General features: G+C 39.1%; 2 protein-coding genes across 7 annotated transcripts in view; both read right to left on the bottom strand.

Moving 5' to 3' along the window:
• Positions 1-6,176, bottom strand: part of FARP1 (FERM, ARH/RhoGEF and pleckstrin domain protein 1) — a 200,812-nt gene extending 194,636 nt beyond the window's left edge. For 2 of the 6 annotated variants that reach the window (XM_027880338.1, XM_027880339.1), the window contains exon 1: positions 5,900-6,176. The gene's annotated coding sequence lies outside the window, so the exon portion shown is untranslated. The remainder of the gene's footprint in view (positions 1-5,899) is intronic. The other 4 variants (XM_027880331.1, XM_027880336.1, XM_027880337.1 and 1 more) reach the window with 3 other exon arrangements.
• A 14,946-nt stretch (positions 6,177-21,122) lies between these two features.
• Positions 21,123-64,198, bottom strand: IPO5 (importin 5). Its single transcript, XM_027880330.1, has 26 exons — positions 64,000-64,198; positions 58,877-58,957; positions 52,956-53,148; positions 52,354-52,456; positions 52,014-52,110; positions 50,854-50,958; positions 47,142-47,264; positions 46,935-47,055; positions 43,110-43,197; positions 39,881-39,987; positions 37,360-37,484; positions 37,181-37,270; positions 36,925-37,098; positions 36,489-36,707; positions 35,389-35,472; positions 34,448-34,580; positions 34,232-34,353; positions 33,638-33,734; positions 32,994-33,166; positions 32,447-32,558; positions 31,802-31,857; positions 29,864-29,986; positions 29,012-29,231; positions 25,449-25,677; positions 23,783-23,924; positions 21,123-21,274 (listed from the first exon to the last, which is right to left on the bottom strand). The coding sequence occupies exons 1-26, from the start codon at positions 64,096-64,098 to the stop codon at positions 21,188-21,190; spliced, it is 3,303 nt and encodes a 1,100-aa protein (XP_027736131.1). The 5' UTR covers positions 64,099-64,198; the 3' UTR covers positions 21,123-21,187.
• Positions 64,199-72,089: the final 7,891 nt, after the last annotated feature.

The raw sequence follows: 72,089 nt of genomic DNA, 5'->3' as shown, positions 1-72,089 counted from the left end.
TATCCTTCCCCTCCCCTGAACCTTCAGGCCAAAATCAATGCCACACAAACCTGCTGAACAGGAAGCATAATTATTCTAACATGTGCAACCAAAGCGATAGCGAGTTTCACAGTAAAACTGATAAGGAGAGACATAAAAGACTAATGAGCAGTCTACTGGTGCTCCACTGCTGGGCTGGCAAAGGTCCCCTTGGAACACCTTTGGTGTTGTTCAGTGGGGAGAAGGAGGTTGGGACATGTCCAGAAATATGAAAGAGTGAACACGTAACATCAGCAGCTCAACTTCTTAATCCGGGTATAGAAATAAATTATTTGAAAGAGCGTAGCCAACAGAAAAATCTCCATTGCAGAGCAGCAAGAGCCAATTAAATGCACCCAGGTTAGTGAGCAGCTAGACTCTTTGTGCCACACTTGCTATTTGGTGCTAGTGACTGAAAATAAAGGCCCTTGTTAAGGAGATTTAGTCGTCAGAACTGTTAGTGACCAGCAATCAAACTACTGCTCCTGCAAATGATCTGGTGTGAAAGACACAGGCCAACAGTGGCCAACAGTACAAGCAGCCCCAGACCAGAAAAGGAAGCATCCAATGATGCCAACTCTCTAATTACTGCTAGGGTTTCCAGTATACAAGTAAATAATCTTTTGACCTATAAAAATGTGTACTCTTCCTTTTGTGCAAGTCAATCCAGGTACTTGAGTAGCTTGTCCCTGAGGCAGCAATCCCATATTTCCTATGTGTAAATAACAGTCCATGCACTCAAGCACAGTTGTTTCAAGCAGCGATGGCTTGATATTTGCATCTCTGTTCAGAAAATCAGAGCTTTTCCTCAGATAAAACGGCCCATGTGACATCTCGTGCTGCAGAATTTCTATAATACGTTGTGTATTATACACCCAAAAACCTTGTGTATTATAGATATATATGCTTTGGGGACATCCATACATAAAAGAGGATGAGAAGGTCCCCTTTGGTTGCCCAACTTAGCCTTTTCACTTGTGTGTTAACATACCCAGCAAGGGACAGAGCTGGAAACAGTACTTCAGAGAGCCTTACAAGACAGCAGAATCACATGTCAAATGGGAGTGTAATAGTTTCTTAACATACTTCCATTATGACAAATTCAGTTACCCTGCAAGGTTCATGCCATTACTTTGCCCCCAGCCCAAGTCACCGTATTTGGAAGGAGACGTGGATTGAAATAATTGTTAACATTGCTACTCATTTAATAAATTTTGTACCATAGGTCAGAAATCTCCAGCACTGATGCCAGGGTAGCCAGAAAATTTATTTTAATGGTAAGAAGCAGAGCAGCCCATAGGCAAGGCACTCCCAGTAGGGGAAGCGGCAATGTCTCAGAGACACAGCTTCCCACCTCCCACCTTTCAGTGGGCTTTTACCACTGCACCCAATTTGTAACCTGGGAAAGAAAACATTGTCTGGAAACGCTATCCCTACCTTATACTGAAATACCACCCAACCACCCCAGTATTCCTCATTCCTAGTAACAAACGTGTATTGTACAGAAATCTTCTCCTGTAAACCTCAGTATTCAGATCTCATTACCTGAGAAAGTGCTTTCCTCCATTTTATACAGAGACACAAAATCAGATTTTACTGTACAGACTTAACTGTATAACACCAAAAGGCACATTATAAAAACCAGCTCTCCCCACCAGATCAACAGAAAACTGAACTTTAGCACCTTCCTGAACATCACCAACAAAGCTTGATTTTACTTGAGTTCCAGTTAACAGACTCACCATTCTTTTTTTTCTTTCAGTCCTTTTCGACAAACAAACATTAGAAACAATTTGCTTATCTATGTTTCCAGAATAAAAAAAAAAACAACAAACAACTGTAGTTGCATAGGCTGCTTCTCCAATCCCCTAAAAGGTGTATCATTTTCATTTCTCAAAACATTTAATCAAGCCTACTTCATTACAGACATGGCCAGAAAGCTCATCATCCTGTAGCTGATGACAAACAAGATAGTGCCCACAACCTAAAAAGACTGACCTAATTGTCTGATTTGCCTACATTTCTGCAGGCCAAACTTACTGACATTTTGCACAAATTCAAAGCTGACTTTATCCTGATGACCTTTTATACCTCTGTAATTAGTCGTCTGTGCCTTTCCAACCAGAAAAACAAGACGTCCCTCCATTCTCCCTATTTCAACAGTCCATCTGTAAACTAGAAACTTCACCATCTACTCAGCCACTCAAAAGAGTACACAAAAAAAAAAAAAAAAAAAAAAAAAAAAAAAAAAAAAAAAAAAAAAAAAAAAAAAAAAAAAAAAAAAAAAAAAAAAAAAAAAAAAAAAAAAAAAAAAAAAAAAAAAAAAAAAAAAAAAAAAAAAAAAAAAAAAAAAAAAAAAAAAAAAAAAATAGAAAATACACAAACAGCAACCTTTCAAAGTCATGAAATTGAGCCTGGAGAGGGACTTTTAAGATAAACATGCCAATTTCTAAAAGAAGAAACAGAAAAAGCAGAACAAGTTGGCGGACCCAAATTCAATAAACTGCATTTTTATCATGCTTTTCTAAAAAAGACAATATAAAATAAGGACACTGGCATAGACAAGCACCATGAAAAAAGAGTGGCGGGAAAATATCAAACCAGAAACCAAACTCAGTAAGTTTAGTCCCTATAGTTAACAGCATAGTATGAAAACTACAATGCTAATACATTGATTTGGCACTAGAATTTAACCAGGACTTATAATATAGAAGTTAAACTCCTGAAAACATCCACTAGAGTTTCACTTATGTATATAATCAGGTTTTGTAACCCAATCCTACAGTTGCAAAAAATACTTCCTAAATATGAATGTAAGCTTAAGAAGATGAGTTGAGTCAATTCCATTAAAGTTCTGGATCCCAATCCCCGCTGCAGGCAGCAAGACACAGATCTGCATTTCCCTAAATGAAGCAGAGGGGAGGGCAAGGTCAGAGCACTGACCTGCGCTTCAAATTCCAGTCTCAGGAAAGGGGGATGGACAACCATTAACAACCAGGGAACAGGCAACATTGTTCTCTGTAGTTTTCCACCTTGCAAAAGCTGAGAGGAAGCACTCAGCTGGCGATTCGAACGATTCTTTAGCCCGGTCTCTGAAGTGTCTCTGCCCAACAACCAACTTGTCACTGCAAACACTATGAAAACAATACGGTCCTGTGGACCACCTTCCCCAGCTTCATGGCCTAACAGATCCCAATTTGGGAGTCACTGCAGCAGTCAGTCCATTTAAGAAATACGTGCCCAACAGCAAGTCAAAGACTTAATGCAAGAATATTTCAAACCAGAGAAGCGTTTCTTTCGCACAGCTCCATCATGAAGCATACATAAGCTAAAAAGCTGCCAGAACTGGCAGCCTCATATTCATCAGTGTCAAAATCTTTTACATTTTTTAAAAAAAGAGCTGCTAGTTATCATCATACATAAATTTTTTAAGAGGAAGTTTGGATTTTTCTGTAAGTTGAATTAATCTAAAAATCAGCAGGGAAAATTTACTGAATAGTTCTATAAATTTAGAATTCTCTATCAGCTTTAATGCAGAAATACATTTCATAGATCAAGTCTTTCTCTTTTCTTTTTCAAACCATCACATTTAAGTGGTATTTCCCCTTAGGTCATTTATCTTCCACAATTTTATTTCAAAAGTTTTCGTTACAAGTAACATGCTCTAAGATATTGATTACAAAATGACTAATGAACTGTGTTCACCTAGTGAAAAAAAAAAAAAAAAAAAAAAAAAAAAAAAAAAAAAAAAAAAAAAAAAAAAAAAAAAAAAAAAAAAAAAAAAAAAAAGGAAAAAATCCAAATTGAAGTCCAACCATTAAATAAAAGTCAGGCTTAGATATTACACATTCAATCTAATACCAACTTTTGACATTTTGAAGTTCCATGTTACTGTTTGCTAAACATTCTGCCCACTTCCCCAGTTTGTTTGGCTTATTCAAAACCATAGGAGTGCAGAAGAAAAGGACAATAATTTCATTGACTGTACACAAGATTTGTGCAAAAAACAAGTTGAGAAATACAGCTTTCTAACCCCTTCTCCTGATGATGACAAGTTGGCCCTACTGCCAACTATCCCTCACACAGGTATCCACAGTTCTAGATTTTAACTTAATTCCATAAGGATAAAAGAATTTACACTGTGTTTGGACTGATATAGCCAGATACAAGCCTTCAAAAATAGCCATCATAATGCAGTATATTACATATAACCTCTCATCTTTGTTATTTTTAAAAGAAAGAAAGAGACTGTACTGAATCCTTGAGCAAAACAAAATGGATGAGAATGAAGTTCTAAATTAGGAAGCAAAAACATTAGGTGGGATCCCTGAGCCACAGAGCTGTTACCCGTGACTGAGCACAGCACGCTTCTGATATTAGGGAAGGCCAGGGCAAAGGGGGAAGACCAGTTCTCACCTGACTTCACTAACAGCATTGTCCCCACCTCAGGGTAACTATGAGCCCCAGGGTGCAAGGCAGCAAGCACAGCATACACAGCTCCCGTCCTGTCCTGTCAGCCAGACCCAAGTTTCGAGACCCTGGCAGGTCGGACACGTGAGGCATAGCTAAGAGGATTTCATACCTTCTTGGTAGCGGGACCATTTCTAAATGGCTCAGATCCACTAATTAGCTAGATATCTCAATTCTTGCATAAGCATCCATAAGTAGGGGAAGTGGATACTTTAATTCAGAAGAACTTTTGGGGCTTTACTTAACAGGTCCCCTTCTGAATTTTATTTTGTTGGCTCGATTTTGCTGTGAATTGGAACCACTACATGGAGCGGGAGTCAAAGTATCTGAGTGATGCAAATAATAGAACCGCTGAGAGATACTGTTCCTTTAGAGCAATCACCTTTCCACTCTCCAGGGACAAATCTCTTTGAAGACTGTGACCGAAAAATATACACTACATAGTAATTTCACGCCAGCAATCAAGTATTTCCGGCAACTTTAAATAAACTCTACAGAGTTTACGCCTGCTTTAAAAAGAGAGAAAGCAGCCGTATCACTAAAGCTAAGGCCTACTGCACACGAGCTCCTGCTCTGAAAATAAACTGCAGTTTACTCTAAACTTTCCCCAGCTGTTCCCGGCTGGCAAAAGCTGATCGAAACGAACTGCAGGCAACACTCGGTTTGAAAGTGGCGAATTCTCCAGCTCGGACACGGGCGAGGTGGAGGCAAAGGCGTCGAGGGAACAAGGCTAAATCCACCTCTGCGCACCCCTGGGTGTGAAGGCAGAGGGAGGGAACAAGCACCAGGCGGCCGCAGCCGCTACAGCCACTCGGGGAACCCGGGGTGGTGGCACTGGCCGGGGATGAGCGGGAGCCCGTCCCGTCACCGCCGGGCCGCCCCGGACCGAGACGGGAGGGAGGCGGGCTGCCCTCGCACGCCCCCCTGGAGAGGCACCTCCCGCCGGCCTGGGTTAAACCCTTCCCCGGGCCGTCCCTCCAACTCCGCCCGGCACCGCGCGTCCCTCCAGGGCTCCCGCCCCGCCGCCGTGGCCGGGGGCCGGGTCCCTGCTCAGGGCGAAACAAAAGGCAAGGAGCTGCTCGTCCGCCCTCGCCGCCGCCCGGACTGCGCCCGGGCGCGGTGGCCCGGGGACGCGGAGAAGGGCGGGCGGTCCGGGCGGCGCTGGGCGCGGAGCCTGCCCGCGGATTACCCGCGGTAATGGGATTACGCGGGGCCGAGCGGGGTGTCCGCCGGGCTGTCACCGCCCGGGGAGAGGGCGACGGTGCCGGGGGGCGGCGTTCCGGGCCGTCCGCTGCCTCCCGCCCCGGCTGCCCCGCGGGCGGGTCCCGCCGCCCGCCCCGCAGCCCCGGCCGCGGTGCCGCCACCCGTGGCCGCTCCCGCCCGGCCCCATTGTTCGCCGTGCCGCCCTTACCGTGTGCGGGGCTGGGGCTGCGCGGGCTCCCGCCGGCTCTCCTCGCTGCGCCTGCTGCAGGGACAGTCGCGCTTGGCCGCCGGAGGTCCGAGCCATTAAAAGCTCCGCGGGGAGGAGGAGGAGAAGGCGGCGGCAGGAGCGGCGGCGGCGGGGGAAGGAGGACAGAGAGGGGCTTGCAGGAGCAGGGTCGCCATGTCCGGCTTGGCAGCGCGGGGAGCCCACCGGGCCGGCGCAGAGGAGAAGGGAGGCAGGCGGCGGAGGGGCTGGTCCTGCTGCCGCCCGTGGACCGGGGGAGCGGGAACTGGACGCCGCTCGCCGCCGCGCTGCCGCGGCTGCACCTCCCTCCCCTAACCCTGCCCCCTCCCGGAGGGGGAGCCGCCGGCGGGAGGAGGCGGCCGAGAGCCCCCTCCAGCGTTCGCGGGCGGCGGCAGCCGCTCGGATCCGCGCTGCCGGGCGTGGAGCGAGCGGGACGCCCGCCCCGGCAGTGGTACCCGGGCAGCCCGAGAGGGAGAGGGGCGGAGGCGCAGCGACCACCGCCCTGCGCTGCTGCCCTGCCGAGGGGGCTCCAGATCCCTTCTCCCCTCCTCCTCCTCTTGGTCTTCCAGGGAACCAGAAGGGGCGAGCAGCGCCCAGGTAACCGCAGTGTAAGGGAAGGATTAAACCTGGCTTCAGCCCAGGAGCAGGGAGAGCGAAAGACTCCGCAGGGTCTCTGCCCCTTCCTGTGGATTTATAGGACCATCCGGCTTAGGTACCCACTGGGGCACCCTGTAGAAGGGATGCCCCCTGCTACCCGTCCTTGAAAAGGGAATCGGTCGCCGGCAGCTGCAGGGCTGTTCAACTAGGCGGGTCCTTCAAGAGGAACCAGGACACTGCCTTAGGGGGTGTGTGCATTAATGGATACCGCAGCTCTTCTGCTCTAGGAGCGAGGCTTCAGGAGCCAGCAGAGAGAATAGAGCGGTGCTTCATGTGCCGGGAGGCGTCCCTCCACGCTCATCATACTCCAAGCGTTTGTCTCAGGTGCCAGACAAACCACAGGACTAGGTGTGTGCGCGTACTCTATTCACACTTCTGGTTACTAGGTCGTCATAAACTATATTCTTCCTCATTAGACAACCACACATCACAGCAGAGTGAAGTTTAATCAGTAGTAGTAATCTGGGCTCCAGGATCTGTCTCACAACAGTCTCCACTCCAGTCAGTACGTGAGTAGAAAGGAACCCACCAGGCAGAGGCCAGGGATGGGTGTGTGCCTTTTTTAGAGACCCTGTATATTCCCTCAGAGAATATCTGGAGCTACAGGAAAAAGGCTGTCACACCTAGGGCCAGCAGAGTTGTCTGCATACAGCACTTCTTAAATCACAGCTATATATTTGCATAACTAAACTGTTAGGGCGTGCATCTCTTTGAGCCTTCTCCAGTTTATTTCGGGAAATTTCCAAATTTCAGTTTATTTCCGATGTTTATTTCAGGAAAAGACTGGGCGGAGCACGCAAATGAGTGATGCAGGGGAGACCCTTCAGGTCTTTGAAGTTCTTTCAGTGACCCAGGAGGGAGCAGTAAACTAGGTGAATAAAGTAACCCTTCTCAGCACCTAGCATTAAAAGATTATTTGAGGAGCCCTACTACTATGTCTAGTTTTTAATCGCTGGAGGAAACAGAAATTATACGTGAACTAGTTTTTTTTTTTTTTTGGTCTAAGCCTTGGGGCCTTGCTTAATCTTCAAAAGACAAATTCTTTTGCCGTCAAGAGCAATGCCTCTCTGTGTGGAAGCACCTCACTACAAAATACCTCAATGCATGTGCCATCCAAACTCGAGAGATCAAGAGAACTTGATTCCTTTAGTCAACCCTGAAACCTTAACTAAAATACATACATTACTGACTGAAAAGCTGGAAACTGTATTAGCTGTGAATACTTGATACATAGTAACTATTGTTATTTCCCCCAGACTTCTATTTTTGCAAAATGCACGGTCTTTAGAAGATCAAGAAGAAAGATTACATTCTCATTCTTACAATGTAGAATGGAAATAGAATGGACATAGAGTAAGAGAAGAGAATATTTCAGTTGGAAGGGACCTCCACTGACCAACTAGTCCAACTGCCTCACTATAAGAACTGTGGTTAAAAACACTGACATAATAAAAAGATTGCATTTTTCCAAATACTTTTTTTTGTCAGTAGCTTACTGAATGTGCAGTTACGGTAAGTACAGCACTTAACATTTAGAATTTCCTGGTGCTTTTTATCTACACTTCAGATCACTAATGCCTCATTCACACCTAACAAAAGAGTTGTTGTAATCTACACCGAGTGAGGTCATCTTTAATGCCCTCCAAGTTTGTGTGACCTTGTTTCATTTCTCAGTTCTGAGCAAAAGCAACAGGTTGCCCTGCAGCTACTGATTATTCATTATCGAGCTCCAAAAAGCAGCAGTGAATCGACAGTGGTATACTTACTGAAGCCTCTAAGATGTTGATCATTTCTCCGATTGCCATGGACAAGCTTGCTCGTGTTTACTTAGTTAACACATTGATTTTTGGATCTTCTGAAGGGATCAGTGACAACTAGGAACTGACATCTAAAAAGACATCAGGTTTTCTTTAAAACGGATTTCTATCTTGTAAATTGCAAATGTCAGCAACCTGAACTCTTCTGATGCGATAACTGAGAAAAGCACTCATGGCTCCTATTAGTTTCCAGTGGTATGCCGGGTTGCATTTCTTCCCTGTTGATTGAGATGTGGAATTTGTTGGTAAGTCAAATAAACAGGAGAACTTGAGAGAAACAGACTTTGAAAAGTCACTGAAATTATATAATAGTTCTAGTTAGTTCATGTTTCTGGGAAAACAAAACAAAACAAAAACAAAGCCACAAACAAACAAAACAGGTAAGCTTTGTCTGTGTTCACTGAAAAAGATGAGAAGAGCTGTGATTGTATTTCAGATTAAGCAAGACAACGCTGGCGCTGGCATGATCCATTCGTTTCTGCTTTACCTGATAAAAAAGAACCCAAGGAAAACGGAGGGGAGGAGAGAAATATGCTAAACGGATTCTGTCACCTTGAGAGACTGCCTCTCTGCGTCTTCTGCCTTTTCCCCCCTCAGGAAAGAAATAGCAACGGCTACAATGGAATGCAAATACAGATCTCTGGAAGACCTTCACTTTTCCACAACTCTCATATGCTGAGAAGATTTGCAGTTATTTTTTCATTGACATTCGTTGTGATGTTCTAGAAGGTATGCATGTATGCAGGAAGTTTGGGCACAGTACCAGCAAATTGAGGTTTTTGCCTGCCATGTGGCAACTTATTTGCCTATCTGTGTGCTTTGTCAGACTAAATTATTGGACTTAAACCCCGAGCATGCGGACTAAATTCTTTGGTCTGGTTTGCACGAAGATTAGACTGGATTCTTCAGTGGCCTGACAACCTATGCCTCTTTTGTAAACTACTTAAAAATAAGTGTTGAGTTCAAATGTTTCGCTGTTTCACTAAGGCAAGATGCTAAGATGCTGCCCAAACCGAAATCTATGTATTTCAGAAGTCTAGTAATTCTTTTTCATAAAACGTTCCACGGATGTTTCCCCTAGAGCCTGAAATTTTGTTTCAAAACCCTTTCAGCAAATACTTCCGTGCTAGATTTATCAATGTGTTCATGTATAAATGTGGTTTGGGGCTCAATCTTGCAAACCTTCGGAGTGTGGTCAGTTTTAGGGTCTCATAGGTTAACTTGTGTTAACTCCTCTGTTTTTGCTAATTTCAATGCAAGAGCACGACATAACTATCCATCCAATTCTTTCACCATTATTTTTATTGTGCATTTCATAGCATTCAGGATTTCCATCTTCAGAGGCGTTTTTTCTGCAATATGTTTTTGTCCATGTCTTCTCAAAATATTATTACAGTCATCAGTTGTTAAGATTTTCCCTAGCCCTTCTTGTACGGTTACTGATGTTGAACCAATGTGTCTTTCTTGCTTTCACATTGGAATGCAACATCCAACTTACAGCTAGAAACAGTGTTTTTTAACAGTTTTTATAATAGTGTATAATACTAGCAGTATACCGTGTCTTAACTTTCGAGGGGAAAAAACCCCAAACTACAAAGAAAAAACCCACATATTTGGCCAGTTAACTAAGGAGTGATATTTTCATTATCAAACTTCAGTATTTCCATAAGAAAGAAATACTCAACCATTGAAAAGAAGCCATTTAAGCACTTAAAGCCAGCTAGTTAACAGATTTTGTTTACTGCTTGTTTAAAGCCCATAAAGTCATGAATTAAGAGAGCCTTTTTAGTCGTGCAAGCAAACGTTTCCCAAGTCTTTAAGAATCCACCTAAAGAGAACTTTTGTGTATCAAGCTGTTGCAACAAGGCCTGCTCTCCAAACTCAGCACAACATCATACAACACCACCTCTGCTACATGTCATTTTCCTGTTTCAGAATTAATGTGTTTCTTACATTCGCAGCATCTGTGTTCAAATGATCACCAGTGGAACAGTTAAAAGAGGAATCATCCCTGAAACTCCAGAGCAAAACTGTTTGTTTGAAATTCGTGAACAATTTATACTCCTCAAACTACATAGGTTTTGTTGGCTTATACTTGCTTCATGCTTGCTTTTTCCCGTCCACTAATCCAAGTAGGGAAAAAATGTTAATTTTTTGAAATGATACTGAGGTTTCCAAAGTGTTAATTAATGGACAAAATTGTCAACTACAGCAATGTAAGTGGGAAAAAAATTTAATTTATTATAATTATTGATAAAATCATCATTTATAAAATTGCAGCTATCACAACATTCAAGAAAACAGAAGTGAAAGAAAAACACAGAGGTTTGGTAAATGGGAAAAAAAGCATTTTGTTGTTGATATTCAGGCTTCCTTTCCTGCAAATCACTTTTACCTTTTCTCACAAAAGAAGGGAAAAAGAACACTAAATATCAGCACAAAATATATATTTTATGCCAGTATTTCCATTAGAAACAACATAGCTCCTCTGTTGTGGTAAGGAGAGAAAAAGAGAAAATATTTGCAGAGCCAAAAAGATTTCATATGAACCATCAACCAACTACATTAATTTTTCAATACTACTTTGGAGAAGAAAACTAAATGTGTTTTTTGAAATAGAAATGGGCCCTTAGAATTCAGAGTCTAAGGTAGAAGTCCCAGCATCATAGTTCATTATCTTCCAGTGCTTTTGTAATTTTGGACAGAACAAAGTGTTTATCTGTTTAAAGAAAGAAAGAAAGAAAGGAAAAAAAAAAAAAAAAGGAGAGGGAAAGAAAAAGGGTGATACTTTCCAGAAAGACAGTGCAATTTAATTCATTAAATGATTTTGAGACCATTTAACACTGAGATGAAAAACAACCTTTTAAGTACCTGAACTGATGTGTGTAAACATGATTCTAAACAAAAAAAGCTCAATTTTTGCAACCCTTTAGTATTTATACCATGAGTAAACACAGCTGAAAAAAGTCACCTTGCAAACATGAAAATGAAAAGAATATAGAACATTATACATTGCTTTTAGTATTATCAGACTTAAAGAGTTCCGTGAAAACAATAATCTCTTGCTCCCCTCTCCTCAACATCCCCCCACCAATATTTTTGCTGTGACCTCCTGCAAGGTGATACATCTGGAACGTATCAAGATGTCTGAATAAATCCTTCTGGGATAATCTACACTTTAAAGTGGTGGTGAGGGAACCTTATCTAGTGCTCTGTTGCATTCAGGATCTCTAATACACCCTTTCTAACTTGGTGATATACATTTTCTTTATACAATGGCTAGTAACAATAGGTGCCTTAATTACTGTCTTGTCCATTGTCATATTCTCTTGTTTTAATGTTTAGAACCTCTGAATCTCGCTGGGGAGAGCAGCTATAAAACGTATCAAAGCAAACATCAATTCAGCATATGACTTTGCTATTTCAGAATGCAGCCTCTGAAATTAGCCTGTTCCTAAAAATCAGACTAGAAGCTGGGTCTTCTCAGAGTGGCAATTTATATGCTTCCCATGTGAAAAACATAGCAGAATGAAGAGAAAAAAGACCATCAATTTTCTATCTGCGTTTCATATAATTACCACAATTCCTTCTTCAAAAGGAATTTCTGAAAGTTTCTGTTCTGAAAGTGAAAAGCATTAAATAATTTACAGAAATAACATTTTACTTTAGAACGCTTAGCAAGATTTGCATAATTTATGTTTCATAAAATCAAATAATTAAATGATTAGAGGCTTGAAAAGCATTTATTTTCCTGCTTATTATCTTTTATCCACTGCAGCTATTTTTCTCAGAAATAAAATTACAATGAATGAAAATGAAACAACTGCTCTAGAAAGTAGAATTTAGATTAAAAAATATGAAGAATAATCTCCACTTTGCCCATGAGAAAAATAATCTAGAATGACATAGTCTGCTTTCTACTTTAGTCCACTTTCACATCAGGAAGACAATTTTTCCTTAAAGGTCAGGTAGATTAAGTATACACCCTTTCCTGCCATCAGCTCCCATCAACTTGCTGACAAAGATACACAGAACTGTTGGTCACATTCCTCCCTGCGCAAATGCATGATGTGGTCTGTCACTGTCAAAGATACTATTTAACTTGTTCTGTAGCAACTTGGGCTCTGCCTGTAGCTTTCAAGTGTGAGTGATGAATGCTGCCTTCTTGCCGCGATTCTGACGCTGAAGGCAGAGAGGGGACAGTTTTAGTTTACAGTATCTTTATTTTCTCACCTGCAGAGCACAGGTGAAAGGGTTTTCCCATGCCTGGTTTCTTCGTCTTAATATAATCATTGAGAATTCATTTCCACTACTTCCAATTACATAAACTCCCCATTCTACTTTAGAGGAAAAAAAAAAATTCCCCTATGTCTGTTAATAGTATGTTTTTCTATTCTCTCAGTGGTCTGCATGTCAGCATTATAGTGTTCCATAGTGTTTCAGTTTATTGTAGTTTTCCACTTTATAAATAATTTAAATGTGAGATTCACTGTTTGCTCTGACAATGAAACACAGAAAGCAATTGTTTCTGGTTTATCTGTAATCCTTAGGACACATTTGTCCTTTAAAAATATCTTATTTTCTCCAGTGACCATTTGCTATTTGCAACTGAACCAAAAGAAAAAAAAACAACTTACTTCTTAAATACTAGATTTAAAAATGAACATGACCTTAAATATATAACTGGATTGAATTCATCCTGCTGAAATAGGACAGGCTTAACCAGAATAGTTCTCAGGAAATGTTTTAAAACATCAGGCATTTTAATAACAGCCTGTACTAAATTTAACTGGTTCTTTATAAAACTGATGCCCATTATCTCATGGTTTTAAATTTTGAAATGCATTATTTTCTTTGATATTTCCAATTGCTTCACCACTGACTGTTTAGTTTGTTCCCTCCACAGTTTCTCTGCTGTTGATAACAACACTGTGTATCGCAAATCTGTACTGTGCCATATCTCCCTCTAGCACAGGGGAGGAAATCTTAATCCCTATTTCCTGCTGCTGTCTCTCCTTCTAAAGAGGCAGATCAGTAACAAAGGAGCTGCAGTTCTCATAAAACTGTCCAAATATTAAAATGGTTTAATCTTCTACTAGGAAAAGCCAGAGAGTCTCACCACATGCCTTACTTTTTACTGCACTTTGATCCTTTGTGCAAGCTACAAAAATTCAGAATTTCAGGTCTGCGATGTTTGAATGAATGAAGAAAAAATCCATTATCTCCTTCAAACTCATGCAGAAAATAAAGGATATTATTTAGAATCCACAGTAACATTAACAGTGTCAAGGTGGGAAAACTTTTTTATCCTTCTCAGGCCCCAGAGCAAGTGTTTACATGAATATTAGCTCTGAGATATGTTTTACATGAAGTGTTTCCTGGTTTAGTTGATCCTGTACAACCTGGGTGATCAATTATTTCTATTTTCCAAAGCCCCATGCAAACATAGTGAGATTTTGATCTGTATAAACAAAACCAGTGAGGGAGAAGTGAGGAGTGCTGAAATGAAGGATGTGTAAAAATGACCACGTGAAGCCCGATCAAAGAACTGGGTGTCTAATGGGAGATGGAGTAAGGGAGCTTGAGGGAAAGAATACAACAAATGGGACAAAGGTAGAGAGATCCCTTTCCTAGCCAACTCTCCCAGCTTCTGACAGCCCATGACTTATGGACTTCTTGAGTAAGTAGTCTTCTCAGGAACACCTTGCTTATTAATCGTTCACACACCCTTGAGTAATTGGTCTAATACTTTTTTCGACTTTGAAACACAGCCATCAGAAATTACAGTGTATGATAAAGTATTCCTTGTTGATTTTAACATCCCATTTAACACTTTATTTGGGTAGCATCTGATCTTGCCCTTGTGAAAAACAGTGAATTGTTCCTGATTCACCTACTCCCCTACATTTACAACTGTGTAGACATCTGTCCTGCTTCCCTTGGAGTCGTCAACTTTTTCTAATCTGAAGACCCTAGTGTTATCAGTTCCACGTCAGATGGCTGTGCTGCATACTTCTTAAACTTCTCACCTCTTTCTCAGCCTTTCCAGTTCTGCTATATCACCCATTTCTGGCACTGCCATCAGGACTGCATGTGAAGCCAAGGCAGAGGTGCACAGATGGTTTTACACAACAGCTTGGCCAACTGCAGCACCTGCTGCTCAACTCTCTCTTTAGGAAGGAAGAGGAATTCTTACAAGAAAAAACAGCTTAAAGTCATTCACCAGTGCCCATTTTCCAACTAAAGCAATCATTTTAGTCTGCCATAATTACAGTAATACCAAGAAATTTAGGATTTTGGGGAAAATTAATTATGCTTCTTTTTTAGATGATCTGATAGAAGCTTGCTTGTGGGGGTTTTGTGCTCAGGTATAAGAATGATGAGAAGAGTCCATTTCTGGCAACTTGGAGATTTGGGCTAGGCCACTTTTATGTAATTTGTTTGGGTTGTTGGGGTCATTTGCTTGTCTGTTTTCTTCCAAGGATAATAAACATTATGGGACTGTATTTTAATTGCAACAAGGGCAGATGAAGATTCTCTTTTAAAATTTAATATAACTTTTTTACCACTTAACCCATTTTAGCATTCCACTTGAAATGTGTTTTCTTACCACACTGCCATCTCCAGCTACATCTCAGTAAAAGCTGCAGCTTTTACTAATTTTAAGGACAGGAATCCACACTTGTTCATGTTAATACAGAGCTGAGGAGCTCATCTACAGAGGTGCCATTCCTTTTCACCTGCTCCCAGAGACTGACAGGCAATCCCAAATGAAACTCATTTCCTCCTTACCCTGAGGAGGGGGAGAGGTGGCAGGTTCTAAAGACAGTTTGGCTTTGCAGCTGCAAGGAGCAACTTGCTATGGCTCCTCGTTCTTCAAGAAGACATTTATTCATGGGCATGTGCTTTACTCAGATTTTTTAATGACGGGAGAAAACGATAGGGAGAACATCTAGCTAAACCTGTACTGATTTAACACTCTTTTTTCTCTTTGTTTTCTTTCTCTAGGGTTGTGATAGACAGTTCTCAGGACAAACTATTTGCTCTGTGAACAGTTTTCCAGTAATCAGTTGTTAAACACTGCCTATACAATGGTCCTATGAAGAAACAGCATCACAAAAAACCAGGGAGTGTAAAGTAGCAAACCTTGTGTTCTAATAGTCAATTGCATCATCTCCATCTACTGGCCAGAAGAAACTAGCTGGAGCACAGAAGTGCTGAACTATAACTACTGCATCCATGCACTTCTTCACACTAACTATTTAAAAAAAAAAAAAAAAAAAAAAAAGAGCAGCGCAATTTTGGAGGGGGGTTTTATTGTTTGTTTTCCAGGAATACCAACTCCTAAGCAGACAAAACTTCACAGTAAAAATGTCTCTTAGTATTTTATTCTCAGATATTTAAAAATGGTGATGTCGCATAATTTATTTCAAGTAATTCAGGCAAGGTTATTTTCCCTGATTCAAGATCCTGTGTTACATTATTCTTCATTAATCTGAATCCAAAATGCGAAGTATATTCCAAGCTTTTTTTTTTTTTTTTAGTTGAAAGATTAGCATTAGTTTTTAAGAGAGTATATGAGTTGAATATTAAACCTTCTAATTAATTTACATCAAATCCTATCACTGCAGAATAGGACAGTATGGGTATTAAGGAACAGCGGTTTTTTTAACAGCACACATTACATGAAAACCCCTATTTCACAAACATTTTAAACAAAACTTTCTCTTGCTACTTAGGAAAAGATCAGCCATACATTTAGTGCAGAAATAGTGAGTTGAAGTAATATCCCGTCTTTTTGGCTCCTTACCCACCATCAAAAGACACTGGCCAACTGCAATAGGTAGCAAGCAGAGGTAATGGTGTTGGCAAACAGAGACAAGTGATGACTTTCCAGATCAAATTTGACTGAAGTTAAACTTCTAATTCCTGTCAGTCACTGTAAAGTCGGGAACACTTCACTATCTCCTCCTGGGTAATGATCCCCTGGGGAGTGTCTGCTAACATGTATCCTTCCCAGTCTTCTGAAAGAAAATTCCAAAATTCCATTCCAGCACCAGTATGGCTCATTTGATGCCTCAGGGGAGTTTTGAACCTCCTCTGCTAGCAAGAAAACACACCACCACATCCTCCAAAAAAACCCCCCACCAAAACCCCTGAGGGCATTCACTGCTTCCTCTTAACTTTTGGGTATTCATCACTAAGGAAGTTAAATTCCACTACATGTGCTTGTGTGCATGTACATCACTGTTCCATCAGCTTAAGTTATTCTTAAACCGAGTGGTAACAATACTAAACTCAAAAGACATTCTGATTTCATGGTTTCGCAGCCAGAAAAACTCCCTGCACCTGAAGTGAGGTCATGGGCAGCTTATGGAGTAATAAAGCAAAGTCATAAAAGCCAAAACCGACTTCTATCTCCTAGGCACTACCTTACATTCCTGAAAGCACAGAGAAAATATGTCACTGGTCTGAACCAGAGTGATAGGGAAAGATCTGTTGCAGAGATTGTAGAAACAGTCTCCTCAGAGCTGAAACCGTAATTCCCTGCCTCCAAACCAAAGAAATTAATTTCACACTAACTCTAGCCTTGCAAGAGCTCATGAGGAGGAGATACCATCCCAGGATGCCTCTCCCAGGCTGCTGAGTGCTGAGAGGTGATGTGGCTTCTTCTCTATCAATAATTACAGAGATCAGAATCAATCTAGGAGCAAAATTTCTGAACTTGTAACAAATGTAAAGACCAAACATTTGGGCCACATGGGCTGGCTGTGAGGAACAAGACTTCAAGTGCCTTTGAAAAGCAAATACTCTGATACACAAAAGTGATCTAAAACTCAAGAGAGAAACCTAGATTTCTGCTAGAGTAAGCGTATTGTGACTGAGGTTAGCATTTTTGTATTCAAACATATGAAACACACAACTTTCATGTCCTGAGTGGGCCTTCATTCCTCACATCTCCTTTGCATCATAAAAGATGCTGTAGAAACCTTTTCCTGAATGAATTCCATGACTTTTATCCAATACTGAGCCCATGCCTCTGAAGTCTCAACAGATGTTAAGCTGTGTCGAGAGATATTTTTCCTGGAAGTAACACAAACACTTTCATTATAATAAAAAAGGGGAAGGATCTGTACTAAACAGATGCTTATATCCTGTTTACTGCTTCTTGGAAAACAGGTAATGCATTTCTTGGAATTTAAGATACCATCCAGCCCCACACAAGTAAGTACCATTAGCTAAGTTAGCGAAGTAAGAGCAAACCAAATGATTCAATAGTAAAGGCTAAGGCTGCTTCCCCAAGATGCACAACAAAATACTTCCAAGTTGAAAAAATGTGGAGTGGCAAATACTTTACTTTTGTATTATTTTTAATAGCACACTTGTATTTGGAAGACTCAGTGTACGTGTGCACCCTTACAGATACCACTAAGCCAAAAATGAAGCTCCAGTTCAAGAGCCTGAGGGAGCTACAAAGCCAATACATACCATGCATACACAGAGTCAATAGGATTTTCACCTTCCTTAATTCTTTATTTCATCAAAAATTCCAACTGTGCAACACATTTTACTCTCATGCATGTACTCCATACATGAGACTGGTAGTTCTAGATGTGTAGAGAATAACAGACAACATTTGGCATAACAAAAACTGTTCTATGCTGGGGAATACCAGCCCTTGCACTCAGCATTACTTTGAAGTCTCTGCAGAGAAAAAGCAATGACAGAATGCCACAGCAGTACACAAACCCCATGTTGAAAGCATGAAGTCTACAAGTCACTTTCTTACATAGATTTTGCACAGGATTCTCAGGGGGATCTTGTAGGCAAAGCCAGGCAAACAAGACTAGACATTTATCTGAATATCTGTCATGAACAACCTAGAGCTGCAAACCAAAAGCAAGTAGTTTCACCTTCAGAACAATAAGAACAGATGGGAGTTTAGATGGGAACACACCCACGCTTCAGGAGATGAGCTACTTTTCAAAGCAGTGCTCATGAATAGTTACTGTCATATGCTTATTAAATCAGCTAATGGAACTCCAGTGTTGGAACAGTGTCCAATGTGTGGGGAGTTTTCTAGTTGTGTTTTGCTGCTAAATACAACTTTGAACACTTGTGTGGATGTCCAGGGTGGATTCAGTACCTCTTTGTTTGGCCAAAGCAGAGCCTGCTATTGTTTGCAGTGCTCTTTATGCTACATTAGGTACATCTCTTAAAATAAGCAATGGCTGAGCAGTTTGTTAAAGCAAGATTGGAGTTACACCCAGGAAAAACGCTTGAATTAAACTACAGGCCTTAACTGTGGTACAGTACCACAGTTCAGATTGCTTCAGCTCTTTCCTAAGGATGACACTATTTTTTCATAGCTGCAGATAAAGCTACTGATCTACTATACTTTCTTTGGGCAACAGTACTTCAGTGAAGTGGAAGAACAGGAATTGTTGGCTGCTTAAAAATTCTGTATTAAGGGACCAGAAAGCCATGATGATTGAACCAGACAGTTTTTAAATAGGTGGAAAGGGAGTGTAAAGTTTTTAAAGGTTGTGAAACTTGAGAAAAATGCTACAGAAGATTTTGGATTAACCCTGACAAGTTCAGTGAGGCAGGCAAGAGATCTCTAGGTGTGTCCTGGAACCAATGTACCTGGCAGGCTGACAGACTGACTCAGTGTCCTTTGCTTTGACAAAATGATTGTTAACAAGGTAGAAGCAACTGCAAAAAGTTGCTCAGAGCTGGCTCCGGTACGCAGAGCAACCCCATCTCCTCGTTCTATTTGTTCTCTTTACTTGGACTGAATGGAAGAACAGAATATTACAGTTGATCCATTAGGAGAGCAATTCAAATGCTGCTCTCTTACGTTACAGAGAGCCAAAACTGATGCTGTTTCAGGGTAATACCAAATACACTACAATTTTCTCCATACAGTGTTAGCTCAAAGAGGAAAAAAAAAATCTAAGCCTGAAGCTTTGAGAAAAAGTACAAAAATCATGCTGCAGGGAAAAAAATTACATGTCTTAGACTGAGGGGAAACTGATATAACAAATACTTAAAAAAAATCAAACCCCCCAAACAAGAAAGATGATAGATATAACATCGCTCAATTGTAGTCAGGACCAGTGCTTGAGATAACTGACTTGACTTACTAGTTCTCTCATAATATTGGCATTTAATCTTTAACATGTTATCTTTGAGATGTATGAATGCTTAAATTTCTGTCAACACAAGATAAACAATACTGAGCAAAATGAAAACTGGACCAGAAAACTGCCACAAAATTTGTGGCCCTGTTTCAGTTGCCTCTAACCAAACTACACTGTCAACTCATAGGGTTAAGGCAGTTTGTCTCCGAAATATCTGGATATAATGGTCCTGGGCTGGTTTTGGTGCACCTCATTCTGTAATGTCTTCTTTTCTGAAACATTTCCAAAAACAAAACTAAGTTTATTCTTTAGCAAGAGAGGCATTTATTACAGGTAAAGTTCTACCCTTTCTTGTCATAAAGGAAGAAAACTTATACCCTCTTTGAAAATATTTTCTGTTTCAAGAGACAATTGAGATCGACTTGAAGAACACTTCAGAAAAAAAAACTAAGCTTTTTAAAAATCAATATATAAACTAACAGCTTTGAAGTAACAGAGTGTAAAAACATCACTCACCTTTGTTAGAAATCAGACACTCTATGCTTATGTTTGCTGGTAAATGTTGTATTGCTCTCGCAGTACCAGAAAGACCTGAGAAGGTTTTTTTGATTCTTTCAGGTCAGACTGTCAACTGCATGATTGTTTTGAATAAAACACAGGCTACTGCAACAGGATCGCTGCCTGCCAGATCACGTTGCACATTTTCAGCTGCAACAACACTACAATTTATAAGTTAAGAAATGCAATTTCATCTGAACATGAAAAACATTTTAAAGTCAAGATATGTAAATTTACTGTCATACAAGGAATGCCATTAAGTTTCCCTTCTACACATTCGGGTGAAAAATTTGTTAAAAAGCCAAGAAACAAAAAGCATAAAATCTGTAATAGGCAACAATATACAAAGTTTCAAATATAAAATTGAGACTTGTATAGTTTGTTATTTGCATTTTTTTCACAAGAGTAAATTAAAAGAACCACACATCACTGAACTTCTACACAAGCTTCTTGTGTTTCAATGTCATTTATTGAGGAGTGAATGAGATACTGTCAGACATGCCAAAGAGACTTCACATTCAAGGGCTGGAAGCTGAACAGCTTTCCTCATTGAGTCACTGTACAAGTTGTTTTTGGGAATAAAAAGTGCGATCAATGAGGTCTTCATGCTCGATGTTTGTCTTCAGTTTTTCGTATTTTGATCTACTAAGTTGTTGGGCAGAAGGACACTTTCTACCCTACAAAGACTCACACTCCAATTAATACAATTAACACTAGATGTAGAGAAACGTTTATCTGTTATAACGTACATCTACTGCTGAAGATCTTATGTCTAATGAGAAAATTTGTCTTGTTTCCCTTTCACCATCGTATGGATGGCTTATACCGTTAGAAAAATACTCTTCAGTGCTATTGTAGGGTTTACAGGAAACTTCTTCCATGTGTGGGATAGAAACCGATTTAAACACCGTTCTGAAAGAATGCTTCTCCCTGCTGCCACTGCCTGTAGGTTGCGGAAGAATGGCCTACACGCACTACAGTTCTGTTTTTACTCAAAAAAGAAACAAAAGAAACCTAAACAATAGGGTAAACGTTTATTTGGAGTTAGTTTTCTTGCAGATGATAATTAAGGCCCTTCAAGCAGAGTTTAGGAGCTCCTGTATGGCTGCCTGTTGATCTGCATTGAGCTGTGATATGCATTCTGTCCACAGTCCTCCGGATGTCTAGAAAACAAATGAGAAGTGGTCTTTATGCAGGCTGACAAGCATCCAAGGCACATCCCAAACTTTCCTATGTTTACAAAGCTCAAAATTCACTCAGCTTATTCCTGTAATATATATGCCCTAGAGAAGAGACTGACATTTTCAGTTACACGCGGTGCTACAGAGGTTCAACTCGAGATGCTCCAGAAGGCTGAACGGCAGCAGAGTAATTGATTTGAAACTCCTGGGAACTCCCTATAGCTAAGTGGGTCAATTGACAACTGAATGAATACTTTTATGTTAAGCACAGCCTAAATCACTTGCTCTGTGCTGCACTGACATTAACAGATCAATGATCAAGCCAAACTGAACCCTGCCTCCATGCGAGAGTGCTTTGGGCACTGGTGCAGCAGTAACACACTCAGGGCACTGATTACAGCACAATGTGCTACGGATGCTACGTGTAGATGTGCAAAATTCTGCTGCCAACACACAGCATTGCTCTGTAGTGGAAGGAAAGGTAAATTACATCCCAGAGAGACCTACACAGCATTTATCTGGGTAAATGTAAACCCATCATCTGTGTTACCACAGCCCTTAACTGAGACATCAGCTTCTAAAGTCACCATCAGCAGGCTGGTTCTAATGGTATCAGTATATGCTGATAATTAAACAAGATTGGAAAAAGAGTATTTATTCATTTATCAGTAGAGGCTGGAAGCAACTGGCACCCTGCTTTCTTGAGGACAATGACAGGAAAACAAATTGGAGGTGACTGAACTATAGGTCTTCAGATTGGCCTTTGAGTTAACAGTATACTTGAAGTAAATTAAAAAACCACCAGCTTAATTTACATTTGGTATATTTTACATTCAGTTATATTATAATGCCCTTCTCTCTCACATTTAAAAACAAAGTGGATTCACAAAATTCAAAACCAAAGGCTCTCAAATTAAAGTTTGTGGTTTCTAGTTCTAAATAACATTAGGCATTTAGATTCTCAATGTATGATGAAACACTGCGAAATTAAATGTGTATTTCTGAAAAACATTTAAATTGATACTTCACACTGAAATATTTCTGGCCTGAGATTACCTAAGCATGAGGAAAAAGGTTTATATTCAATTCCAATTACGACCATAATATTGCTCATGTCAGACACTGGCAGTGAAACAGCCAAGTCTTTCACCTGAAATCTGGGAAGCAGCAGCAGGCAGACTTGCTAGCAACTACAGAGCCTTTAAAACTCCTATCATAGGATGAAACATTTACAGCACTTTAGTAAAGACAAAATATTATTTGTGAAGAAAGACAGGATTGTTATCAGCGTGCTAAAATTATACTTTTTAAAAGAGATGACTTTTTTTCCTCCACAGTCTGAAGGTAAATCATTTAGCCAATGCTGAAGTCTTGTTTCACATTAATGTTCCTGTCATTCCTGGCCAAAACAAAACTTTGCTGTACACAACTAATCTACACATTTATAGGCCATTGTATTGTTAAGAATTAATTATTATCTAACCTTGATGATTTGAGGTAAAGTGAACAAATGCATTAGCATACCCTAATACAAAGTCCTATTCCCAGACTTTCACCAAGGATCTGTATCTGTCAGCCAGAATCTAGAGCAGCACTTACAACATCTTCACTTTGAAACTTCGCTCAATTGCTTTCTCTTTATGCCTTCAGAATTGTAACAAGTCATTTTCTACCAGACATAATGGATCTGGCAGGCTGATACACTCATCCAAGTGAATCCTTTCCAACATCAAGTATTCCTAAAATTCTTGGACAATAATTGAAGAGCTCCCTGTGTTTTTATGAGTGACATGCTTGCCAGTCACACTTCTTTCTAGCATTAGGTGCTACATCCACCCAACAAGATTTGGCCCTGTGTCAGACCTGCCCTATTGCACTATCACAACACTGTAGAGAAATGCTGCTTAAACACTTGGACATCCCCATCACCATTAAGTTACTCATAGCATAAAGGAAGTAAACCTTAAGGCAGTTCCCCAAAGGAAGGGGGGCAGTCACGAATATTTGCAATGGTCTAAAAAAGGCAGTAGTAAATGACTTGTGGTTTGCACTCATTTTCTAGCACAGGATCCAAGCCTCTGCTATACTAAGTAACTTATCACAGGGTGCTGGGGACCCTTACAAAAAAAGTATCTTGAATCAAATCCTGCAGTACACAGTTCATTGATAAAAGGACACAGAGATTTCTCTCCAGATTTTAATTTCTGTTTCAGAAAAAAATCCACAAAAACCTAACACTAGCTTGCATGTTAACTGCCTAGCTGCACATACCTACTTTTTTTTTTTTTTTCATTAAAAAGCTTTATTCAAGTACAAATTTCACCAGGTTTTATCATTAATTATTCAAGGAATGCCCAAGGATCTCCAAGAGCACTGGCTGAAGTGTTATTCTCCACGGAGTCAGTGCTCTCAAAACTGGCTTAACAGTTTGGTTACTTTTGAAAACAGATTCTGAATGTTCCCTCTATACTAAAGCAAGCATTTATTTACCTGCACTTGGCGAACAACATTGGCCAGCCGCTTGGTACATGGATCTTCATGTTTGATAGCTTCATGAATTTCACCATCCGCAATTATACCAAGTATTCTGGGAAGGTTGGAGTTGTTGGGACCGAGGACAACTGGGTTATTGCTGTTACAATCAAAATATATACAGATACAAATAAATTAATGTTTAGCTAATCAATGTAAGCATTTTACATGTTAGTCGAGTGACTTTGTATGATCTTATTGTAAAGCTGCTTATTTACATTTAAGTTTCACACAGTTGAGTAAGTACACACAGCTTTTTTGCCAGCTGACAGAATGTTCCCACTACTGTTAATATTTAACCAGTTGATTCTCTAATCAGCCAAAACTTTATCAGAAAGAAGTTCCGAACTTTACAGAACAGCTGAGTTCCATGCAGATGGAACTGTAAATAATGTGACAGAAATGCTCTGCCTAAAAGGCCTTATTCCTCTCTCTCCTCTGGTCTGTCAGTAATGCAAGGGGGAAACTTGCATGACTCTCACTGACACAACAGGCAAGCAGTTCTGCTCCCTCTTTCCAAGCCAAATGTTGGAGTAGGAGTACTAGCAACCAGCAATCTCTGTGGAAAATATTATCTACCTTCTAGCCCTGCCACCTACCACTGCTGTAGCACAGAGGCTGTTGAACGTAGGACTGGCAGATCTCCAGGGAAGTAGGTGGCCAGGCTGAGCCATCTGCACAGAGATGGCTACAGAAGTACACTAGAACTGCAGTTCCCCATTTCTATATACCTGTGTGCATGCCCACCTGTCAGCACTATTATGGAGTCTCTGGACAGCTGTTCTATTACCAGTCTAGGGACCTCACTTGACACCACTCATTTTGAGACTTCGCCTCAATATTACACCAAAACATAAAAGATATTCACAAAGTAGATGAGACTGTAGGAAATCTAAGTTACTTCCTTCATATTTATTTCCTAAGACGTAATACAGTGCCACCTATAATGTGGCTACTACATAACGCCTCAGAGGCTGACATTCTTTCATTCAGTTATGAAGTGCAACTTGCACCCATACTAGAGTGATTATCTTTTTTTTTTGTTTTTTAATCGAGTGACCTATGGGAGGGAGCACAAATCTAAAGAACAAGCTATGCAACAAGATGCTTTCAATAGTAACTGAAATAATTATCACAAACTTATTGAGGGAAATAAAACTGCACCATGAATTTATCCACATTATTTCTCTATATTTCACTTTGTTGATGCTCTAGCTTTCAAGGAGCAAAAAGCTGCAAAACTACTTCAGAAGGTTAAAAAAAGAAGGCTGCAAGAGCATGCATACTGCTCTTAAATAAAAAGAATGATCAGTTATTAGTGCTGATATGTAAGAAGAGTATAAAAAATTTTCCTGAAATTTTCTGTAGAAGTTCTCTGATGATCCTTTCCCACCATGTACACATAAAGCAGCCAGGTTCTTTTTCCAGCCATACAGATCTTTGTCAGGATGAGGAGAATGACTATTGAAAAAGGCAGCACTAACATCAGGGAAGGCCTTCCAAATTATCTTTAAAACATATACGGATTAACTTGGCAGTTTCTCAGTTTTGGAAAAAGAATGCCATGAAAAAGAAGCCTGCACACAGGCTTACTTTCTGCATTAGTGCGATGACTTTGCCTTACCTCTCGAGTAAGTCACACAGATAGTTGAAAGTATGAACAGCTTCTTCTTTGTCTTCATGAAGTGGAAGCCACGATAACCAGTGTGGGAGGACTTCTTCAACATTTATACAGTCAGGCTTGAACTTCATTATCTTTCCTACAGCTGAAATGCAGTTTTCTGTTGCATTGACATTCTCTTTGGTTTTGGCATCTGGTGACTGAATGACTCTCACCAGCAATGGAAGCGCCTCTAATGGTTAAACAACACAAGAATAAAGTTTAATGCATGATGAAGAATGCTTTAGTAACATGACAAATTCTACATGAGACAAGAGCATGTATAAAACCAATACTTTTTGTGACTCAAATACCAAAATCCAATCATTTCAACGTTCCACTACTAGGTTCTTCTCTGCTCAATAATTATCATATGAAAACCAAACAGATAAATAATGCTCTTCAAGGAAACACAAGAGAACAGCTACTGCAAGAGTTTGATTTTTCTTTAGAAGTTCAAGAAAAATAAAATCTTCCCATGTCTCTCAATTGGAGTTATGCAATCTAAAATATACAAGACACTGTAATTCCTAAGTAAAAACATAGATAACAAGCATTATCTTTTTAATCGAATAGGCTCTACAAACACAGGATGAGGAAAAGCACTGCTAAGGAGACAGTTATAATAATGTGAACTGTAGTGCATATGCCTACAGCGTATGCCTACTGTACATCTATGGCCTGTGTGCACATACATATATAAAAATATATATAAATAAAAATATATCTATTTGTATGTATGTATGTACACATTCACACCTCCCACCACCAAAAGGTGCCCTAGGAAAAGCTTGTAGGAGTAATCTCATCTGGTGAATCAAGCTAGTGTGGTTTAGATTGCATAAATCAAGGAAAGGAAATGCCTTTCAATGAAGGAAAAATGCCAATTCTCTTGCTGGGTTAATTGCAATTACATTTTTTATTAGTCACATGGGTAACCACACGCACACTTCTATATGAACATTAATGTCACATGTTTAGTTACTAGTGTCCATGCAGACTTTAGAGTGCTCTGCATGCATGCAGAACAACTGTTATTGTGTTCTTCTGCTTAAATAAAATGCTAAAGAGGTGAAACTCTACATCAGCACAGAAAACAGGTTGTGGAATTGTGCAGAAAGCACACTTCAGAATAACTCCAATTACTGAGGAAAAGTAAGATCTTGCACTACTGCATTTTGATAAGTAGCAGCTTTGCAGTTAAAGAATACACAAAGACACTTGCTATATTAACTCCACTGAATTATATTTTTGAAGAATTCAGCAGCTATGGAAAAATATCATTAACCCTAAGCTAGACAAGGATACTTTCATGGGGCTGATAAACATTACAGAACTGCAGAAACACTGGTCATCAGATCCAGTAGCTTGTATATCAAATGCAGGATAATAATGCCGGATTATTCTGCAAAGCAGAATTTGTTTCAAAGAAGGCTACAATGTCCAGGCAGGCTGGGTCTGCATTTTGCACCTCAGGTTTTCATGACTGCTGAAGCTAAAACTCATCTATGTTTCTTCACTCCCTAACACTAATGGATGACCGTGTAGGTATGTGTGTCCTTGCAGCTGTAAAATTAAGAGACCATCAAAATGAATCAGCATAATTTCCTCCCTACAGCTTAGCAGACAGATAATTTTCTTCTTATCTATACAATAGACCCATTCCACATAGGTGTTGGGTTAGATATTCCTTAAAAAAACCTTTTGTCTATGAAAGACCATGTTTTATAAAAATAATAGGTGTTTATCAAGGACTAACTGCTCCGCCAAGTTCTGAGACCACTGATGTGATTTAGGAAGAAGCCCTTGCAGTTGATTAATACAATTTTCACAGAGAACAGATGATTATAGTCTTCCACCAACATAACAAATAGAAGCAACATTGATGGTTGCATCAATTGTAACCTTGTAACCTCATTTAGAAAGTTACATAGTTTTTCCTTCCATTTTATTTCTTTGCTCTTTACTGATTCTGGTTTTAGTGCTTTTGGTTCATCATAATGTAGCTCATGTGCCATTTACAAGTTCTCTCTATATTCCTCTATTTTTTCAACTGACTACCAAAAATGGTTCATGTTAATAAATTAATACATCTGCTTTTTCTTAACATACTGCTACAAACTTGCAATAGAAAGATATGTCAGCGCTATATATCAATCAATAAAGAAATTAAATTATAAATAAAAGCTCACAAACATTACGTTTTTCAGAGAAGACAGCAAAACCCATGGGGTAGAAAACTTCTCATGCCATGGATTTGCTTTGTTTCTAATCACAGCACATCTTCATCTATTAAAATAAATCACAAAATTCTTTCATGTATGTACAAAAGGATTTAGAATACTTTTGAGGTGCCTGCTAACAAAACATATGCTTAAAGGAAAAAGGCTATTTAATCTAAAGTTCAATGAAAGAAGAAGCCGAGTGTCTGGGTTTAATCAGGGATTATTTGTTCAAATACTAAGAAAAGGATCAAAGATGCCACAAAGTTTAAGAGGAGTAAGGCAAATTCTAATGAATGAAAAATAAAACTAAGATTTCAACAGATGTTAAAAAGCCCCAAAAGTTTCAAAATTAGAACTGTCTAGACAATTCTAAATGTTAATGCTCTTAATGTGCCACTGCTGCTTTTTTTCTTTCTTTTCTAAAAGACACCTCATCCTGATTGTTACCATGTAACAATAATTGACATTAACAATGAAAATTACAACCCTGATTGATGTAGATAAGATTTGTGTTAAAGTCATGATTTATCCCTAGCAGATGATTCTTATTTTCTTACATCGTTTAATTCAGCTTTCATTAAAGATTCATGTGAAACACATATTTAGTTGACTAAACATTTTCTTAAAAAATAGGAAAAAATTCTGATAAGGGATGCTACTTAGTGTGCAAAATTAACTCTGGTGAATAGCAAAAAGAGTGCAAGCAGACAATAATTTCTTTCAATTTAGGATTAATTTGAAGTTTTAGAGAAACTCAAAACATTCAGAAAGAAAGCAGACCAAGATAAGTACTATCACACTCATTTCACTTCTTATTTAACAGAAATTAGGCGCTTTCTTTATATATAACAGGAAAGCATAGAGCCTCGTTAGGTGTATTCTAGGCTATTCCATAATAGAGATAATTTGTATAATTCTTCCAGACATCCAAGTGGTTTTGCACTAATATGGAACCCCTTTAGTATTAATAAAAAGCATCTACAAGACAGGCGTGTATCAGAAAGCTGTTCTTTATGAAATTAACATGTGCATGTCAGACCATATCTTAAAAAAGAATATGTTAAATAAAGTTTGCTAAGCAGTAAGTGCTGCAACAGAAGTGCTAAGCAGAATGATAATAAAAGCTGAAGGAATTCAGATACTTTATTAAGCCATCATTAGTCTACCACACAGGTTATACTGGCAATCTATTTCACTGCCATGGGGAAGAGACCTCATCAACCAAAAGTCAAGTAATTTTTAAGTTCGTTTGCTCCCACCAAATCACACATTCAAATAGTTTTATCAGATGCAGGTACGTACCTGGGCAAAAAGGACGGTAGCTGTCCCCCCCGAATTGTGCCATAACTCCAACGCCGTAGGCAGCTGCTTGCCTGACCTCTGGGCTGTTGTCACACACTGACTCCAGCATTGGCCTCAGGAAGTATTCCGCGTACTTGAATGAGGCTGGGCTGCAGTGCTCTACAACGTCGTCAAAAATGCACAGCCCCCACTGCCGGTCTGGCCACGGCCTGTGTGGGCACTGCATCAAAAAAAGGTAACATTTGGGACACCTTAAAATTTTTATACAGCCAATGAGTATATCAACAGAACAAGCACAGGAATGGTGGTCTAGTACTTGTGTTAAAAGCTTCCTGGATTAAACTGAATCCTACAAACATGTAATTGTCTGCAGTCACACTTGCAACAATATCATAAACAAAACAAAATTGAGATGCCTATCTGAACTTATTGAAAGAATAATGATCTTTGGCCAAATCCTTTCCACCTCTATTTCACACTCCATTACATATTTTAATCTCAATTTTTCTCCAAGAGTCTGGAACACTTTTTTGTCCCTTCTCTTGAAATTCATTTTAGAGAACATTAGACACTCTCAGGGAAATTAAATTTCTCAAAACAGTTGTACGTGTCAATGATCCTAGGTCTTGCAACCAAAAATTTTGAGTACCACAACAGTGCAGCTGCACAAAAAGCATAAGGTAATCACTTCATTCTTGATCCAGAATGATTCTTCAACCATGTCTATTTCGTAAAACAGGAATTACTACGTTTTATCTACCAAGTTGTCTAAGATTAAAGCATGGAAAGCCTATTAACCCATCCGAAAAAAAAAACAATTAAATTCAAATCAAAGGAAAGCAAGGTACTTACAATTAGGTTGACAATTAGTGGAAGTAACCTTTCAAACCATGGCAGTACCTTCTCCTTATAACTGCTGAATATTGAGTGCAAAATGTCTGATACTTTAGTCAAAATATAAACGTCACTGTCATCCTGAAAGGAAAAGGATACAATTCACATTCAGACTAATTATCTTTAAAATAGCGGAACTCACATGAAATGCCAAGGTGTCCCAACTAATGGAATAAAGTTGGTTTGTGACCTTTTTTGTAAAACAAAAGTTTTCAAGTTCACTATTTCAACTGTTAGTATAATTACAGAACGATAGAATCACAGAATGGTTTGGGTTGAAACAGACCTTGAACTTAGTCTAGTTCCAATCCCACTGCACACATAGGGACACCTTCCACTAGACCATGTTACTCAGAGCTCCATCCAATCTGTCCTTGAACACTCCCAAGGATGGGGCATGTACAACTTCTCTAGGTAACATGTTCCACTGCCTCAAGGCACATCCATTTGTTACTGATTTCCTTTGGGACACTGAGGCACTGAATGGAATTCTATTGATATTGCAATCCAGTCAATTCCTTATCTGGTGAATAGTCCATCCATCAAATCCATATCTCTCCATTTAGTGACAAGGATCTATAGTGTGTAACCCTGTCAAAGGCCTTGAGGTAAGGGCTACATAAACATACTCTGGGACCAAAGGTATATATCCAAATGTTACTGATTACCATATGGTAATTTTGTCCATATGGCAAGTGATATTCTGGTGCCACTCCTTTCACAGGGTAATGCAGACAAGCCTTCCTTCAGACTTTACAGAAAAAATACAGCAAACATTTAAACATTTAAAAAAACCATGTTGCAACTCTGTTGCAAAGTATGGATTCAGTTTTTCTGAAACTGCTGCTTGCTCACATTTTCTTTCATTATCAGTACAGAATGAAGCATTAAAAAAAAAAAAGATTAACAAACCATCCAAGTCACCGTCTACAGGAACGAACAGTAAACATTGCAAAGAAAGGAAGGAAAATCAGGAAAGGGTCTTGGTTCAGAACCTGAATTTTGTTATTTTTTTATTCCAAGCAGTATGAAGGCAACAGAAATCTATCCTCCTGAATGCTGGCCTAGTGTTCTCAAAGGAAAGGGGCTCAAAACCCACATTGTTATTAAAGACAGTATTTACACATAGGTGCACGATTTCCTAAGATACACTCTGGAGTCTACATACAAGTTAAACTCCTGTAATCAAGCTTCACACCTGCATTGTGTGGCAAAAAAAAGTTTTAGTTCTTAAATTTACTGAGTATCTTTTGCCTCATGTTAGGAGCAGAAGTGATTTGTTATTCTTTATTACCCTCTCCATACCAATAATGATTTAGTTAAACTATCATATCTCTTCTACAATCGCCCTCAAACTAAAAAGTCGCTTTGGTATTCTCTCCTACAGAAACACATTATGTCAGCTATTTATCCTGCCATCCTTTGATACTATTTCTGGGCTATTCTTTTTGAGACAAGTTTCTGATGTGATATACCAGATGTCTAGGAATCAGAGGTATGCTCAAGGTTAAGAGCCACCCAGCTCATAAGGCTCAAAGATAAAGCAAGTCAGCAGGGCCAGGCCTTAGATTAAACACTCTGGTGTTGAATCTGCATCACTGATAAAGTCATCTAAGAATTGCTGAGAGGATGAAGAAAATAAAAAGCTACATCCCAAACTTCTTATTTCAGTGTACTGGAAAATGAAACTTTTTCTAATTCTAATATTTTCTAATTCACGCATGTCATGTGACTAATGTCTTACTGAAGTTTTGAAGGACTATAGCAACAGAACATTCTTCTAGGAAGGAGTAATTCTGAGGATGCATTATACTTCAACCAGGTAGCACAGCATATTTGTGTAATGTATTTCTATCCTGGTGCTTATGAGTGGAAGAACTCCCCAAATCAACTTACTTCATCTTGTAATGACTCTTCAACTTGTTCATCATAGTCTTCATCTTGCCTTTTCACTAAATTAAAAAAAAATTAAACCATTATCTTTCTACAAGTGCATAAAAAGCCTGTGAAAGGGAAAAAATTATGCAGAAACAAATTTAGAAAACAGGAAACAGTAGCTGAAGATGCAACAGGAATTTTCTGTCTTTAAGAAGCTTCAAAGAGCTTTCACAGAAAAACAAGTAGTACAAGCAGCTCATTTTAAGAATGTGTAAAACCCATTAAATAAATACACCAGCTTCTCCATGAAGACATGAAAAGTGCTTAGAAATAAGAAACTACCATTGCTTTAAGAAAACTGGGAAGACTTCAGATGAAAACCCACAGAAGTGACAACACCAGATATGTGCACTGTCTCTCAAGTAAATCTGTCCATAAACTTTTGATTAAACTACAGTACTGCTGCAAATGATGCCACCTTCATCCTCCCAGAGCTTACAAATGTAACTCATGGCTTCTGCTGTTTCAAAGCCCAATTACCTTACATAAATACACAAATTAAGAAATTTGAACTAAGCTTTTTTTCTGTGTTCAGAAATAATTAGGAGTTCTGCTTTAAGGAACAGCCATATCACATGTTAACAGGAATTAGTGTTAACTTACCCTGTCTTAATTCTTGATTTTTAAAGTGCTCTTCTAGTTTTCCTTTCAGGATTCCCCCAAGCTCTTCAAAGTGTTCATTGTTAAGGCATCCGTCACCCATTACCTCAATACACTTGTGAAATAAAATCATCAGTTTTTCAGATTTAAGTTACATGAGCAGTCTTAATGAAATCTAAGCACTCAAAGAATATTAACACATGGTCTGCTTTAAGGGATCACTAGCAGAAATAATATTAATAAAACAGTCATACCGTAATCAATGGTCAAATTATACAAGTAAGGCATAACACTGCTGGACATTTCATACCCACAACTTCAGTTGCTTGTAGTTAAAATTAACAAATCTGATAATTGTTTTAGGTTAATACTTTGGTGTTTTTGAAAAAAAATACAACTTTTTCCATTAGCTGTAACATTTAAAGTCAAATCAAATTTCATGTAGAGGAGGCCTTGCATTTATTCCAGCCATGTAAATGAATATCAAGCACAGTCCTTTCTTATTGTAAAAAGGTACAGACATCGCAAAATTTGTAAAGGATAACGTTACCTTTGCAAAAGAATGCATTATTTCTGAGAGAACATCTGACTCTGGTTCTGTCCCAATGGCTTTGATGAGTGCATCACACATGAAGTGCCACATCTGCGTGAGGTACTCCGGCCCACGGACTCGAGCACATTCAAGAAGGAGGGGCATCGACTCTGCTGCTGCCACTCGAACACGTTTCATTATTAAGGAAATAAAGCAATCAAGTCCAACATGAAGTGCTTTGAATTTAAGCACCAACCACCATAATTAAATTCTTAGTTTTCTACCCAAAATTGTTTTTTTAATTAGTCTAGTGCATTTGATTTCTTAAGTAGATACAGATTAAACATACGAAAACTAAACTGTTTGCTATTTTAAAGTGGCTTCAAGCCTGTTTCAGGCCATGACAGAAAAGCTGTTCAAGTTCTCCTTAGCTTTGTTAGCGCAAACATCACTTTCTCTACTGATGGCTTATTTAAAAAGAAACTATGCAGAAAAGTAGGATACATTGCGTATAAATCAACATTCTCTGAAACAATTTCTGCTATAAAGCCACAGATTATTTTAACGCTAACACTTTCAATTCATTTAGGAAAAAGTGAGCGAGACTTAGATTCTTCCAAATTAAGTCTCTGTTTTCACAGTAGAATTGGTTAACAGGATATCATCATGGAAATAGAACTTCAGCAAGGGAACCATCAGCTTTACGACTTGTTCTGTGTACTCCACAAATCCTTCTTTTAGCTCCTTTGCATAGCAAACCTGAAAAACAGAGCATAAAAATGCCTCCTTTAAAGTAAAATACTAATATATTTCAACTATGTAATGGTAAGAAAGATTGCTAAAGGTGTAAGGTTTTTTTAGTTTACTTTAAAACACATTTACCTTCCCCCTCCACCGTGGTATTTTAAGAAACTCTGACAGCATGAGTTGTCACTCTTAGAGCATGCACGTATTTCTTTAACTGAATTCAGAAACAGCAATATTTGCAAAAATGAACTACTTTTTTAACATATCATGTTCCTTAAAAGTTTTGCTAACAAAGGAGAACTATCTGTTCGTTTTAAAAAATGTAAGCTCCAAACCAAATAAAACTATATTTAATCAAGTAAGCCACATGGAACAAAGTGTCTGAAATATGGCAGTATCACCCAAAAAAACCCCAGAAGTATTTCACGATACTACAAAGAATATTTTGTTACAGATTTTGGCTTCAGGCTCAACTGACCAGCAACACATAGGTCATCAAAATTACTTACCAGCATCTGGCATGCAGTTGCTTTTTCTTCAAGGCCTGCAGTTTTAATTCCAAAACTTTGCTGATCGCCTATGCTTACAAATTCCCAACCATCATCATCACTCATATTCTCCATATCTTGTGCTGTTATAGAGAAGGAAGGAAAAAAAAATCTACAAGTGCTACAAAATAATTTCTTTCAGTATTTCTTTTAAGAAAATCATCATCTTAAACTTACTGTCTAAGAGAGCTACTTCAGGTTTAATGGATGCAGTCTTCATTAAAGGTCCCATGACAACAGGAAGGTACTGCTGAAATTCCTTCCCAAGAATTTTACACATTCTGGCCCATGCTGAGATCATGTAAGAAATCTAGAAAAGATAAAGTCAGAATTTTCATGTCCCACATTTTATTTTAATGCATGCTTGAAAGGAAAGCATGAAGGAAGAACATTATACAATAGGACTTTTAAAAAGACTTTGACAGCAGTGCATAAAACTTACTTCAAAGAGAACTCATCCAAAATGCAATCCATATAAAAATGCATCTCCAAAAGACCTGTCCCAAGTCTGTCTTTCTAACAACACCTTGACAGTACCTCTGATCAAAGCTGCTATACATGTAAAAACGTGACAGTGTAAGATTAACTTATGCAACCATGACTATCTTGAAAAGTGTTATTCTGAAATAAATTATTTCACTAATTTAAACAATAAATTATTTCACTAATTTAAACAATACTACTGAGCCACATTCCTGAAAATGGCAAAATAAGAGCAAAAAAGAGAATGCAGAACTGTGTTTTCAGAGGAATACTTGTTTTCAGGTGCACAAGTCAAAATAGCTCTCTGCTCATTAGAACAGCTGTTTATTAAAGTTTCGCTGAACTATTTATAAGAGGGTGACAGCAAGTAAATAGAACACACAATGCCAAACAAAGCAGTTACTAACAGGCAAGGAATGGTTACCCACATGCTCAAATTTCTTCAGCAAATACAGGTCCTGGAAGTCTCACTTCCTAACCATGCTTCTGTGATAGATTCTGGGGCCAAATCAATGCCAATTTTTGTAAGGCTGGACAATTAGCCTGAGGGGCTAAGTGAGGGGCAGAAATATCACATATACAAGCAGTGTTTTTAAAACTAACCAATGAGCTATAAAGACATGATTTTAACATACCTGTGGGTCATCATCTTCTAAATCACTGAAGTCTGTCTGTGTTTTCAGTAATAGCTGCATTACATCTGATGCATCCTGCATAAACTAGATTCAGGAAATAATTGTATGTTCTTAAAGGCAAATTAAGAAGGTACTTTTCAAAGAGACTTAAAGGCTCACTTACATTAAGTCAAACACACTATCAAGACATAAGCTAAAGCTGGAAGCAGACTGAAATGTGGATAAAAGTGAAAACAAGTTCTTTTCCTGGAAGCGTCACCAAGTTGTTCTTGTCTTAAGCTTCACTGTACCTCTGTTCTTACACTTGAAAGCAGAGGACTACTTAAATAAAACAGTATGTAAATGACCACTACTCACCAATAAAAAAAAATATTTTAAAATCTGACAATTCTAACTTACCCAGATATCCCCGTACTATTTCCTTTATGGAACTGAGATAAAAGCTGACAGCATGAGCTACTTACTCATAAGGTAGTAACATTTTCAGTCACATGAGATGCCCCAATTACGTTACCCTCTTTTCACTCCTCATGTTCTCACTGGTTCTCCAAGAATAATTTACTAAATGTTACGTTTAAAATTTGTCTGAAATTTACTTGCATGCATAGTAAATTTACTAGAAGTCCTTCTAAGTCAAAGGAAAGGGCTGATAATTTGGGGAAGAGGGTATTAGTAGTTTTATACTGCATACATCACATTATTTTACTTTGAAGTGAGACTTTGCTTTCTTCATGCAATAAAATGAAAATCCATAGCCATAATGCAAACTTGCTATCAGAAGATCACTTTGACTCTTCTCTACTGCTTCACAATTGTTTCTCCAATCTTTTGAGAGACATGTTTTAACGAACTTATCAAAAAACCCCCCTGCCAAATACATCAAGCCTCATGAAAAACAAGTACTTCAAGTTCTATTATGAGCACATTTAAACTTTTTCAGGCATGTGCATACAAAAACTATACTAAGTTTCCTTTGAACTAGATACTTTTTGCCCTTGATACTGCCTAAATGAGATGCTCCAGTATTTCTCTTAAGGTAAAAAAAAAACAAAGGCAGTAAAAATGCTATATTTAGACCATTATTTAAAATCTAAACTTACCTTTTCTTTACCAACAGCAAGACCAATTAGGCTGATGCATTCAATAGTCTTTCCTCGTAGAAGTCTTAATTCCTTCTGAACTGCATTCTCAACAATGTGTTTTAAGGAGGGCATAAATAAATCATAGTAGGGAACAAACTTCTCCTCTACTGTATCTGCAACTGATGCAATTGAAGTCACAACTTGCTCCAAAACTAGCTTAGTGCCTTTCTGTATCAACTTGGAAAGAGAAAGAAGAAAGTGTTATATTTTTTAAAGCACAAATTTTACTTAAAAGCATGCCAAATGTAAAAATCTGCTTTTATATGTATCTTAATTCTTGTCAGTTTAGACCAACAACAGATATGTATACTGGCTCATTTTAGAGGTCCTAGTTCAGCTACACTTACTCTGCGTATGTGACAAGGTTACCCTCCATGAAACAACTTGTTCTTACCTCTTGTAATTTTATCACCATGATGGAATGAAGATGCTTCACTAGATTATCCAAATAGGGAATAAGCAGTGACTTCGGACAATCTTCAGTGAAGTTTATGAGTGCTGCAGCTGCATGGGCTTGAACACGCTGGCTACCTTGATCCTCCATGGTTTGCAGGAGAGCTCCTATCACCTGAAAAAGAAACATTTCAGAAAACAAGTTTCTGAAGGGCACATAATTTTATCTCCTTTTTTCCTACTATTTTACTACTTGCCTTCTCATGAAATTTCTTTTGAAAACCAGGTGCGAAGTCAGTTGCCATTTGTCCAATAGCGTTACAAGCAGCGTATCTTACTCTTGGATGCTGAAAAAGTATTTCCCTCAATTATTTAACACATAGTCATGAGAGCAGAAATGAAAACATTCTGAAGTAATTAATAGAACTATACTCACAGGATCCTGAAGGAATAGCAAAACAAAATTAACTATCTCATTTAAAATTCCCTCCATCTGTTGGTGGCAACCTTCTCCAATGGCTGAGAGTGCCATCAAGCCAGCATGCCTGTACTTCCAGTCAGCTACAGAAGAGTAAAAATGAAATGTTACTAATTTGGAAACTGTAAAGCACCACAAAGACAAATCACCTTTTCTTTGAAGGGTGAGGATACACAAGGAGGTAGAGTGAACAATAAGAGATGGAAGGGGAGTTGATGCATCTGCATGATTTGTTAAATACTTTTCACTTTTCCTCATACATACTTTCAGAGATGCACAAAAAATTGAGGGTCTAATCCAGGCCAAATCCAGATGTAGAAAAATAAATTCTTAACTGCTGCTTATGAGCACGTACATAATACTAACAACCTGGAAACTGCATTTTCATTAAATGAACTAACCAGGGAAACATCAGGACATTACTTCTATTTCTCCCTCCCCCATCTCTTTTCTGTTTTAATGACATCAGAACAGTCTAAATCTTCCTTTTTATATCAGGAGGAGAAAAAGGTCTAGTGACTCGAAAAATACTCAAATTTAAAACAAATAAATCATCTATATGGAACTTTTCAGGAGTCTCCCTCAAGACTACGTAAGAACAGTAACATTTTAATTTGTCAGTGTAAGACTTTCTTTGCCTCCAAGCTTTCTTAGCCTGTTCTCAGGGTAGGGGGTATTGCTGAAATGAACCTTTCGTGTCCCTCTTCTTTTTCTTTAGGCAAGGGAAATGTGACAAACTCTAATTTCTTTTACTTATTTTTCACAAAAATCTTTCTCTGTGGTAGAAACCATGGAGATTACAGAAGAGAAAACCAGAAGAATGAACATGTTTATCAAACAACCTATGGGAAAGGCATGTAACAAAACTTATTTCCCCAAGTAATGCAATATTTCATTATTGTTGGGAACGTATTATATTCCTAGAATGAAGAACATCAGAGTTCAGTGTAGTAGAATCCTGACACTCAAGCTTCTGTCTGACCAGGGTGAGATGAAGTATCATCTTGACAGAAGGTACAACAGGGAAGCAGCAGTTTATTTTGTGCTATTTCAGTTCATTGGATGTTCCTAGTTAAGCCTACACCTCGCTATTCTCACTGTTTTACTGCTGGCATGCATTCCAAAATTGAAATTAATGAATCTACAAAATGAAACAATGAACTTTGGCCCATCTGGTCACCCAATCCAAACTGAGAAGTTTTGAATTATTATCTCAATAAACATTTATGAGAAAAGTGGTGGGGATAGGAAGAGTTTGATTACTGAGTGTATTGATTATGTTTTAATCTAAAGGTCTCCATCTTGCTCCCCAACTCCGTACCACTGAAAGCCTCTGAATCAAACCATATCTTTTGCATTTCCCTTCTCTAAAGAGTACCACGAGTTATGGGGAGCCCTGACTCAGCAGAAAGAAAGCATCAGGCATCAATTGCATAACTCCTCCTCTTCAAAGGAGTCAGGTCTTTACAGCAATTTGATTCCACACCTCTCTGTGTGTACTACAAAACTAGGCAGCTGCTAGCCTTGAAGCTATCAAAACTAGAACAGTCAGGCTAGCCTGTTGCCTTAATAAAACTTTCTTTACAAAAAACCCCTTCATTCTAAACAGGCTTTATAACTGTTCACACACTGCTAGGTGCTACCTTGAGTAGCCCTCTGTTCCATATCCAATATGGTAGCAGTCTTTTCTGGGCTGGGTTTTAAGCCATGAAGACAGAAATCATACCCAGAACTTCTGCATTATTTTCTACTTTAAAGGCTCAAAGCAAAGCAAAGGTCAAGTGAAAGCACGTGAAAGCAATGCGCAGTATCTTTTTGAGTAATTGCCTGAGCAAGCATTACAGGTATTTTAAGAGGAAAAGAAGCATACAAAGCAACTGATAAGAACATACGGAAACACTTCATGAAACCAACATTAAAAATCAGCATGCCACAAGACAGCCAGCCAACCAAAGACGTCTGTATTTTGGTCCATCAACTTACAGGCAAAAAAACCCCAACAAGTTTCCCTCTATGAACTGTAACATACTAAAATTCCATTTAAAGGGGGCAGTTCTGAAGAAGGAAAACCACCCAGCTACAAAATAACAGGTGGCACTTCAGGCAAACTTAAGGTACTGTGAGTTACTGTACAGGGATTTAGAGAGAATATTTATAAGGAAAAAAAGATTTCGAAACTTCCCTTATTTATATGTAATTCACAGGCTGTTTGTTTTAAAATCTGTTTTATTTTTAACTCTCTGTTCACCTGTCCATGGTGCAGAAAAAAATGCACTGTATGTAAGCTTAACAAATCACAGCCTAAGAGAAGGTATAAAACTCCTATGTTCACAGAATTTACAGTTTTTGCTGGTGGCATCAAAACTAGAAACATAAAAACATCAAGTAGCTAAACATGAAAATTTAAGAGGTATCAAAGTTCTTGGAAAGAACAGAACTATTGAAAAAAAAAAAGGAAAATAAAATGGAAAATACTTACGATTCTGAAGCATTTGCATAATATGTTCTTTAATCATAGGCAAAACAAGTTTTCCTCCAAGGCCACATGCCATCCGGTCCAGTGCACTCTCACCAGCCACTGCATTGCTAAATATGAGTTACAGAAATATCAGTGGTTTAGTATCTACAGTAAAACAAGCAGTCAAACAGGGCACAGAAGTGCCCTTCCCTGAAGTTCTAGTCTTCACACCTTTGCTATCTGAATTCAAGTATCCATCCTTAATGGATAAACCATAAACCATACCCACATCTAAAAACACACGCACCAGTCACAGTTATTTACTCTTCTCTGAAACATTTATTATCTGCAGCCCACTGATTAGGTCTACTACTAGAGAAACTTGAGCCTTACTAGCACTAGCAGTGAAGGTACAGATTGAATTTTTCAGCAGTTACACTGACTTAGAAAGAAAAAACTAAATTTGCAATAAATGAAACAGTAATACTGGTCATCATCTTTTTGTCATGAGAATACAAACTAGTTCAGATTTGCTATGAATCAGGTGAACCAGAAGAATTCAAATTTTGGCACATAAGAGACCTTTCTTGCATGGCTGCAGTACTCTCACTCAACTAGCATGTTCTCTTGTTAATGACTGAGGCAGAAAACATCTTGTGAGGAATTTATGAGTGTCAGACAGATGAACAAGCAAATTGAGAATTGCCAAATGTTAACTGTGTAAAGTGATTTGTTCTACCCAATAGAATTATTCCCTACAGAAAAGCAAGAAAGTTTCCAGGACACAGATAACTACTGTCACAGTCTGGGTATGGCTAGCACTGTTATAGCTCAAGGTTATTATGGTCTATCCTAGACACCCAGGATGATGAAAAAGCTGAGAAATGGTTCAGAAAGGGATGAATCTCCTTGTTTTTTAAAGTATCAGTCAGCTGGGTCAGAAACAGAGGTCTTGAAATTACTATGCTTGAATCTCCAAGTCTCATTACAAACCATAAATAGTCTAGAAGCTCATATGCTGTGAACAATAGTATTTGCAAAAAGAAATTGACAGTATTGTATTTGTTCTTCAGATTAATCATGTTCAAATAAACAGACACATCACCAGGAGGATAATGGTGCATGGGCACACAGGTTTAGAATGGAGCAAACTCACTAGAGTTAATATCAGCTTTCATCTGAAATAACACTCGTCGAGCTCTTTCTTCCCACCATTAATTCACACATTCAGTTTGAGGAAATAAAGATAGTTTATCTTGAAAAAAATGACCACGCACCTCTCTGCAATGTTTGCAAGGCCTCTGCCAAGGAAAGAGGAAGTTGGATTAACCTTTTCCTCCTTTAGAATTTCACTGCTCTATGAAATCAGAGCACCAGAAAACTGGAAACACTAAAATATTCCCTGCTGCTTTTGTGTAGGCTGACTCACATCCCCCTTAATCACATCTGAACACACCCTAACTAGGGTGCAGCCTGATGATCATTAGCCTATTTCTGTGACTGCACAAAAATTCCAGCCTTCTTCTGAAGCTACAAAGACTCAAGCACCAGAAGACATGAGCATGTACACTACCCACTGAGCTCTCTGCAAAGGTGGACTTCAACGGTGGGAAACACTTAGTAGCACTAAGAGTGACCCTGCTAAAAAAAAAAAAAACCAACAAAACAATCACCACACACACAGCCTCCAATGACCAACTGATGGCCAGTATTTTGTGTCTAAGCCTCAAGCTCTCCTGAGGCCCAAAGGAGCTATGTTTTTCCTTCAGGGTAAGGTTGCTGAGCATAACTTGTTTTCTGATCTTTGCTCACTATAAATGTGGCTTGTAACTGAGAAAAGGCAGTTAAGCTGTGTTTAGAAGAACAGAGCTGACAATAAATAGAAAATGGCACGCCTCAAGCGGATGATTCAGTGTACTTACCAAGCTGCCTAAAGTAAGCCATCTGAATAAATTTCCACACCCTGAAAGACTTGATAAGGATTTAAACTTTAATATTCTATTTCTCTTTGAAATTCAGCTGACTGAAAAGATACAAATACTTAACAAACTTGAATGCAGTGGTGGTGTCTGACAGTTCTACCTGTATGGCAAAATTTCAACACTGAGGAAACAAGTAAGTTTAAAAGGGTATGGTCTACTATGTAAGGGAGGGAAGAAAGGACAGCTTACTTTCAATTTCATAATCAAAGGGAACTAAAAAAGTATTCCAAGAAAGGCAAAGATTAAACAGGTTCTTTCATAAATTCATACGCCTACTCCCATCAATTCTGCAGGTGTCTTTATGCCGGATATCTAGTCTAAGTTGCTATACAGTTCAGGGTAAACTGATATCTCTTCTACTGGCTATTTTCCTATGAAGATCTCTAAGTGCTCTGTGATACACTAATTACATGTGAGTCTGGAAGGAGATGCCAGATATGTCAAAGAAGTGTCTAGACTGGTAAATGAACGTCTGTGTCTTCAGAGAAGTGTGGAGATAGTTATCTCCTAAATCTATTTCTGCTTGCTTCTGCTTCATTTTAACTGTAGCTGGACAAGAGCAAATGTAACAAGACACTGCAGACAAACCACTATTATTCTAGTAAAAAGTTGGAGCAAGCTACAAAGCATGTAGGAATAAGCAAATCAGTATCACTGGACATCTTTAGCTCTTTCTCACCTATCACACAATAAGACCAAGCTACTGCTGGACATACAAAGGGATTAAAAATAATAACAAAATGTACTATTACTGAGCTAGATGGAATCTAGCAAGGAATTCCATGGTGCATGATGTCATCCTTCCAATGACAGGCAGCTTTTTTCTATAACAACACCTTTTCAAGGGCATAGATACAGAAAAATACAAAGAGATCAGTTGTAGATGATTAAACAGGTCAGTATGCTTTAGCTTTGGTTCCAGCTAACTTCAGGATTAGCCCTCAGTTTAAAGGATTTGGAAGCACTGACTTCTGAACCAAATGACAGAAGAAACTGAAGTCTGAAAAGCTGAAACAGTACAAAACAGCAGACAAGAGAATATACAACTTGACAAATTACAGCAATAAACGAAAACTGAAGTAGTTTAGATACTGTTCAGCAAGGAAGTAAAGTAACCCACACATAAAGTGCTCATGACTGAGGGAACAAAACTACAGTCATTTGAGTAAAGAGAAAGTAATGCATGGCAGTCATTTGCATTCTGCACTTAAAACCTGCCTTTATACACAGTCTTGATAAGATATTGAAACGACTAGTTTCATAATTACCTGTCAAAATCATCATCTGCAAGCTCATCTGCATTTGCCCAATCTTCATCTTCTTCCAAGTCAACCATCATTGCTAACATTTGAGGAACTGAAAAAAGAAAAAAAAAAAAAACAAAACACCAAAATGAAAAAACCACCAGTTTTAAACACAGGCTGCTTTCTTAAAATAGATTTTCAAATAACAAGCATGAATTTTAAGTTTTCTTCTTTCAAAAAATTTTTGAAGAAAAATAACTCTTCTTCAGTAGCAGATGGCCAAGTCTGTCAAACTGCAGCAGTCAATAATTCAGAACAGATTGGCAGAAAAGTATTTCCAGAACATTCAAATCCAGAGTAAAAAATACTTGAGTGTATTTCTTACCAGGACTCATAGTGCAATGCAAGATTTTTTGTAAGTCATGAAAATCATAAAAAGCAAATTCCTCAATAAAGTCTATGTTTTTGAAAGGTAAAAACAGTATTAGATGCTTTAAGAACTCAGATACACTTCACTAGTACTGTTGAAGCTCTGACATCATCCTTTGAACATTTACTGATGAAATAGACTATTAATTATGAAAGAGTAATACTGAACCCTTAGTTTTGCTAACATGATAAACTTGTTAACTATATGGACAGTGATCTCTTAGCATAAAGTTTTAGTTTTTACAATAAGGTAATGGTTTAGAACTTGATGTTTCTTTTCTCACCACTTAATAAAATTTTTGTTTCGTACCATGAACATATTTTATACATAATAATAATACTCCACCATTTTTTATTTCTACAATCTACTTCTGTAGATTGATCCTGTCTGCTCTTCTCAGTCTAAGTCTTTACAGAGACTATTACACAATATCTATCACAACGTTAAACTACTATGCAATAAGCATTAACTATTTTTCTGAGTTCTCACAGTAGGAAGAAGTGCAGTGATTTGTCTGTTCTGAGTCTGCCAGTTCCTGTGCTCTTCAAAAGCACAAGGGGTGAAAAGTCTACCTTGCACTTTCAGAGCAAAGTATGGTGCTCTTTACTTTGTAGTACACACTAACAAGTCAGAGCAGTTGTTTGAATTCATAGAATCGTAGAATCAACCGGGTTGGAAAAGACCTCTGAGATCATCAAGTCCAACTCTTGTTCCAACACTGGTGTGGTTACTAGACCATGGCACTCAGTGCCACATCCAGTCTCATCTTAAAAACCTTCAGGGACAGAGAATCCTGGGAAGCCCATTCCAATGTCTGATTACTCTCTCTGTAAAAAATTTCTTCCTAATATCCAACCTAAACTTCCCCTGGCAGAGTCAACATCATTTATGTAAAAAAGTTTCACTATGACCTGGAAACAAAAGTTTTTAGTCAAATACTCAACCTCCAACCTTTAATAATCTTTTTGGGACAGGATACCTCACATCTTGAAAACAGCTGTCACAGCTAACTGCCCTTTACAGTAACCTACCTGAAAAACTGGTAGGCATACAGTAACTGTCCATGCTGCTAATGTCATTTACTGGAACTGATCCAGGATACTAAAACCGGTGAATTTCATAATATACTTACACTGCTGTAAACTACTAAAGAGACATCACCCTAAGCAAACTCTCCACCACAGATTTGGACAGATGAGAAACTTCTAGTCAACTGATGACAGAAGAAAATACTGCTCACTCACAGCATTGTGCAGCAAGTATCAAGTAAAGATCTAACTACGGATTGATGTTGCTCAATGTGGCTATATATTTTCAGACAGACACTACAGCAAGTCTTCAAAAACCTTCAGAGGGCTTTTATATATGTATCAAGATAACTTAATGGACAATATGAACTCTCTAGCATGATGCCCACATGTCAGAATTTGGTATGTACTTCTTAGGCCTCCAAGCCCCCCTGAGTAGAACAGCCCAGCTTTTCAGACATAGATGTGCATAAGCACATACGTGAGAATTATGTATCATCATAACACCTATGAAATATGGAAGACAATCATCATCTGCCACAAATGCTATGCAGTTCCAAAAACTGATGTCAGTGTCCTTTGCTGCTAGCAAGCAAGGCTGAGAACAAACTCATTCAAAGCATTCTGGCCATCAGTGTATCTTGATATTTAATATGAATGTGGTTGCCAGTTTCACAAAGGGCTTTTTAAAAAAAATGTGGGATTGTGCATTGAAGTTTCAACACTGTCCCAATAAGCCTTCAAAATTTAATTACTGCCAGTATATAGACTGCTTACAAACAAGTTAAGTATCAGCCCACTAAGTCTGTTTCTTATCAGAGCATGCCATGGACTTTTAATTTTCTAGAGACTGTAGGGAAATGCATCTCTGATTTGTAGGGAAAGAGCAATAAAACACTCTGCTATCCTGAATATTGAGCTCAAGGAGGGAAATGTGAATCCAAATGGGACTCCTGAGCAGCTACCTGCCACACAGGACACACACTTACTCCTAAATCAGCATAAGATGACAATTTTGCCTAAGTCCCAGTTCCAGTTGTATCAAGCGATCTATCAACATTTTAGTTGAATGAAAACAGAAAACCTTTTAAACTAAGACACAAAACTAAGATAAAAGCAATCCTTTTTGGCTACCTTTTTATCCTTCTCTGAACACAACTGCTTTACTAGCTCTGCAAAATAAATGTCTTTCTCCTTAGCTATATATTAATAATGAGAACAATTTTACAATGAACTGCAAAGCAAAGGCATTTCATTCCCTTACAGTGCTTTATCTTAATACAAGCACTTTGTTCCTAAACAGCAATCCAACAGAAAAGCAAAACATTCTGAAAAGGTATGAGGTACTTCTCCACTATGCTGCCCAACCAGTTAAGAACCTTGTAATAATGTGGGGTCAGCAAGTATCAAGAGTTAATATTTCCAACAAGCTACAGGACAGAGTGAAAATACAGTGTTCTGAAAATTTTCAAGTTTCAAAATACATTCTAAAAGAACCTGTTCTTTAAAAAACTATTCTACTAGTAAACAAAACTTCTCAATAATACTTTAGGCACTTAAGCCAAGCAGGTCCAGTTTACAACATATTCTAGAAGTTTTATTATTATCTTAGTGACATGTATATACACAGCTTTCCTCAGCCTGAGTACACACATTAAAAAAAAGTTGCCTTTTATGCAAGTTTCAGAAAACAAGTAAGAATCTAGACAAATACAAGCATGACAGGTAGGGAAAAGCAGGCTACACTGCTGTGTCAGTGCCTGGATCTAGTCACAAAGGGTTTAAAAGGCAGAGAAGCATAACTGCATATAGTATTGCTGCTGGGGCTGTCCAGAAGACATTTATTTTTAACATTTCAAACAATAATGCATGATTTAAAGAGTGCCTCTTCAAACAATTTACAATCTACATGTTAAACAGACTAATTAGATTATTCCTACGTAGTTATACAAGCTCCTGATTTTTAATTCACAGTTTTAACTCAACACTGAAGCTCAACATGCACGCTGAATTCCTTCACTCTTCAGCTGCCAGCATCACAGAGTATCTGGCCTACATACCAAACTTCAAACGTAGAACTTCAGCACTAAATGCATCAACTTTTTTTTTTTACAGTAAAAATTTCCAAATCCAGTATGAAAGCAGTATTTTCCTTGGAAACATCTAATAAGAGTCTGCTGTATTTTTATTCAAATTTTTGGTGCTGCATAAGCAACCATAAGATTAATTTATGAAGGGTCACAACAGGAAGGGGTGACACTGAATTGAGTTTTTTTAAGTTATTAGCACTAGCAAACTGTCAGACATGGTTCTGCCACTGATCACCTGTAGTGTCGATTTAATATTGTGAAAGACAACTATTAAAAAAAAAAAAAAGAGTAAAATACTTACTGGCTTGTGCAATAATATTTGTATGCCTCCTCAGCATAGCAGCAGCAGTTTCTGACAAGGCCACAATTACTTCAAGAGCCAACTGACGCTGCATGTTACTGAGACTGGTATCTGCACACAACTACAACCCAGAAGATTAGAGCAAACAGTTAGAACAAAAGTTTTGGGACGGAAAAAGTGATTTTTAAAAAATATTCCTAGCTTTACCTTCAGAGTTAGTTGCAACGTAGCTTCTAAATGTGGTCGTAAATACTTAGGAACAGAATCTGCAATTTCTACAAGGGATTTCAAAACAGAATCATCGTTTTGGTAGCAGGAATCATTTAGAGCCTATAAAAAGATAAGATGAAGATAAGATTAAATAAAAACAAACAACACTACGAATAGGACCAGTGTTATAGAAGGAATCTGATTAATTGTACTCTTGTCTCTCTGAACAATCATTTAGCATCAGTAGCTAAGTAATTAAAGCCTTAGAGAACAAGAACCGACGAGAGCAAACTTTTTGATGAAACTAATGCTGTTAACAAAGAACTAGCTGATTCCACCAGATACAAGCAGAATGAAGAAGACAAGGACCAAGGAGACAGTTCCAAGAGAATGAAGTAACTTCAGCAGAAAGGCAGCCCAGCAACAATGAAAACCAGTAAGAAATCAAGAGACCACCAACCAGAAGTGGTTGGGGATTGGGTGATGTGCGGTACAGGTATAATTGAGAGGTGTGAATTGGGGTAGAGGTCCCTATATGGAGGCATCACAGCTTGAGCTTTAACCTGAGAACTAATAAAAGACTAATTAGTTGGAAGCCTTCACTCAGATTTTGCATTTTCAGCAGGATCCTAGGGTCAGGCCCTGCTACAGTGGCCTGTGTGCATAAATCTGTAACAATGAAATACTATGCAGGATCCAAAACTACAGGTTTTCCAGAAGTAAGTTATGGCTCACAATGTTCAAATCTAACACTGTAGACACTCAGGAAGAATCAATGTCACACATCAGAGGTGCCAACATGCAAAAGCACTGTTTTGACAAGAAGAACTTCAAAGTCCATTTAAAATAAGGTAACTCTGCCCAAAAGAAGAAAAATAAGCCTAACTCTCCTTTTCCCTGTTACATGAGAAGAGCTTTTAACAGCCTATCTATACCTACAAACAGCAGGAATCTCAAGATTAAACAGGTTTTTTTTCCAGACATCTCTGGAGAGCCACTAAATAAAAGACCTTTCAGCCTTCAGTCAAAGGACACAGCAAAGAGAAAAAGAAATCAAGTTTTTTGCAACTGTCTTTCCTAACTTATAGCCACACTCTGAAAAGTAATTTAGGAAAGTATTTGATGTCTTCCTAACATAGAAGCATTTTTTGAAGTTAACAGGTGTTTTTTAATACTTAAGTCTAGAATCCAACATTTTTTATAATTCCACTTAACCAGCCCACACTTGCAACACAGAAGCAGCATCTTCTAGTATCAGAAATGTTCTGAAAGAAAAAACATTTCATGGTTAAGGCCTTTTGGGCTAATAGTTACCACTCATCCTGATTCTGGCAAAGGATAATGTAATATTTACTGTAAGTTTCTGTAAAACTATATTTTATACCCATTGCAACTCTGACAGTTTTTTTAAAGTAAGTCAGAGTTTCTGAAGAAAGAAGTTTGAAGTGTACAGTGAGCCCAAAAAGGCAGAGGAACTTCACTGCAGTATCAAACCACAACAAACACAGTGTCAGTTAAGTTCTATCCGCTTTCCCCTCCACTGCAAAATTAAGCCCTTGGATAAAAACTTCAACTTAGTTCTTCAAGTTCAACTTCCAGCATAACCATTAGAGCTCTTGTACTGAAAGGACTGATTTGCTAAGTCAGAATTTTATTTTCAGGTTTTTTACTACACTGGTGTTTCAACAAAATGAACTTCAACAGCAACAAAAAAAGCATCCAACCGTCTCCAAAGGTCACTCACCACCATCCTAACACATCCCATCTCCTATTTATAGACTCAGATCTTCATATCCATCTTATGTTACCACAGCCAGAAAATCCTAGTACTTCTTGCAGTAAGTGCTTTAAAAAGACAGATTTCATAGCATAGCTCTGTGCTCTGTATTTGTAAAACAAAGCTTGAAAATGCAAGCCAAGTGCATGTGTTTTTACAGTCTAAAATAGCAGCACTGAAAGATATATCATAGAAACTGGACTATTAGTCTGAAGTCTAAAAACAGCATACCATTTAATTGCTAAACATCAAGATAAATGGCATGCTCACCCCAAATCCTGCCTCACTCTCATTCATACAGTACTATGTAGCCAAGGTCCTCTCAGCCAGTTTCAACTTTTAAACAACACAATTGCTATTGACAAAGTCACAGACAGGGACTAACCACCTAATAGTGACCTCAAAATAAAAACATTTATCTCACACACACTACAGATTATTTTCAAGTTCAGTTGATTTAAATAAATAACTCTCAGTTTCCACTTAAGATCAAGCAGAATTACATCAGTTGCAGCTGCCAGTAACTTTGGCACAATTTTTGTTCAGCTTGCCATGAAGCACATACAAAGTTTATAGCTCACACTGTCAACAGGAACCTGCTGTTCTGACTGTAGCAGAGTCAGTCTTTAACCTAATTTTAGCCTAATTTGTCATCCTTTAGAGCTCAAACCAATTCTGTCTCTGATTTGATTTACAATAGGCTTCCCCTCAAAACAACCTTTTATTAGAATTTCAACTTTTGCTCAGATTCATCCATCCAAGACATCTTATTCAGCCTCAGAAATTATATGAAGTTTAAAAGGGTATTTTGTTTGCAATTTCCTAATTTACCAAAACCAATAAATACCATTTGTAAAGACTGTTGTTCTCAGAACCTGTGCTCAGAATTCTAAGTTTTCCTCTAAAGTGAAGAGATACAAGCTATCATGGGTCCATGAATTCCCCAGTTACTGATTATCTGAAGTCTTAGGGTAGCCCATATTTTAACTATATTTCAGTATCACGGTTAACTTAAAAGCTGTATCATTTTGACTTAGAATACTTTACAAATAATTTTAATTCATTTATCCAAGGTAACACTGCATAAGTTAATCAGCATTGAACTGTTTTCCTTAAAACCCTGTGGTGGTTTTAATCTAGGCCTTCCCTGGTTACCAGTTTGTAACCAAGGAAGGGGCTGTGTTCCCAGTATTCCATACAATTTTTACGTAAATCGAGGTATAAATAAGAAGGGAGGAGAGGCCTTTTTTTCTTCTCTTCCATCGAAGTTTGGGAACAGTGGGTCCCTGTGTTGGTCTCGCTTATCTAAGGCTGAGGCCTGCAGCATCCACTGACCTGCCACGTGGAAGCTTGGAGAGTGTTGGCTGTGTCTGCCAAGCCTGCTTTCTAAGGGACGTGGTGAGATTTGTTTTACTAGTTATTTTACTAGTTCTCGGGTTTGATTGCGCTTATCTATTCAGTGTCCCTTTTTGTTTCCTTTTGTCCCTTTTTCTCCTTTCCCTATCCCTTCGGGGGGGTGTTTGGATTCCCGTTTGCTGTGTACATAGCATCTTAACTGTAATATACATAAAATATATTTTTTATATATAACTAGCTTGGTTTTCAGGTTCTTCAATTTGCATAGTTTTTTTCCTTTGCCCTGGGGGAAGTAGAAAGGGGGGAAGAGAGGGGCTGCTACTGGGGGGTTGGGCATTTGGCAGGGAGCCAAGTCTGAACCATCACAAACCCTATCAATTATCTTGTGTTTGCAAAATTCATTATTAGTCTCCACTGTATTTTGCTGGTGACTGATGTCTGGTTAACAGAGACACAGTTAATCCAGGTCTCAACAAAAACTAACATGCTATGCAAATTTGCTGACCAATAATTTCCATTTGGATACAATCAATATATAGACAGTAATGGCACACTGTTACTTGTCTGGTTTCTTACCTGCAAGATTCCAGGTAGTAAGTCTGCAAAATGTTTAAGAAGGGGAGCGTTGTGCTCATTAGCAAGAACAAAAGCAGCTGCAGCTCTAGCAGACAGAGTCTTGATCTAGAAGACAGGATTAGAGAAAGAAATGTGAAAAACTGGTAATGAAACATGCTTTTGTTTTCTTTTAACGTTAGGCCTATTATGAGACTACAATTTCCTAACAGATACGCAATTAGTTTCTAACATGGTATTTTACATCTTATTTCAAATTAAGATAAAGCAACAATGAAGCCCTTCAACAGCTATGATACAAAAAGTTTATCAGGAGGTGGCAAGTATTCCCTAGTTTTGTTTTGGAGGTTTTTGTTTAATGAAAGACAAAAAACCCCTATTGTTCAACTTCCACCCCAACTTCAAATGTGCATGCAAGTGTCACAGTCTCATTTTTCAAGAAGTGTGATCTAAGGGTTTAAGACATGCTTCTTTAAAGGCATGACTTGTGGTACTTTAGAAAATGTTACTCAGTTGACTTTCAAAGGTCAGAAAAAGTAATCCATGGGGGAGCAGCAAACTGAACCCATACACCACAGCAGGGTTTCCTATCCTTGCCCAGCATTTTCTACAAGAGAAACATTTTCAGAGTACAATTCTCTGCACAAATCAATAAATCTGAAGCCTTCCAGAAAAGCAAGGCTTGCTACCATGTCCTTATAGCAAAACATGCAAAAACAGTTCGAGGAGCTGTTGTGTATTCAAAGTTTTCAGACATACCGTGCACAGATGCTACATGTGGAGGCACTACAGACTTACACTGTTAAACACGAGCTCCAGAAAGAAACTTTAACAAGGAATTTCTGACCCCTCAGTGTGGCTGGCTAAAACACCAGCTCTGTTTTGGGCCACTCCTGGCTTTCTCCAAGTACAACAGCAAGGGAAGAGTCTGGGCCTAAGCAACACATATATGAGCCAGCCAGTCAAGTTTAGTCAGCAGACCACGAAATGGTTTGAACCTTCTGTTTTGCAGTAAGCATAGTCAAAACTCCACAAGCACATCAGTTCCAGGTGATGTAATTCTCTGGTTGAAATCTATGGTTTAACCTTTATATTTGAGACTACCTGCCTGAGTTTCTACGCTCAGAACATATTAAAAACCCAAAAGAACATAAAGGTCTTACTGATGGGTGCTCCTGATCTTGCATACACTGAACCAGCATTCTCTTAATGACCTCCAAATAGTGTTGCTGTTGATTCCCAAAAATCCCAGGAAAATTCCTGAGGATAAGACCAAAACATTATTAAAATATCACACAAGTTTAACCTTAACTACTATTTTAGACTTATCCATTATTTAAGCTACAGATTGTAATTGTACATGTAAGAGTTAAGTAAACCACAATACGACAGTATAAATGAAACAAATATGACTGCTCGTTAATTAAGTTCTGACAGTTTTTGTTACATTTTCGGACATGATTTGGCTACCCTGCAGAAACGTTGTGACATCGGAAAGCTTACCAGAAAATATGTAGAGCAGCCTCACGCAGTCCCACATTCTGAGAGCTGACGGAATCAAATAGGAATTTCAAAACTTCTGGCCACTGGTTGTTGCCATCTTCATCTACATTGAACACAACAAAGTTTTAGGATAAGCAAACTTTAAAGTGTTGAGATCACAACTGTGCATGAAAGCCAGCCATAGCTACTGAAATTCATTTCAAAAAACCTGAAGATGTGCCCAAGTCACAGGGTAAAATATGGCTGAAATGTTTAATCTAAAAGCATTCCAGGACAGATTATCTCCATTTACTGTTATAGAACAGCACTTAAAAAAGAAACGGATGCTGATATTCAGCATAATATTTAAGACAATTTACATACAATTTGATTTATAAACCTTAATACAATCTCATCTAAACTCAAGCAATTTAAAAAGCAGAGTTGAAGAACTGTATATTTATTTGATTAAAGATACCATGATCAAATGTCAGATTTTATTATAAATCAAGAAATTAGTTAACACATCATGTGCAAACGCCCACACAAGACTAGAGAACAAGAGACACAAATATAACTACTATCAATACATAAGCATTTTGCCACTTAAATAAATAAAGTACCTATTAAATTCCTGGCCAATTCAGCGACTATGTCACATATTTTTTTTCTCATAGTAGACTGCACTTCTATCTGGATAAAGAGCAGCAATTCACTTTTGACTGATGTCTGATCCTCAGGTGACAGGGCTGGATAAACTTCTTCAAATGCAGATGACAAGAGGCGGCGCAGAAGGACAGCTGCCATCTGCCAAGCCTATTGAATGAGAAGTGCGTATGTTAAAGTGTTTTGATATGATAATCGCGCTCTTACAAGGACAGACAACTGACATCATGCTTCCAAATGATGTTTTCACTATGTAGATTTATTTGGTAAATGGAATACCTCTCAAGCAACAGATGACAAATATGATAGTAAGAAAAAACCTAGTGAAGAAACATCAGCTTACAACCATGTTTCTGACAATTACAGCTCTTCAAATAAATAATCATAGTACTGAGGGATTCAGCTTCTTTGTATAGCTGAACTGATGCATATTTTGTGGCAAGGTAAGGACTTGGCTGTATTACTGAAAGATCTTTAAAGCATGTATTCTTTCTATTTTAAACGGACTACTGAGATCATTATAATCCAGACAGGTTTTTTTGGATTAACAAATGACTTACTGGGACAACTGTCAGATAATTAACCTGTAAACCCTCCTTCACTTTCTCAAACAACTGAGCTAAAGATTCAGGAACTAAAATTCAGTTAGAATTTGACAAATAAAACTCTGCTCTGAACAATAACTCTCAGGCACATGGTGGGACTCCTGGGAATGGTCGTGTGCAATGCTAAAGGGTGGACTCAATGATCCTTGTGGGTCCCTTCCAACTTAGCATATTCTGTGATGCTCCAAAAAAACCCCCCCACACAAAAAAAACCCAAATGCAAAACAAAACAAAGCTTTTAGCATTTTGCAAGCCTATGATGAAACTTTTTTCTTTAAACTTGAATGTAAGCATAGGAACCTCAGTACCACATATTACAATCTTCTATGTTTCTTGCATGCATACAGCAATTCTACAACAGTATAATTTACATATCTGTACTTATTTGCAAGTTACAATAACTATAAGAAGCAAAAAACATGGCTCAGTAATTCAAAGTTAATACAGCAACACTTGCAGTAAAGGCAAAAAAAGACACATGAAGCTCTTTGAGTAACTTAATAAATAGAATGTTCACCAACCAGTGTTTCAACAAGGACAAATAGTAATTAAAAATCACCTCTCAAACTTCTAAAGTTTAACACATGTAACAAAACCTTGTATGTGTTAAATCCTCACAAAAAATAATCCAATGCAACATGCACTCAATTTTTTTCCCAAGATATTCTTACTTAATACACACTTGAATGAAAAAAAAAAGTCACTTATAACAGCGTTTGGAATTCAAAAGTGTTCAATGAGTAGCAGAAGTAATCAAGTCCAGTTTCCAGAAGATCTCTCAACTACATTGCTACAGCATAACCTACAGAAAAGAAACACAAAATCTCAACTTCTAACATACCCTGTAAAAATCAGGTATTGCTAGAACATCATTGAAGATACTATACTTATGATCTGCAGTCTCCAGACTTACTGTGTCTTTTTCCAACCTACCCAGCTCCCTTCTATAAAGCTAAAGAGTAGTGCACACAAAGTGCTTCTATAGCTAGCAGGAGAGAAGGACTAGAATTGAACCCAGCTCTAGATCATTCCTTATCTCATTTACAGTTCCAGTGTGGACTAAAGCCATCACACATGTAGGATTAGAGCTTCCCTAGTAGATCTAAGGAAGTCAGCAGGTGAACAGTCACAGTGCCCACCTGTGCTGTAGCTCCCACTATAACCCAAGACTCTTGAGCAATATTCTGTCACATAGGGAACATGAGGAGGGAGATTCTTTCCACACTGCCTCTGGGAATTTCACTAACAATGTGTCCAAAAACATCAATGGCACCACAATATAGTAGCATCTTTCCCTCTCCTATCCCTAGGAGCACCTGCATTGGCAAAGATTAAAATTTTTCCTCATTAGTATGGTAAACTTACAAAGGAAACGCCTGGACTAGGGAGCAGGTTTACTGGGACTAAACAAGGCACAAACTCTGGTGTAATGACTCCCCTTACTCACGGCATCCTGTTTCAGTGCGTATTCCCTGACATCTGATAATGACTGAAATCACATTGTATCAATATCTTTCCTAAAGTAATAATAGTGGCTAGACAGGGAATAGAGCTTGAGACTACATGCTTTATGAAAACAAAGACAAGAATTTCCAGCTCTGAAGAACTTAAAATATTAGAAGATTGATAAACACAGACTGATTGCAAAGTGAAAACACAAGTAACAAGGCATACAGAAAGACACAAGATCAGGACTACACAAATTACCTCCTGGTTAGTTACTAGTGAGGTATCCCTAGCTTAGGAAAAAAAATCCCCAAATCCCTTAAGCAAATTCAGATGTTTGATGGAGTAACAAATGAGCAATTGGTTTCTAATAATAAATAAATGGCATGTGTTCTCCAGTAGATATTAATTTATATATGAAAACTATCATTGTCAATTTAATTATGACAAAGATGGCTGGATAAATGGCAGTTCTGAGGCTGTTTTTTCTTCTTAATGAACGAAAATATGTATTTTTCACACACACCAAAGGTTCCTTTAGGTTTAAGATATGTACCCAAACAAGCATTTTAAAATCCTGCTATTTAGTGGTTATAGTTTTAATGAGAGAAGGAACAACATAAAGTGCACATCTGCAAAGAAGAACTCACAGCTACTAATGAAGCATAAAAAGAGCAATTTTTTTCCTAGCATTAGATTCTTCTGCAAGTCTAAATTACTGACATGCTCACATACAAATGAAATGCCAAAATTATTAACATAAAAAGTAGTCATAATACTCAAACTTCAACATACCACTTCCTATTGTAGAATTTACAAGGCTTTAAAAATATTTTAGGATTTTATGAATGATGGAACCAAGGCACAAGAAGAAAACCAACTTGCTGAGCAGGGCAGTAGAAGAATTATTAACAGCCATCTGGGATACCATGTTCTCCATTAGTATTCAAAGTGTCCAGGTAATCCTACATATTTTGTAAGAAGAAGAATCCAAAGCGCAGAGTGCCTCAGGTCCACAGACAACTCAAAGGCAGAACCATGGTGCATCCTTGGACTGCCATCCTCCCCTGCAAACCCTGAACAGGACTCTGTCCACAGCAGCAGTTCTCAGACTTAGAAACACATCTCTTCATGTGACAATATGGGGAGGGGGAAGGGAGAGGTCAAAGCCCTCTAGGAGAAGTACAGCAGAAACAGTTTAACAGAGCGTTTGTTATTCTGTCCGTCATCTGTAAATTAGGACACACAACCTGCCAACCTAGACTTAACCAAGAAAACAAACGCAGGAAAAAAAGTAGAACCTCTGCTCCTCTCTAAAATGTATGTGGTAAATCAAAACTGCAAAGGAACAGCCTCTAACACCTGAGACACATCCTGAGAATAAAATACATCAAATTAACTATGAATATATACCACCCTACTGTTCAACCCCTTAAAATGCAGCTGCATAGGAAGAAGTAGAGTCCTAACTTCGTAACAGTGAGACTATATGTCCAGGAAGCTGGAGACCTGGGTTTAATCCCCTCCTCAGCCTCAGGTGTACAAACTTGCATATCATCTGGGCACAGAAGTGTTTTAACTGCTAAATCAGGTGCTTCCCACTTCTGTGAATACTGTTTCTCTGCTATCAAGAAAGTATGAAATGAGAACAGAGGAAAAACGTGTTCCCATAATTTAGCCTCTGATTAGGAGAAAACCTGTTACACAGTTAAAAGAGTTATTCCTAATCTAGCTTAATGGTCAAATGCAAGGGGTCCCGGGAGTATGATCTGCATCTGTTTCTCCATTTAAATGCCAAAGCTAAAAGTTTGCAGAGCCAGGATTCTCCCAACTGCTGTCTTATGAATCTTGTATTCTCTACAACACAGGCGCCCAACTCATGCAAACAGGACGGAGTATTTTCTTAAGCCTACTTTTCATAGGAGCAGATAAAGCAATACAGAGGCTTCAAGATGAAGAAGAACGTGAACCCAGCTTGGTCCACATAGCCTGGACAAGGAATTTTTAAAGTTCTAAAGCTCCTTCCAGCATGCTTTGGTAAGTGGTGCTGATACATTCAATGTGCTCAGAGAACACATACCATGCCCAAAGCTCTATTCACTGGTGACGTGCAATATTCTACTGAACATCTGGATCTATAAAACATATGAGGAAACAAAATGCCTACCTGTTGATACCAGCACAGAATGTTTCCCAGCATGTCTATATGCAATGTTTACATCAAGCATAGGGGATTACTTCACTTAGGCTCTAACTAGGCCAGTAAATATTTCGATTTATAGGACAGAGAGGTTGTTTGTAGGTTTTATTAATCAGGATGTTTTGAGTACAGCACCTAATGTTTACTTAAGAGCTAACAATTAAACCTTTCTTTGATTTATGTATTGGTGGAGGTAAATGTCAAATTATTTTACAACATTCGCCTCTGATGTCTTTAATTAGAGTAACTTCTACAGGTAAAAAGTTTCTTTGCACTTTGTAAGCTGGAATCCAAGTCACTGGCAAGATTCTTAAGTTTTACACTGGGATATTTCCTTGGCTGATATAAAGGGAATAAAATCAGCAAACAAATGGAGCAAGTATTTATTTACACAAGCACAACTTTTTAGTAGTCTACTCAGACTTGACAAATGTGTTCAAAACAACAGTACGTGCAATGCAGCTATGAATTCTATGGCATAGCATTATCTGATTATTATATTTGATATTACTCTGAGGCAAATTTAAATCCAGAAGACACTGCCTACAGTTTTCTATCATATGCAACATCTCAGAGGGGCAGAAGGGAAAACCAGATACCTCTTAAACAATTGATTGCTAGTATAATATTGAAGGATTCTGTTGGAAGAACACTGGGTAGATAAACACCAGTATGGGTAAGCTGATACTTTCTTAGCATTAAAAAGCACAAATGGCATCTACCCCTAAACTGAATACAATCTACGAGAAGAGATCATTATCCATAGAGAAACAGCATACTTATGCTCTTAGAATATTGTTCAGAAATTCTACATGCTACATCCTTACAATGTTCAGTAAAACTTCAGACTGAAATCAAAAACAGTCAAATGTTTTTACTTTAAAGTGGTTCTGAAATTTGTACTATCTTGAAAGCTTCGGAGTTCTTCACTCTGAATATCCAAATGAATAACAGTTTTACCAGCAAGCACTTTAACTGATTGCTAAAGTTGAGAGCCTTTACAAAATTAGGGAATAAGTAAAAAGTACCTTTATTGCATACCCAGGGATAAAATTTATATAGTGCTTAGACTGCTCTCCACTCCTTGTATAATACTGCTAGGTGACTTAATGAGTATATTCTCCCCACACAGGACAAAATGCAAAAGCCATCCATAAAACATGCAATACACCTGTAACCCTATCTCCCCCCATTTCAATTTAAGAAGCGTTAGAAGTTTCAGATGACACGTTAAGTTTAACATGTTTAGGTACAGGATCATAAAACAGAAAGCACTTCTCAACTGTAACTTGAAAAATACCACAGTAATAGTCACATATTAGTTACACATTTTAAGGAAAGAAGCCCTTCATTAAGCAAAACAACAGAAAACAATGCAAATCTAAGCAGTTGCTTATGAAAAACTGGCTTTTTTTGAAACTAAATATCCTACATCAAAAAGTCTCAGATAGTGGACTGGATGTGCAACAAAGAAGATAAGTGATCCCTCTACAAATGTGCAGTAAATTAAGATGCTTCAGTTAATGCCAAACTTGCTCATTTATCCCAAAATGACCAACACCGATTTCTTCCCTCCTTCTCAAAGTTCCTTTGAAAATCTGCAGAAATAAAGGTTATTGAGACATACCTCCTCGGGAGTAGCATTGTTCCTGATTGCTTGCAGGAGGTAAGTGATCTTTGATGGGCCTGGAATATTCTCATAGGTCTCCTGCATAAAAAGGGATGCAGCTTATTACAAACATGTACTAGAAACCATGTGTTAAACATTAATATGAACTGACTTCCCTTTTAAAACAACATCAGTATTCATCCAATTTATAAAAAAAAAAAAAAGCAAAAAAATTTAAACCTATCAAAATAAAAATTTATGACCTATTTTAAGATAATGAGTAAAATCTTAGTTACCTAGTAAGACCTGCCATATTGGAATGATCTACATATACATGTCTGGCCACTTACGCAGTGAGTTACAAAATACAACAAAACCAGAACTAACTCCTAGAAATACAGCATACATGGAACATATCCTACTGGGAATCCATCATAGCTTCTATCATATTAAAGAATTAAAAACTTTGGAAGCTTGAGACTGAGCTGTAACCAACAGACAAATGTATATTTCAAAAACTTGTTCAGTTCTGGTTTTGAAACTTTTTACAGCTTTTACAATGTTATAGGGCAGCCACATATCTCAACTACACATTTTGAATAAGAATTTTTTATTTTTAAACTCCTGTCTGAATTTCAGAAAGAGAAACTATTTAGTCTCACCCCTAGGAAGGCCATCTTAATAAAATGGAAAGTTTAATGAGAAGCTCAGTTATGTTGTCTTACACGCTTCTGGCACACACTTCATTCACCTTGGCTTTTTTAATTAGATTGTTACTTAGAATCTAGAGTGAAAACACAGCAAAAAACCTTTTGCTATCCAAAACATGGTATATGTGAGCATTTTGAAACTCTAAATGCTTGTTTCTAATATACTAAACCTGTGTAGGTAAGAGCAGGAGAATTACAGGCTGAATAGCAACCACTCATAACATTCAGAAATAGTTCTATACTTAATAACTCTGAGTTACTTTTTGTGGACACTACTGAAGACAAATTACTCCGCCCTTTCCAAATATTCATTATCCCATCCTGATCTCCAGAAGCCCACTACGCAAAGCTCAGGTTCATTTCAATCAGTTCTCTGCCTTCCTACTTCCCGTGCCTGACACTGCAGCAGACCCTTCCAATACTCCAGTAAACTTACACACCTTGAGAGCATATCTATTTTCAATAAAGTAGTTTAGCTATCACACATTTAATATTAGACATCATCTTCCTCCCCTTTCTGTACCTGCTTCTTAGTAGGCCTTGTTCACAGAGTCCATCCTCATTTCACATTCTCTCTAGTTGCCAATATACACTCACAGTCAATGAGACTGAATCCCCAATGAATCCCTGCATTTAATCTAATTCTTTCATGGAGACTGCAAAATTAAATGAGGTTTAGGGTCAGAACAGAAAGCCTTCTCAGGTTAACTGCTTCCATGAATGTATATATTTATATTGCACTATTATCTGCAAATATAAACTAATACAGAAACATGAAGGAACTCTACTCACCCAGCACAGACCTGAATTTATGCTTTTATGGACAGCTGAAGCACGGTAAAAGCTGGATTCCCTCATGTCAATTTTGATAATCATGAAATTCTATTTTGAGTTGTTTAAACTCAGTAAAAATGGCACCAACCTATGCAGTTTTCACTGGCATAACTGTCAGTTCAGTAAATTGGATTCACAGGATGCTAAAGCAAAGGGACAAGAGGAACTCACAGCCAAACACAGAATTTTCCTTCTGGGCTGGTGGAAGACTTATTTGCTGGCTCTACTACCCATCTAAATACCAGCCTTGCCTACCCCCTAACTATGTATCTGGATCCTGCTACATCACTGTATTCTTCTAGTTCACAATTAGTTCCTCAGCGACCTTATAGAGAGGTACAAATTTCTCACACAGCATGATGAACTTTCAAAATACATGCAAGCAAATATCTATTATCTACTCTCAGTACTCATGTTCCCCCCAGCCTGAGAAATACAGTTTAAGAACAAGCAAAAAATTACCAAAACAAAGTAAACAGAACTTTCTCTACCAGAAGAGAGAAAAACAAATAAGAAAAAGAGGCTTTTATAGTAACAGACAACATTACAAGACAGACGGCAAAATGAACAAACCAGGTTTCAGCAAACTAGTCAGATTAAGTTATGAGTATATTAGCACATGCACAGAATCACAGAATGATTTGGGTTGGAAGGGTCCTTAAAGATCATCTAGTTCCAACTCCACTGCAATGGGTAGGAATACCTTCCAGTAGACCAGGATGCTCAAAACCCCATTCAGCCTGGCCTTGAACACTTCCAAGGATGAGGCATCGACAACTTCTCTGGGCAACCTGTTCTAATGTCCCACCACTCTCATAAGTAAAGAATTTATTCTTAATATCTAATCTAAACCTGTCCTCTTTTAGTTTCAAGCCATCACCCCTTGTCCTATCACTACATGTCCTTGTTAAATGTCCCTCTTCAGCTCTCCTGCAGGTCCCTTTAGGTACTGGAATGTGCTACAATTTAAGGTCTCCCCTTAGCCTTCTCCAGCTGAACAATCCCAACTCTCTCAGTCTGACTTCATAGGAGAGGTACTCCAGGCCTCCAGTCATCTTCCTGGCCCTCCTCTGGACTCACTCCATCAGGTCCTTGCCCTTCTTATGTTGGTGGCCACAGAGCTGGACACAGTACCCACGTGGGGTCTCACAAGAGCAGACTTGATGGAGAGAACCATCTAGATCCATACATATAAATTTAAGTTTTCAGTGATCAGACCTTCCTCCCCATCCTTCTCTTTTTACAGCTTTTACTACAATCCTCCCAGACAGCACGTGACTCTACATCTCCATCAAGTCTAGTTTTCAACAGAACATCCCTCATCATCATTTCCATGACCAGACCTATCAGAAATAACCCAAGTCTCTCTCCTTCTCTCATCTGTCTATATATTTCCCATTCTCACCAGTTTTCATTTTATACAAATGAGAATCTGCTATTCAATTTAGCTGCAGTTATTTGAATGCTTTAATTACTCAATAGTAAGTATACTTTAAAAAACTGACTGGACCATGCAGATGCTTAAAGCCAAATATGAGTACTACATGATTCAAGGAAGCAAATATTTTAAAGGCTATGCAATACCTTTATCCAAAGAAATCTTACTTCAGCAAACAGATAACTTTAAAAAGTCAATCTGGTTATATCGTAAAAGGACAGATTTGTGTTTCTAGGTAAAAGTTCATTAAACCACCATGAAGACTGAGTGGGGTTCTTCACAGCCATGCACGGTGTAAGACCAAGAGATAACTGGCGTAAATTGCAAAAAGGAGGTTCAGATCTCTGTTGGAATGAGGACAGTCAAGCAGAGGAGTGGGTAGCTCAAAGAGCTTGTGTAGTCTCCATTCTTAGAGGTTTTCAAGAGTCAGCAGGATAAAGCCCCGCATGACCTGGACTGACCTGATAGCTGACACAGCTTTAAGCAGGAGAGTGCATCCTAAGGACCCTTTCACTCTCAATGATCCTAAACCATAAAAATACTTGCAACACACATTGAAAATATGCAGAAACCAATGCTACGTTCAGTGTAGTCAAATAAATAAAAGGTCAAAAAAAAAAGTCAAATAACTACTCGCTTGTATTTGTATAGAAAACTAGCAGACCTGAAAAGCTTGGTTATATATCACAACAATTAAGGCTTCTTATTCTAATTGACCATAGTGTGTATGTATCTATGAAGATTAAAAAGCACTCCAACTCGGTTCCAAGCAAGCTTCTGACAAAGTTGTAAGAATCTGTTTTAGAGTTCTTTTCCAATAATATTTCATTTTATAGGCATTATGACATAGCTGCCAAATAAATTTGCTTTGTTACAATTCTAATAAAGTTCAAAAAGTTGTTAGAAATATTCTTATGCCACATGTAGCCAGTTGAGAAGACAACAAAGTTCAGCTCCCAGAGAATGGCTTACATCGCAGCTCTATGTTCAGGAATGTGGCAATTAGTTCTTGTTGCCTCTCTAGAAAGTGTTTGTGGTAATCAATACTGAACTTTACTAGCTTTCTAAAAACATATATCCCACTCCTTCTCATTCCCGATTTATATTAGAGGAATTTTCACTGCAGCATCAGGAATAATGCTTTTTATTCTTCACCAAACAATGCGGTGAACTCTGCTGACCGCTGGAGTGATGAGAGCGATAAAAGACCCGATGCAGCCATGCAGCGGGAATTCATGCTAAACCTAGACGCTAGTATTTAATTCAGCGGGAGAGATTCCCCACCAGGCTTGACAATGGAGCCTTAAGCACGGCAGAGAGAGAAAGAATTAACGTGGCTTAGCCGCCACAAAGAATTTCAGCTGAAACAACACGTTTGAAAACTTTTTTGCTGATAACAAGAGAAACTCAGCATATTGAAAACGCTTCTTTTGGGTGAAATACTTCTTAGTTGACGACACACTTTAAGACACACAGGCCCGTTCCTAAAAGTTAAAAAACCCAATTACTGTGCGGCAACAGCAGAGCACCTCGGCCCCGCTCCTGCCGGGGACCTCGGGGCGGGGGGGGCTCGCACCCCCTGAGAGGGGTGCCTCGGGAGCGCACACAGAAGCGCTTCCCTCACTCCAGGCAGCCGCTCTGACCTCCTTCGGGAAATCCCCCTCCGGCTCCCAAGCCCCCGGGTGCCGGCCCCCCCCGCCAGCCCGCCGCCGGCTTGTAGCTCCCACTGCGCGGCGGGGCCGCGCTCTGTCACGCCGGGTGGCTCGGGCGGAGCCAGCCGTGGGCAATGGGGACACGCAGCACGCCGGGGGGGCTCCTAGCCGGGCCCCGGGGCGGATACAGGGCGGGCGAGGGGCGAGAGCGGCGCCGGCCGCACCGGGGCGGGCGCGGGGGGGTAACGGGACCCCTCGCGCCCTCTCGGGGCCAAGGGCCGGCGCGGCCCCCGCGCCCGCCGGGCAGAACCGCCGCCATCGCCCGGCCCCGCCGACCAGGCCGGCGCAAGGCCCGGGCCGCCCTGGCAGCAGCCGGTGCCGCCGCTGCTCACACGTGGGGTTCGGCCGGCCCCGGCGCCTCCCTGCCCCCCTCACGCCCTCCCTCCGGCGCGGCCCGGCGGCTCTGACAGGCCGGCTCGGCGGCCGCGTGCGCGGCGGCCCCGTTACCTCGGCCTGCTTGCGGACCGCGTTGTCCGGGCTGAGCAGGTTGCCGAGGAGGGCGTAGAACTGCTCCTGCTCCGCCACGGCCACCGCCACCGCCGCCATTGCTGCGAGAGGGAAGGAGAGGGAGGGAGGGAGGGAGGAAGGGGGAGCACCGGCCGTGCCGCCGGCGGGGGGACGAGGGGCGGGGCCGCAACGCCAGCCGCGCTCCCATTGGCTGCGGCGCACGGGGCCTCGCCCCCGATTGGCCCTGCCTCCCCTTGACGTCCCGGCGGCTCGGGGCGAGGCGGACAGCGCGGAGCGGCCGATCAACCGCCCCCAATGGGGGTTGTCTCCTCGCGCCTCATTGGTGCACCGCCGCGCCGGGGGCGGGAAGCAGAGGCGGCGGAGCGCTCTGATTGGTGAACGTCCCCAGCAGGCTCAGCGGGATTGGTCGGCGCCGCGGTCGGGCGGTGCGGGCAGGGAGGGGTCGCGCCGGGACGCGGGGCTGGGGCAGGGCGGGGGAGGGGAGAGAAAGCGCGGGAGATCGCGGGGCGTCGCCTCCCGCCGCTCCCTGACGGTGTGCAGCTGTCCCGCCCCGCGGAATTGCTGGGTCACGGAATCACAGGAGGTGGAGGGGACCACAGCGGGTCACCTGGTCCAACCTCCCTGCCCAAGCAGGGTCATTCCAGAGCACATGGCACAGGATTGCATCCAGATGCTTTTTGAATATCTCCGGTGAGGGAGACTCCACAACCTCGCTGGGCATTCTCTCCCAGTGTTCAGTCACCCACACAGTAACGAAGTTCTTTCTCATTTTAGGTGGAACTTCATGTGCATCAGTTTCTGCCCATTGCCTCTTATCCTAACTTTGAGAAGAGCCTAAATCCATCCTCTTGGCACCCTTCCTTCAGATACTTAGAGGCATTGATAAGATCCTCTCTCAATCGTCTCTTCTCAAGGCTGAACAGGCCCAGATCTCTCAGCCTTTCCTCATAAGAGAGATGCTCCAGTACCCTAATTATCTTTGTTGCCCTGTGCTGGACTGGTTCCAGGAGCTCCATGACTCTCTTGTACTGGGCAGCCCAGGGCTGAAATCACACTCCAAATGTGGCCTCACCAGGGCTGAGTAGAGGAGCAAAAGAGCCTCCCTTGACCTGCTACTATTTCTCATCCTAATGCACCCCAGGATACCATTGGCCTTCTTGGGCACAAGGAAACAACTGCTGGCTTATGGACAGCTTGGTGTCCACCAGGACCTCCAGGTCCTTCTCCACAGAGCTGCTTTGCAGCAGGTCAGCACCCAGCCCATACTGATGCATGGGGTTATACTATCCCAGGTGCAGGACTCTGCATTTGCCCTTGATGAATTTCAGAATGTTCTTCTCTGCCCATCTCTCCAACCTGTCAAGTTTTTACTTGACTGAATAAAATATAATTATTGTTCCCTGTGATCATAGGGAACGTCACAGATTCCTACCATGCATGGTGGGTGAGAGGCTTTGAGCATTGCCCTGCTTGTTGGTGGAGGACTTTGTGCCCCAGGGTGCACCAGGCAGCTGTTTGGGGTGCAGCTGTGGGGCACTGTTGGCCAGATTGGGTACCACCTGTACTGCTGCTTGGCTGGGCCCAGGGAGTGCCAGTGCTTCAAAAGCAAGGGGGGTCAAGCCAGCAAGCTGATGGGGAAAAAGATAGATAGATAGATAGATAGATAGATAGATAGATAGATAGATAGATAGATAGATAGATAGATAGATAGAAACATCATCTTGACTGAATCAAGAAAGAATTGCAGGCAGAGCTAGAGAATGATTTTAAGCTGACTGCAAGCTCAGAAAGGCCAAAAGTGAAGATGAAATATAAGAGTAAGGATGCTTTCTAGTGTGAAGTGCACTCCTATAAATGTCCTCAGAACTCAGCTGTATGAATTAGGTGTTTACAGCTTGCCACAGGTTCTGGAGGGCTTTTTGGATGTCGTCTTGAAATAGGCACAATTTTCCTGCCTTTTTATCATCTGTGCTTTGTATGAAGTTTAGTAATGTTGCTGTCTCCTTTCCATGCATAAACAAATAAATGTATTTGCATTCATCTTAACTTGCTTTAATGATGATTTCACCATAACTCTGTAGTAGGATTGTCAGCTAAAGAATACAGTATCTGACTGGGGTTGGGGAGAGAATATAAACCACACGATATGGAAAATTGTTTTCTTGCTCGTACTGGTTTTTGTGTCTGTAGATACGGGGAATGGGTTGTTATATAAAAACCGTCTCATTGTCTTTGAGAAACAGCTGGGCATATAAAATTGGTCATTTGCCTAAGACCTGAAAAACAGTTGCCAAATCATCTTTGGAGTACCAGTGATGAAAATCAGATTCAGTTAGAGCTCTCTTGGAAGGGGAAGGCAGGAACAACCTGAGGCAATTCATTAGAGCAAGCCAAACAAGAGTGTCTCTCTACATGTGTGCATGCGTGTGTTTCTGTTCCTGTGTGTGTAATGATCAGTGCACTCAGAAGTGTAATGCTCTAGGAATTCATTTGAATGCATTTCACCCTGGTATTTAAAGCATAGAAGGGAGCATCTGCACTGAGTTGAGATGAACCTGCTGGTAAAGTCAGAGCTGTTCCACTTCAAAACCTGACAGTTTGGTGAAAGCAGAATAAAAATTTCATATAGGTAAAAAGCAGTTCAGATACTGGAAAGAGTCCCAAGCGATTAAAGTTATCAGTAATGCAAGGTGATCAGAGAGTCTGCCACATTAGGTGATTATTCCCACTTGGTTTGAAGCTGAAATGTGGGAAGCAGCCAGAAACTATGTTGAAGAAGCAGATATCGGCACCAAAGATGGAACAAGTACCCAAGGAGAGCTCAAGTAGACAGAGCCACAAAGCAGCCAGCAGCAATGTTGGTATTGTTGGATATTGCCTGACTGCTGCAATCTAGTTAAAACAAAAGAAGACAGGACAAGGTACTAAAAACTATTCCAGAGATTTTGAAACAAAGAAACATGTTCATTAAAAAGCAGAAATAAGAAAAACTACCTTGATCTCTTCTAAACTTTTTAGACCCAAGAGTTTGTTGAACAGCAGTTTATCCAGAGAAAATTTGCTTATGATTTAAAACTTGGACAGACTGTGAAATTGAAAATTCAAATCTTTAGAAAGCAGAAGCTTTATTGAATATCTATTAAACTTCACAACTCTTCAAACAGATGGATTATGAAGAGAGGGAGAGCTGGAAAACTATTTTATTATATCTGAGGAATACTATAATGTTTCTTCCAGAGTAATAGGAGATGTGGGATGACAAATAAAATGAGGAAAGGTGTCTCATATTCTTGTTAAATACTTTCTTATCCTGACTTAGAGACAAGGGTTTGGTGTGTATGTATTACAATGTTTAGAAGCAAAGAATAAGATGAAAGTAGAGTAAAGAAAGATAAAGAAAAGAAGATAGAGCAAAATAAATTCAAACCTACTTACTAAGTATGCTTACAGGCCAACTTTGTCCACAGTTCTTAAGATGTCAGGTCTGCCATATTAGGTGATCTACCATAAGTTTGAAGTCCCCACTAATGGCCCATATGGATTCCGTATATTCTATATATAAAAAATGCCATCATGATAGCCTGAGAGGCCAGAGTAGAGTTAAAAATGCATGAAGGCAGATTTCCAGCAGAAGTCAACAGAATGGAGTAAGTTGATGTCAGTGGGAAACTGTCTTCTAGCGGGGGATGTCGGAAGCTCTCTTGGCAGAGCAAGCTGTCTGCGAAGAGGACTCAGAGCCTGAGAATTGTTCTGACCAAAATGTAGGGCGAGGCAAAGACTTACAGTTCCATTGGTAATGAGCATCGGTAGTGGACAACTGTTTCCACAAATCTGTTTCTTTTACTCAGAGTTCAGGAAGGGCAGAGTGGTCAGTTACTGTGCCCAAACGAGGGGGTGGGATGCCTGTAACTAAAAAGAGTGCTGACAGAAATGCTGCTCTTTCAGTTCTACTCCAAGAAGCCCTGACCTGTAGCTTCTTAACCGTCTTTCTGTGTTGGGAATGCAGAGCTGGGCTTGATGGAGGTGATACAGCCACATCTAGCCACAAGCTGAGGGGTGTACTAGGCTGGTGAGCATGCTGGGAGTCTGGAGAATTGCCATCGACCACTAACAAGATCCCAGATTCTTGGATGAGAACTTTCTGAAGCCATTGAAATGGTTACTAAGCTTAATGAAAAGACAGGAAAGCTTCATGCAGGTTATACAGTAGATCCTACACACTACAGACTTGAAAAGCTCTTGTATCTGTGAAGAAGCTTTGGACATCATGTAGAGCTGTGAAGAGGCGTCCCAGACTTCCCTCCTACCAGATTTACTCTTTGAAGTCAGATACTCCTTAGAGGACATTGAACAGAGAGAATTTTGCTACTCTCAGAATGCAGAACTCATAGGGACAATTGAACTGAGGGATTTTTTGTCTACCCAGAAAAAATAAGTTTTAGTCAATAAGAGCAAGAGGTAGGGAGAGATGTAGCTGCTCTCCAAGAGAGTAAGATAAAGACACAGGGAATTAGCTTGTACAAAAAAACCCACAACAAGTAAATAAAAATTGGTTATTCATAGAATTTCTTTCTTAGAATGAAATAGAATTTAATATTATAGAATTCAATTATTATTGAAGATTTGTAGATTGCTTCAGTTGCTTTTATTAGGGCAGTTTATCAAAAACATCTATCTGACAAGTTGATCTGAGCAGAGGCTTTGAGCAAGATAAAGGAACTTTTTTACCCTGCCTGTGTTAGCCTAAATTACAGGAAAATACTTGAATGGCCCTGCTAATGCTTCAGATGCAGGTCCGTGTAGGATGCTTTTCCTGACATGGAAAGGAAGTATGGCTTTTAAAAGCAAGATATGAACAGAATTACTCCAGAATGAGTACATTGCCCCTGTGTGGGCTATTAGGTGAAACACCATTTCCTGAATCACAAATTCAGTGTCCCCAGGGAATAAATAGCAGTAAGATTTTTGTCAATGTCTCATAATATTCATGGTAAATGTCCTTTTCCCTAGAGGGAAAAACTTGACAATGTTACAAGGAATTCAAGTATGAAAGAATGTAGTTTTGAGTGACTGAATGTTGGCAGGTGTGATTACATATTTATTTCTCTGGCAAGCCCCTCTGCTCCAAGCATTTTGCCAGGCTGTGATGGAATAGGCAGATTCACAACCCTTTTCAGAAATTTCTATTAGTTACTCAGTCACCTTTTTATTTTATAGCGTATGTTACAAGCACACAGAATGAAAATAAAGTCATATTTTTTTCTGAAGCAATGAACAAGATACTGTTGTATACCTGCTAAGCTCCCACAAAAAATTTGCTTTCCCTTCTGAAAAAAATTGAAAGCTGCCTGCCGTCAGGACGGTAACTTAACAGCCTCCTTGCTCTTGGCTGGTTTGACATTTCATCAGGTGTTATTCAGAAATAATGTAAAATCATGAAAACCACTGTGGAAATGCACTACTGCTGTATCTAGGTCATTTTACCTGAATTCAAGGTTCAGGTTCAAGTTCCTGCTCCCTTCGGCACTGATTCTGCCTTACTGTTGCGCTACTTCATTTCTCCTTCCAGCCTCCCTATGTGTGGGAGAAAAGATATTGCTAAATAGTCACAATTCAAACCATTTTTCTCTACTGGTAGAAAAATAGACCTTTCAGCAGAAATGAAATTGGCAATTGTTTGTGCATTAGAGCATTAATTGATTTGGCGTATGAGTTGGCTTATAATTGGGAAACTTATTGGAAAGAAGCACAGTCTGTAAGTGCATAATTATAACGAAGTGTGTTTCCAAATTATGAAGACTGATGTGCCCAAAACATGAGTTGAATGTCAAATTTCGTTAATTCTGTGTTTAACTCATAAATAACTTGCTAATTTTTTGCATATAATATATTGCATTTGTGACACATTTATAAAACCTTACCAATGATTAACCTGTTTCAACCCACCTCTGAAAGAACATTTTCAGATCTTCCGAATAAAGAAAATATTAATTGCAAAATTAAAAGGATCAGTGTTAATTAGAGATTAAGAAAAACATGAAAATGTGACTCATTGTAATGAAATTGTTAAATAATCCATATAAAAAAAAATCAGTCAACATTAATCTTTGGCAAGAAGACAGAAGCGCATATGGACACAAGACAGATAGAAAATCAGATTTGATTTGGTAAAGGAATAGTGTGGCAATACCACCAATGTTCTCTTGGGTTGCTCAACAGAAGCATGGCTTCCTAGCATGGAGAGATGCTCATTGCTATGCAAGTGTCACCTTGTGTGATCACAGGAAAGCAGCAAGCACAAGTGCAGATTACAAGTTGTGCATGTGGTATTTCCATTCCCTTTGATGAAAACTGAATGTGCTTATCACAGGAAATGCTCTAACCTAGAATTAGGAGACTGGGAGGATGCATTTAAGAGGAAGAGCTAGAAGTGATAATCAGCAATTACCATGATAGATACTATAAACACAAATTATGGTGTTTTATGAGAGTTATATATATGCCGAGAGTTTTATGAAGTATTACATATCTTTACACATGAGCTAAATTACAGGGAAAAAAATCCTATGGTTATTTTTTGGAAAATTTTCCTTGAACTTCCCTGATCATATAAGGTCACATATGTAAGTAACTGCAGTAATAGAAAAAGGCCTGAAATGTGTTTGCACATAAAACCTTCATTTTATTTCAATTTATTTCCAAAGTCTGAGTGCTTAGCTTTGTAAACCTAAATATATATATTTCAAAACTATTCTTTAAAAAAAAATGTAATAAAAAAATCTATCATGTAAGATTAAGACAGAACATTGCTAAGGTATGATCATCCCTCTGACCTGGCCCTCCAGTGAGTGAGTATTTGATCTCGTCTTTCTGTACTCTTCAGGAACTACAGATCCGTTCCAGCTGTTACCCTGGGCAAAATCAGCTCAGATATGCTCCTGCAGAATAAAAATCCAGCTCAACAGGCCCATAGCATTCTCACTCTAATCAACATTTTGGTGAAATTTTCTTGAAAAAGTTAGAACAATTCTCTATTGAGCATGACTGTGACTTTTTTTGAAGGTTGAATAATATTTTCAAAGTGTGCTGAGTTAAAATGACTTTTTCCAGGGACAGTTTATGTCATTAAAAAATTCCCTAGTGCAAATTTCAAGACCTTTCAACCAGGCATGTCTCAAAGAAAAGCTTGTATGAATTTGTTGATGTGGGGAAAAAAAAAATACTGTCCTTTAGTCCTGTTCTTGGAAACGCCTAACTGCACTGCTTGAAATCAGAATAAAAGTGGTTGATACAAACATGGCAAATTTTAGTCCAGGTTTTAGTGTTCAATAAAATTTAAAAACTAGTGAGGTACAAGTTGAGTTTATATCATGCTTCTCATTTATAAGTTATGTAGTTGTGTCATCTCAAATAATTATGACATCTTACAGCTATGAAATTCCATTCTTGCCTGTAGCTCCTGGGGTCTGTTAGACATGGAGTATGAAGTGCCACTGGTTCCACTCACTTGTTTTTCATTATCCCATAGAAACTGAAAGTTGTTCCCTAAGAAGAATGAAGGTCAAATTGTTTAATTAAAAGAAGATTTGAATTTTTGAAACAGGGATGGAGACTGAGAACAGCCTGCAAGACATACTGAGCTCGGAAGAGTTTCAGTTTAATCTAGTTTTAGTAATTTGGTTTTAATTGCCCTGAATACCAAACTTATCTTGGAAGTCTAAAAAGTCCTTCGTTTTCCTTTTTGTCTCTTTTAGCTTTCTAACATTATATTTTTCTAGATGTCTTTCATCAATTAAGTCTTACATAATTTGTAATTCAGTTATCTGCATTCCTTGTGTTCCCTTATATTTATTTATTTGGAACCTGTGATTTTTTTTATGCCAAAGATAATGTGGAGAGGTGATTGAGAGCAGCCCTGCAGAGGAAGAACTTGGGGCCGATGGTTGATGAAAAACCAAACATGAGCAGGCAGTGTGCACTCACAGATCAGAAAGCCAATGAAATCCTGGTCTACAACAAAAGGAGCATGGCCAGCAGATTAAAGGAGATGATTCTCTCCCTCTGCTCTG

The sequence above is a fragment of the Empidonax traillii genome, unplaced genomic scaffold, assembly GCF_003031625.1.
Source record: "Empidonax traillii isolate 1590-97213 ecotype Southwest subspecies unplaced genomic scaffold, ASM303162v1 scaffold68:size1967880, whole genome shotgun sequence".
Lineage (NCBI taxonomy): Eukaryota > Metazoa > Chordata > Aves > Passeriformes > Tyrannidae > Empidonax > Empidonax traillii.
The sequence above is the reverse complement of the archived record's forward strand: the minus strand, read 5'-3'. Positions and strand labels throughout refer to the sequence as shown.

Bases quoted from the DNA above. Each gene is read 5' to 3' on its own strand.
- IPO5 (XM_027880330.1), bottom strand. From the start codon at position 64,098: ATGGCGGCGGTGGCGGTGGCCGTGGCGGAGCAGGAGCAGTTCTACGCC. The intron at 39,988-43,109 runs GTAATTATGAAA...ACTCATATTTAG, and splicing joins GCAGATGATGATTTTGACAG to CAATGCAGTGGCTGGTGAGA. The intron at 37,271-37,359 runs GTGAGTATAGTT...ATACTTTTTCAG, and splicing joins TGCTATTCCTTCAGGATCCT to CATCCAAGAGTAAGATACGC.